This window comes from Castor canadensis, chromosome 3 (assembly GCF_047511655.1).
Source record: "Castor canadensis chromosome 3, mCasCan1.hap1v2, whole genome shotgun sequence".
Classification (NCBI taxonomy): Eukaryota; Metazoa; Chordata; class Mammalia; order Rodentia; family Castoridae; genus Castor; species Castor canadensis.
In genome coordinates this window covers 62,193,407-62,265,495 of record NC_133388.1, presented here as the reverse complement: position 1 = coordinate 62,265,495, position 72,089 = coordinate 62,193,407, and positions in this window count along the sequence as shown.

Sequence of the window (72,089 nt, the reverse complement as noted above, 5' to 3'; positions counted from 1 at the left end):
TAAAAAGAAGTTAGTCAATGAACTATATTCTACAACTAAAAATGACCTCATTCCTTCTTATTCTTCTTATTCTACTTCTCCTACAAAGATGACTGTTTCACAAGCAAAGTGTGGTAGGTTTTTTGGGTCATTTTTGGTTTGCAAGTGAGTGGATCCAATAAAACAAATTCACTTTAGAAAAATTCTAGTGATCAAACTTTTAGGTTAGTATTGTGTGACGTATTAATCCATTAGTTAACAATAAAGAAATAAAGAATTTGAAAAAATTAGTTTTAAAATATATTAAAGATAGTTCTAGAAATGAGAAGATATGGAAAAAATTTTCCTTTGGAGAAAAATAAAATTCAGCATGCATTTTGATTTTACAACTAGCAAAAGTAGGAGTATGAAACTGAGAGCAGTACTTTTTTTTGTCTCCATCCCCTTATACTATCTTATAAATGGCTTTAAATGACAAAGTAAAATAGAAAATGATTATTCTGAAAGCTTAGTCTAAAGTAGCTATTTGAGAGATAAATAACCTAAGTGCTCATTTAATTAGTAAGGTAACTTCTTAACCCCAATTCAATGTAATTTTTTGTCTTTTTGTTTTGTTTTCTGTTCAGTCATAACATAATGTGTTCAGGTTAAAAATAGTTTGTGAACTAAGTACAATACTACATATTCATCTGGAACTTTATGATGTTCCTAAAACTATATTTAATAATTCAAATGAGAATAAGGTTAGAATATTTTATTTGAAATTTTAAAATATCAGAAACTGTATTGAATGTCCTACAATTCTAAACTGTATGGGGAGCTCTGTGTCCTCTCCTTTATCCACCAGCAATGATGCCTGAATATGTGGGAAAAATATAATTAAAACTTCATAATAAGAGCTCTCCTATCCAGGTGAGGAAAACTGAAAAATTCAATAATTCAATTCTCTCTCTCTCTCTCTATCTCTCTCTCTTTCGTATTTCATATAGCCGCTATAGAAAGAACCTAGAAATGGAGGAAACCTGAGTATTCATTTTGTCCTTGGAGGTCAGTAGAAACATACCTCAAGGTAGGATTTCAGCAGAGAGGAGCTCTTCACATCCACTTATGATCATCAAAAACAGCCATGACAGCCATCATTAAAGTTTATTAATCATTTGCTATGTGGCATTCAAGACTCTAAACACTCTATGTACATTCTTCCATCTAACTCTCATAAAATCCTATGACTTAACTATTACTGATCACAAAAAGAGAAACTCAACCCTTGATGCAATTGAAAGATTCATTTAAGTGTATATGAAAAGCACTTGTGAGATTACACATTGCCTAACCCAGGACACCTGAGGAAGACACAAGATACAAATTCAAATTTGATTCTGAAGCCTTTGAAAACAGGATTTTATCTGTTTAATAAAATTTAGTGGGTGTGGTTGCTTGTGATATCTTCTCAAATTATTTGATGTGCTCTTAAAAGTTAGAGTCAAATCTACCCCCTTTTGTATGTGTGTTTACTGAATTAAGGACTAATACCCAATGAAATTAAAGTGATATGTCTGATGCCTGATGTGTGTGTGTGTGTGTGTGTGTGTGTGTGTGTGTGTGATGCTAGGGATTGAACCCAAAGTGTCATGCATGCTGAGCATGTACTTTTGTCTCAATGTGGTATCTTTGTCAGGGGACAATAAGTCATTGCAGCTTCCTCCTTGCTTTCTTTCTTATTTTAGTCACTCTGAAGAAGCAAACCGTCATGCCTTAAGGATTCTCTTGCAGCCCTATTGGCAGTACACATACCAAGAGCTAAGGCTTCCTGCCAACTGCCATCTGCATGAGCCACCTTGGAAGCTTGACATGACTATATCCCAGACTGACATATTGCCAGCAACTTTATTAGAGGCCCAGAGGCAGATCCATCCGGAAAAACAAATCTTAACTACTACTGCAAAGAAACTGACATAATAATTGTTTCTTATTTTGTTACTAAATTTTTGAGTAGTTATTATGAAGAAATAGAAAACCAACATGGAGTGAATTATGACTGTTGAGCTTACCTGTTAAAAATGACAAGTGCAAGAAGATTTTAAAAATAATGATAAGCAGTGTCCTCCAATTAAGAGTTCCAGGGTCAGGGCTGGGCATGGTGGTTCATGCCTATAATCCTAGGTGCTCAGGAGGTAGAAATCATCAAGATCAAGGTTCAAAGTCATTCTGGGAAAAAAAATATATTAGTAAGACTCCCACAACAAGCTGGGTGTCATGGCATATACTCGTAGTCCCAGATAAATGGAAGACAAAGGTGAAAGGACTGTGGTCTGAGGCTAGCCTGGGCAAAAAGCAAGATATCCTATTTGAAAAATAGCTAGAGCAAAAATGGCTTAAGTCATGGCTCAAGCAGTAAAATGCATGTCAAGCAAACATGAGACCTTGAGTTCAAAGCCCAGTACCTGTGGGAGTGGGGAGAAAGACTTCTAGGAATTATGGTATGAAGGATGACAAATAAGTTAAAGATACAAATTTGTTATCAATCTGCATTCCACATATAAGGCAGCAGAAGAACAAAAGAAACAAGTTTAAGATACTTTAGCTGAGAAGAGTAGGGCAAGCTTTTAGTAAAAGAAATGACAGAACTGAGATACAAAGTCTACTACTCCTCTGAGCAAGTTACTGGAATATTAAATAAATGATGTGCTTAGAATATAAACAAGTCTCAAAATACATGTGATTTGTGAGATGAGGGAGATTTATATCTTGCATCAAGAAAAGAAATATGGGTAGCTGGTTCTATTAAGTGCCTGAAATGAAATTTAAAGTAGAAATTATCAGATGCAAACATTTGTTTCCTTGAAATGAAATTCAACTTAAATTTACATGTAGGCTAAAGAAAACTGGTTAATGTGCAATAAATCTGCATTTTAATAACATTGTATAAATCAATCCTCTGGAGGCATTCATTATGAGTTAACTCTTATGTTGAGCTGTTCATGTGTAAGATAATCTGACTCAAACACATTTTCTCTAGCAAGTCTTTCAATTTTTCCTTCTAAATAATTAATTTTAATTTACTTTAAGTACATTGAGTCATTTTTGAATCAAGGGTTTAATGTTTATGATTTTTCCTGCCTTTAAGTCTAGCAAATTCCTTCAATTTGACTTTAGAAATAATGTGATTGTTTACAAGCAGTCTTGTGTTTTCATCAAATTCACACACTTTAGTATATTCTACAATAACTAATTCTTAGTTATATTCAGAAAGCTAAAATCAGCAAACTGAACACCATATTTCTATATCAGGAAAAGTAGAGAAAAATAAACTGACAATAGTAAGCGTATGGGTATATCATGATACTTCCTTTACATTCTGTGAAGTTCCATAGACAATACTCACACGTAGCAGTTGAATAAATTCATGAAACAAAATATCAATGACACAGTAATAAGAATTGTTGTATTTGTATTAGGTCTTTATTCTACATATGAGAGAAAAGATGCCACTTTTAATTTTTTGAGTCTGGCTAACTTCACTTAAGATGTTTTTCTCCAGTTCCATCCATTACATACAAATGACAAAATTTCATTCTTATTTATGACAATTAAATTCCATTATATATAAAAGCAACATGTTTAACCCATTAATCAGTAGTGGGACATCTTGGCTATTTCCATAGCTTATTTTTTGTGAATAGTGCTGCAGTAAACATGGGTGTGCAAGTGCCTTTGTTGTAATCTGCTTTATATTCTTTTTGGTATGCTCCTAGGAGTGGAAACCAAGATTTTAACAAATGAGCTTTATTAGGGGACACTTCATATCCAAACCATAACATTCTACTCCAGGACCCCAAAAGTTTCATGTCCATCCTGGCTCGTTCCATAGTTTAGCCTTTGTGAATAATGCTGCAATAAACATGGTGTTCAGGTGCCTTTGTAGTAACCTGGCTCACATTTCTTTGTATGTATCCCTAGGAGTTGTATTGCTGGATCATATGGCAGTTCTATTTTTAGTTTATTTAGGAGCCTCCATACTGTTTTCCATAGTGGTTGTAGTAATTTACATTCCCACCAGCAGTGTATAAAGGTTCTTTTTTCCTCACATCCTCACCAACATATGTTGTTGTTTGTGTTCTTGATACTGGCATTCTAACAGGAGTGAGTTGGAACCTTAACATAGTTTTGCTTTCTACTTCCTTTATGGACAGGGATGTTAGACATTTCATCATGGATAATAACACACTTATCTTTATTTCCAACACTTATCATAATGAGTGACAAATAAGAGATGCTCACATCTGTTTCTTTAATGTGTCAAACAATTAAAAAACAATTAACTTGACTTAATTGTCTACACCCTTTATCACAAGTGTGTAAATTTGTCAATTTACAAATTTTTAATTCTTGATATTAACCAAATAATTATTTTCACATAAATTGTTTATGTAAATTAATGATATAAAATTTCAGATTATATATTTTAGGATGATGATACTTCTTATCTAGGCATCAGAAGAAATTCTGGCATATATTTGGACATGGTTAAAAATTAAACAAGTAAGAAACATGACTATAAAATTAGCAGACTTAATGATGTGGAACAGATGGTAGTATAAACTAATTTAACTGCAATTCATGAAAGGTTGAATGTGTCTAGAGGTTAGCATTAACACAAGTCAGGCCAACAATAAGAGCAAGGCTAGAAGAGGTCTCTCCTGTGGGCGCAGAGAATGCTGTGTCAAGAACTCTTGCATTTGCTAGTAAATGTAAATGAAAAAGCGTTCTCATTTTTACTCCAAAAGAGGATCTATTATGACCTAGAGGAAAGTATATACTACAAACCAATGTACTTTAGATACTTTAAGATAACATAAATTCTATTCATTTTTATTTTTTGGTAAAATTGCCATATTAAAAGTATCACTGCAACTATTTGGAAACATGTATGAACTCATTTTCCCAATTTTTATTGGCAAGATTCTGGTAGAAGATTTTAAAAGAGGATAGTGTCTGAATAATGCTTGATTTAAGTAAATATCTGTTTTACAATGTCTATTTGTTGCTGTTGACACCCATAGTAGGATCTTTGATAGAACCTTTCCCATTCTGAATTTCCCTATATGAGACAAAATTGGTTCCATAAAAAACAAAAGAAACACACCAACCATTAGAGGATTCTACTGTGAACATTGGGAGTTCAGAGAATGTACTTTAATAAATCCTGAAAATTGCATATTTAAGACATATCACAATTTCAGTAGTGTAGACTGTGTGATCTCATGTAGAGGATTTTGTTTCTTCTCATGAGATTTAAATCAAGAGAGGTTTTTACTAGTGGTCTGGATGATAAAAAGATATCAATAAACTTATATTTTCACCACATATCATTGCTTTGGATGCAGTAAAGCTATTACTACCATATTGTGGTAAATATTTGAGTCACATAGACTTGCCAAGCAGAGTGGGAAGAGAACATTTTACAGTGAACAGTTACAAATGTTTACTTAAAGAGCAAAAGAAAATCATCTTGGAATAGAAATGCTGATGTTATCTTTGCTTAACATTGCCTAGCTATGTGCCAAAGTAATCATTTGTGTCTCTGCAAAAATTCATGAAGGCAATTTCATATCACATATTTGTTATTTTTAAAGTAAATTTAATTCCCTGGAATATTTCCTACTCTGTTACATTTTGTCTAAGTCTTATGTTTCCCTTTAAATTAGTGACATTTAAATACAATTTCAAAATTTTAAACCATTAAAGCTTTATTTTGTTCATTTTGTTTAAAGAGAAGCAGGGATGGCTGTACTTGGCAAGGATAGATGTACTATTTATGAGGAAACATATCGGCAGAGGAAAAACTCATTTTAGTCAGAAAATGAGTCTGATCATATCTTATTTGTGGAAAGTTTAAGTTTTGTAGATAACTGAAATCATATCACATTGAATTATCAGTCAATTTTGAAATAAGGTACAGCTAATAATAATTATAGTAAACAGGGAAGCTGAAACATAGACAGCTTAATTGATACTTCCAAAATTATTTTAGTAATTGGGTAGAAGAGGAATGCTAATTTGAATCTCACTAAAATGCCTTAGCTACATAGCCATAAATTTATCCTAAAAGAGAAAAATAGATAATTGCTTTTCTGTTTAAGCAACACACTTAAGACATTAAATGTTAATGTTATATATGTGGTAAGTCTTTATATTTTAATACGTGAATATTTTACCAATTTTACTGTCAAAACAGAAAAGTGAGTGACTTTTCTTGAAAACTGAAATCAGAATGGAAATTAACCATTGAAAATGAAACTAAGAAATTAAAAAACATAACCATAAATGCTGGAAAATTAAAATGTCCTCAGAGCTTCAAATCCCATTGTGTACACTCTTGTATAAAGCAGTATCAATAGCTCAATTCACTGTAATGATATTTGGAGCAAAAAGGAACAAAGTAAGAAACATGGTCTAATAAAAATAACTTATCTACAGATGGTGAAAATGTATTCTCCATGAAATATTCTGTACAGGATCCTATGGGATTCCTCTCAGCTCTACAAGGCTGGCTTTCATAACTGAGGTTGTTCTCCTGGGTTATTTGAGTTGCTTTATAGCTTTGATAGATACAAGAGAAGAGATGAGGATATTGAGTCTGATTGGTTCACCACTCTAGGGACATAGACTTGTGAGCTGCAGAAAAGGATTTTCACAATGCACAAAATACAGGTTTTGAAATGTAAGTAGTATAAGTAAGCTTATAGTTTAATGGAATGACTGATTTTTCATGGTAATATTTTCCATGGTTCTTAAATCAGTGCCCTTACCTCCCTACTCCTTAAATTGAATTATTTGGGATAATAAGTAGACACAATTATCATCCTATTACTTTATTCAGATTTATGATACTTTGATTAAGTTGTTAATATCTTTTGACTTTAGCAAGTTATGCTGTGGATGTAATAAGATCATGGTAATACAATTGCTTCAAAACTGATTTTCACTAAATCATGTTAAGAATTTTCCCCTTACAGGAATGTATATTTACATAAAACATCCAAAACTGTTGAATGAGAATCCAAAGTTTAATGAAATATCATACAGATAAAGATGGTTGTATATATGAAAAAGAACTTCACCATCTTCTCTGTTGTATCTTTCAGAATGACATATTCTTGCAAAAGAATCTGTATTGAGACTATGCAAATGAGGACTAATCCAATTTCCTGGCCTACTTCTTTTAATATTCTCTCTAGCATTAAGATATTTTTCAAAATAATATATTCCCTAGTATTTTTTCTGATGAGTTAAGATTTCAAGAAACTTTGATGTTTAAAATTTAACAAAACAGAAAATAGGTCAAAATGTCAATAATCTAACATACTTCAGCAAAGATAGAGCAATATTAAAATTTCTTTAGTTTACTCAGGTTTTAAATCTAAGGTAGTAATTTTTACTCAGAGAAAATTCAAAGTGAGGAGTGATCAACATGTGTTATTTCATGAAGAACACACTTTAGAGTCATTGCTGTGTTTCCTTAAGTCAGACATATTCATCTATCACGCTTCAATCATGATAATTATCAAATATAATTTTTGATGAATTAAATCATAGCTTATTAATCATTAGTTTATCTTATCATTGGCTTGGGAGAATTTCTATTGTGTCATGTCAACTATATGTATATAGATCCAAAACTATGAGTGTCCCATCTGTCTTGGTTGAACATCCCATTCAAGAGGCAACAGTACATGGAAAGGACTGAGAGTTTAGTGAAAAAGTTTATGACCTGCTTGTGCCTGCTTTCTACTGATTTTTGAAATTAATATTTGTATGCATGACAGAATGCAGGCTGGGTTTGCTTTAATTATAACATTTGATGAGGTACAGAGATAATCATTCAAAAACTTAAATTTATTCTACACAAAAGCAAAATGTTTAAAAAGTTTTAAACAAAGAATAAGCATGATAGAACATTAGAATTTGAGCTATAATGAGAAGCATAAATTAGAATGAGTTGGGACAGCATGCAAGAAGTCAAACATCAAAGTAAGTAAAACACATTTAGTCTTTATCATTTTCCCTTGTTTTAGTATTTCATAATCAGTCATAAGAAAAGATCTTGAGGCCTTCCTGCTTACTTAGTTTACATAGCTATCTAGATGTAGAGAAAGAAGTAACTACATGCAAACTTCAGTAATACCATTAGGTAATAAAAGGGAGGAAAACAGTGACTGACCCAAGACAAGATAGAATGAATGATTACATGGAGTATTGGAGTTCATTCTGTTGAGTGGAGGAGACAATAAGGTGAAGTTTGAAAGAGAGGTATATTTGAATAATAAGACAGCCAGCTATTAAATGTTATGATCAAGAGTGATTAAGATTAAACAGCCAATTTTCATTTGAAACCTCTTTAATATTTTATGTGAGAAAGTAGCAAATATAAAAGTTTAGATTCATGATGGGTATGGACCAATCTAGTAGCATCTCAAACCAGCTGTGTTAATTTTGTTGATGTGGCCCTATCAGTGAGGTTCAACAAACATTAGTGCTATTATGACCAGCCATGTGTAAGTACACAGTACAAGGCTGATGTTTGGATCATTTTCACACAGAGCAGACAAGAAGAATAAGCTTACGGCATTTTAAAGCTTTTTATGAATGTAGGCATGGTTCTGAGCAAAGTCCCTTAGTGCCTGAGCACAAGCTGGCATGAGTTCTTGTATGTCAGGGATATTCAGAATGTTCAGTTAACCAGAAAAATCTTCCCTACAAGTGGAAACAAGGGTGAATGGAATTCTAAAAAGATTCCACTTTTTAATTTAGTAATACTAGCAAAGAGTTTGAGTAGGGACACAAAAATATGAGCATTTCTGTTTCTGAAAGTCACTGCTCCTTGACTAGTCCCTATACTGCAAAGCATATTTTCAAATTTACTTTAATCTATTTAAAATTTTCTGATCTCCTATAGTTAAAAAGTTTTGCTAGCATGTACATATATCATAAAAATAAAGCATTGTGATTTCATTTTAGTGAACATTTATAACATTTCATTTCATATTCATTTAAAGCAGTCAGAATCCAGATAAAGAAAACTTCTCATTAAATTCATTTACCTTCTATTGGTATCTTAGTAATACTTTGAAGAAGTTCTGGAAATATTCAGTGTGAATAACAGCAATATCAATGAAATTTATCTATATAATGAAGTATATTAAATTAAATCATTTTTTCTCTAAAATAATGTTATGACCAAACAGAAAACTCCTTACACAATATTCCAGAGTAGCAATTCTGCTACAGAGTTGAATAACAATTCTACAAATAAAAGCTCTGATAAAATATGCTTACGTTCATGTTATATATTATCTATTCCTTGTAAAAGAACCACTAAAGAAAGTTCAGCAATATTGACAATTCTGTTAAGTTTAATAAATTCACAGATTTGAGTTTTCTGGTGTGCATCATAGGAAAATCAACAAAAGAGTCATATATACAGCTAATTAATTACCACTGTTAGTATTTTACCAACCTCATATGCTTATATTTATTGAACCAAGAAAAAATGCTATTTAGTGCACAATTTAGTGAAAAGTCCATGCAGTGAAATAGTAATACTATGTATATATGAACTCTTAATTGTATGTTTTATTTCAGTTTAAAACCAGTTTTATAAAGCAGAAGCCAGTGGGTAGCCACAGCTGGTAAAAGGGGAAAGCATTTGCTACTGCAGAGAACTTGTTTGTGAACTGCTTGAGCTGACTTAAATGAAGAGGATTTTATCACAAATGAAGCAACCACTGGGAAGACCTAAGTGTGTTCTTAGTTTAAGGTTACACAGACTTTGACATGAACATCTCAAGTCTTTTTTATTTCTGTTCCCTTAGATGTCATTTCTGTAAAATTAGAAGATCTTAAAATCAAGAATTGAAGTCTTTAGAGTGCTAAGGGAAGTAGAAATGTGTAAAAATACTGAGTGCTAAATTTGTCACTAATAATTTATTCTCTTAACACTCTTGCATAGTACATTTCCACTTTGAAGGTTAAAAAAATCTATAAGCCTATTGACTCTTTTAAACTTCTAAGCTAGGAATTTCTCAACCAAAATAAAATGCTCTGAGAGTTTTGTCTGAGGTTTAACAGCTCACTCTCCATGCCCTTATTCCTCACAATCCCTACCAATTACTCCTCAAAGAACAACCAAAGAATGTGAAAATGGAACCAAGAGAAGGATTGATTCATTCTTAGGAATGACCAACAAAAATGTTTTATTAAGTTAATTTACCAACAAATTCATTGAAGTTTTATTATTTTTGGTAATACATGTTTTAAAAACAAAATAAAAACATAGTATGCCAGCTTTGGACATTTCATTTCACAGTGTAATTCCTCCTCCTCCAAGGCAATCCATTCTTAAATCTTACTTATTTTCTTATTTAAGCCTTTTGGTTTTTAACTTTATGGTTTCAAATAGCATGGCATGTTGTGCCATATTTATTTTACTTATTAAGGGTTGTTTTTGACAGGATTAGATTTGAACTCAGTGCTTCACACTTGCAAAGCAGGTGCTTTACTGGTTGAGCCACACCTCCAGTCCATTTTGCTCTGGTTACTTTGGGGATCAGTCTCACAAACTATTTGACTAGACTGGCTTTGAACCTCAATCATCCCAAACTCAGCCTTCCTGCAAATAGGGCCCAACTCTTCAGTCCTCCCAGTCTTGGCCTCCTAGTAGTGTGATCCACTGACACCTGACTTGTTTTAAGTTTTTGACATAATGCATAAATTTATCTTTGAGGAAAGTTTGAAATTTACATCATGCTTCTGCAACAAATACATCATAATTGTCAATTGGCACATACTGTCTCTCACAAGTAACAGCAATCTAGGATATTTACCAAATGCATGATTTGCAAGTTTAGGGGTTAAAAGAAATACATGATTTATACCAATGTTAGATAAGTCAATGGTAATAGATGGATTGACAGCTCTACTCATTCACTGTCAACAGAGCAAGATCAGTTATAATAGTGGGCTCTATAGTCAATAAGTTTTGCCTGCAGTAAGTGCAGAGAGAGAGTCTGAAAGCATCCTGTTGTGCTGTAGGAAAAGGATCTCATCCTCTCCCTGCTATGAATGAATGGTATCGTACTGGATTGATCAGTTGTTTATATATGTGTGTGCATATATACACTTATATTTGTGTGTATATATGTATGTAAACATGCATACACATATACATGGAACATCCCCTATAAGACACATATATGATAAGGTATATGATAATAAGAATATTCCTAGTTGATCTGCACATTCTATTATGTTCTTTTCTTATAATTTCTTCATGGAAATACTCTTACATAGAGTTTAGAAAATCGATGACCAGAAATGGACTAATTGCACTCCTTACTTCATGTTGCATCTTACTGTTGACAACATGGCCCAATTTTCTTACCAATTTAGGGATTTAGTTAATTAATTCTACTACTTAATACAATAAACACTATGATTTAATCACTAGTTAAACCAAGTTTAGCCATGTAACTCAATTATCTGCTTTTCTTAAAAAAAACTCATCTTTAATTCCAATTTCATTATTCTATTATTTTTAAAATGAAGAATTTGTATGAACAATAAATTAATATTTTACCTTAATTATTATATGCTATTTCAAGGAAATATGCATGTATATATGCATACATGTAATTGATGTCTAGCAAAACTTTCTTTTATTAATATTCAATCATATTGTGTTTTTTGAAGATATTGTTTTAAGTGCTTTATTATGTTCACAGTATTCACTTATTTTTTAAGTCTTTATGTTTTTTCCCAGTATGGCTGTAATCTTGCATGTTTCCTGTTAAATGCACACATAATACTCTTTGGGGTTTAAGTCTCTGAATAGACATGGGTTAGTTACCACATGAATATCTAAGTTTTGATGATAATGTTAACACTTATCCAATGTCCTCTGGAAATTCTAGTTATATAACTAGAGTTACCCTGGAAAAGTGATACACTGCTCTGATGTGGACACTTGCCTGTAAATTTAGGTGAAGGAAAAATTTAGCTTCAATTGCCTAAAGTATTACAATTTTGACATTCTATGTCAGTGAGGCCAAGGCTACCTTAACCACAAAACACAGATAAACACAGATATATCTTTTTCAGTGTTTTATGCATGTTTACTAGTACAGATTATGGTGCATTTTCTTTTTTTTGATACTTTAATAGGACTCATATATGGAATTGCATTGTGTGCTTACACTTAGTTTCTACATTCCAACTAAAAACCCAGAAGCACAAAACATAGCTTCAGAAAACACATTTCTGCATCTCTACTTCTGGTTATTATAATTCAGTAGGACTGAGTTGGACATTAGAAGCTGATATAAAATTATATATGAAAATATATGCATGGTTATGCTTCAAAGCATGCCAAGCTATGGCTTGTTACTGTTAATTGGAAATCCTGATAACATAATGTGCCTATATGATATATGTCTCTAAATATGAGATTCATAGGACTACTTTGAAATTACAATAAGATTTTAAAGAGTCTAGAGAATATTTAAACTTTACCTACCTAAACATTGTAATAAATTTGTCATAATAAGACTCAGCCATGTAACTTGGCCTATTTTAGGAAGTTTCTCATCACTGTGGTAAATACCTGAAAGAAACAATGCAACAGATGGAAAGATTTATTTGGCACATGGTTTCAGAGTTTTCAGTTCCTGCTTTGGTAGCTCTATTATTTCTGGGTTGTGGTAAGGGAGAACTTCATGCATGAAAGTGTTGTAGAGCAAAGTTGCTCACATCATGGTATCAAGGAAGCAGAAAAAAAAGAGAGACTAGAGGGGGCCGTGGATGAGACATGACTTAAAAACATGCTGGAAAGCTATTGTTGTAAGTGTATACTTCCCACCATAGTTGGAGGCATGCACCTCCACACCCAGCTTTTCATTGAATGAAGTCTTCTGAACTTTTTGTCCATGCTGGCCTCAAACTGCAATCCTCTTGATCTCAGCTTCCAAAGTAGCTAGGATTGCAGGCATGAGCCATCCAATGCCAATTCACTTCTTTTTAAATCACTTTAATCTCTTCTTCAATCATGCCTTCATTGGTCCCAACTTGGAATCAATCTTTTCTGGACAAACTGCAAGTTTTTCAAATCTTTCTGCTGTGCTTTTCACTCATGATTCTCACTGTAGAATTGGCTAAGGCCATCCAGCAATACTGACACCACAGCCCAAATGCTGGAATGCCTTGAAATTTCTTCCAGCAGATTAGTCTAGCACCTTTATATTCGGCCTCACAGAAACTCTCAGGTCATGAAAATAAATAGGCAAGTTCTATGCCAGGTGACATAGAACTTGGTCTCTAGTCCAATTCACAATACAGTCCTCATTTCCATATGAAACTGACCTTTATTGGCTGCATTTATATCAATCAGTATTCTGGTCTTTTGAGTGCCTACCAGAGCCATTCATTAAGCTTTGCTTATATCATTCAAAAGTTTTTCTAGTTTGTTTTTTAAAGTTTTCCAATTCCTCCCTCAAACCAGTTCCAAAGACTTTTGAAACACATGATCAGATACAGTCATAATATGACCATGCTTTTCTGATACCAATTTTCTGTGTCACTCAGTTTTCATTGTTGTGAGAAAATACCTGAAAGAAACAATTTACAAGAAGAAAGATTTATTTTGGCTCATAGTTTCAGAGGTTTTAGTGCATGTTTGGCTTCTTCTGTTGTTTCAGGAATATAGATAGGGGGAATATCACAGAAGAACTGTGTGGTGGAGCAATGTTGCACACCACTTAGCAGTCAGGAAGCAGAAAAATCAGAGACAGTAAAGTGCCAGGGACAAGATGCACCCTTCAAAGACACACCCTCAGTGACCAACTTCCTTCAACTCCTAGTTTCTATCATCTTCATATATTGCTGACAAATTGTGAATCCATCAATGGATCAATCTGTTGAGTAGGTCAGAGTCTTCACCATCCAGTCCCTTCCGAAAACCCCATTGGCTGGCAACCAAGCTTTTAACACATGATCCTTTTTTGTGGGCATTTTATATCCAAGCCATATCAGGACCTTTCCTATACAGTACTATCATCACAATGGTAATTCTTATAATTACCTATTCATAAAATTATGCTACCAAGTGAGAGAAATTCTTTTATTTTCCTCCTTTGGCTTGGATAAAATGAAGATTTTTCTATTACACCTTGTGATGAAAAAGGCTTTCTTTTGATCTACTCAAGAATTGTTATTCTATAGATAGCAATTTTAGTTCCATTGGAGAGAGGGTTTTCTCTATATATGGCATACATAATATATTAAATACCGTATATTAAATATATGTGACATCCATTTTGTTACAGTTTCTCATCTAAGAGTTGAGGATACAAAAATAGTTATAAGCAAGGTGCATGTGGCTCACACCTGTAATCCCAGCCACTTGAGAGGCTGATATTGGGAAGATCATGGTTGAAGGCCATCACAGGCCATCTCAGTGGGAAAAACTGGAAAACCTAAAATAGGATGATTACAGCTCAGGCCAGTCTGAACAAAATTGAGACCCTATCTCCAAAACAACCAAACCAAAAAGGACTGAGAACATGACTCAAGTAGCAGAGCCCCCACCTAGCAAGTGCAAAGACCTGAGTTCAAATTCCAGTATAGCCACTCTCAAAATAAAGTACACATACACAGAAAAGTAGGGCTATATAATCAACATCTTGTAGATACTTACTATGTGAACCACATCAATAAGAACAAAAAAAGTGTCACCTGTGCCAGGCATGGCAGTACACAACTGTAAAATTAGCATTAGGTAAGCAGGTGCAAGAAGGTCTTGAATTTGAATCCAGCTTGAGCTACATAATACTTTAAGGTCACAAATATTTATAAGTAAGTTAGTCAGTTTTTCATCGCTGTAAAAAAAGACCTGAGAAAAAGAAATAAAAGGAATAAAGATTTATTTGGGCTCATGGTTTCAGAATTTACAGTCTATGGTCACCTAGCTACATTGTTTGGTGCCTGAAATTAGACAGAACATCATCGTAGCGAGGCTGTGTTATAGTAGAGCACTTGTCTCATGACAAATTGTGAAAGAGAGAAAGGAGCCAGGGCGAAAGAATGTTTCCATGACACACTCTACTTTCCTAATTACTTTCTGTAATTAGGAACTACCTCCTTGGTCCCATTACTTCCCAATAATGTAATCATATTATGAATTCTTAAAGGGATTAATCTATTTTTTAGTTCACAGTTAGTTCTCAGAATTCAATCATGTCCCAAAAGCCTATTAACTGACAACCAATTCTTTAACACATGAGCCTTCAAGGGACATTTCAGATTCAAGTCATAGAAATGCATTAAAAAAATTCTGACAACAATCCACTGGAAAGAAGATAATGCCTGCCTCTCTCCTTACTATCTCCTGTTTATTTTCTCTAGGCATACTCTGATTTAACATATCCACATAGCTCATTTCTTCATTTCATCTAGACACCAGCTCAAAAGACGACTAATTTAGAAGCTCTTCCTTGAGATCTTTCTGTAAAATTGAACAATTTTGTCCATTCTCTTTTTTTTTTCTCTTCCTATTCTGCACAGCACAAGATAAACTCTTCTAAGTTATAACCCAAGAGACCTACTTACACAGACTAGGCCCCAACTCTTAATTTCCATCATGTCCCAATAATGCCATCAAAATACAAATATGACACTGTATTAATCCCCTGACAACTTCAGAGGCCACATGACCCAATCACTTCCCCAAATGCCATTAGTTGGCAACCAACCCTGTAACAAATAGCCTTCTGGAGATACTTCATATTCAAACAGTATAAATACCCATGCTGAAGCTTGCTTCTTCTGCCACTCTTTCTCTTGGAATACCTCATATCCCCTTTCACTTGATACCTCTCTTTTTTCTTCCTCCTTCTCTTTCTCCTCCCCCTTTCTTCTCTCCCTTTCAACCTCTATCTTTCTCTATTCTCATATATCAAGGTGTTTATCATCCACTTATAGGTAACAATTTTCATTGAGTAGGAATGATCCTCATCTCTTTGTAACTATTTAAGTATTATTACACTCAGTATGTTAAAGATCAAGTGTTAGATCATTCTTATGGAGGCAAAGTGAATATGTTTAAGTAATTTCCTTAGAGCAAGGTAGTAAATCAAAAGGTTAAAATGACAGAAATCTTGTATTTTATTTTTCACTACACATAATGATTCTTACTGGGCAGTTTCTTATGGTAGGGCCAAAGCAAAAACAGTCTTTATATTTCAATGAAGAGTAAAACCACACTAACAAGAATTGCTATTGTTTAAAATTCTAGGTAATTTGCTTTAGAAATAGTGAATATCTAAAAGTATCCTACCTTATGCAGTTATCATTTTCTTGAATTTATTATTTTGTGGATTACATTTTCACAAAAAGCCTCTAATTATAAAAATGTTCACATGCTAATGTAATTTGGTGTCACAATTCTACCAGGTTTTCATTAGCTGGTACTATCTGTTAAATCAAAACTGTTCTTTTATATTTAAGGGGGGGGGGAAGGGTGGGAGAGGGAGGCAGGGTGGAGAAATGACCCAAACAATGTATGCACATGTGAATAAATGAACAAAAAAAAAAAAAGAAAGAAAGAACGAAAGAAAACATGGGTTTCCCCAGGTGGGAGTAAAAAGAAGAAAAAAAGATTTCAATAGGGTGTGAATTCTATACAGAACTTCACCCAATTGTAAATGCTCATCTTAAATTTACTGCCTTTGTTGTAAATTTTTTAAAGTGTAACTTCTTAATTCATGTGATTAAATCAATAAAGTAGTTTACTATTAAAATATATATATATAAAGGGTATCACAACAAATAATTCTAACTCATAATTCTTTTGATAATTATTCATATTCTAGGTCTTCATAATAGTTATATAGCTATCCTGGAACTTGACATCTCTTTGATTAGTCTCAATGTCTTTAAAACTAATTGATTAAAAATATTAATGTTTTTAAAATTCATTACCGTAATGTGAGCATAAATGTTATGGAGGAAATTCTACAGCTTTACATACTGACAAATTGTGTAGGCTACCCCTTTGAAATTTGCAGAATTGAGAACTTGAACTGACCAGGTATATACCTATAATTCCAGTACTTGGGAGGCTGAGGCAAGAAGATAGTGGGTTCAAGATAAGCTTGGGATACATAGAAAGATATTGTTTCAAATAAAAAAAATGTGTATTGGGAGATACTTTATCTCTTATATGTGTCCATTGGAAAGCAAAAGAGATACTTTATATCATATATAAATCCATTGGAAAGCAAATAAACTACCTATAATACAATTATTTTAACCATTGGTTGTCTTTAATTTCATGTAGTTTGCATCATATAATGAGATGCATTATAACCAACAATGAGAGAAGCTTATATTGGTAAATGTCTTTACTAAAGAAGAAAAAATCAGCAACCTAACAAACCAACAACCAACAGAAAAATCCATAATCTAACCCTCAAAGAAATAGAAAAAATATCTCATCCTAAATTTAGTAGAAGAAAGGAAATAATAAATATTAGAGCACTAGACAAATGAGTAGAAGATCATCACAAGAACTTGGAATTGATTTACTAAAAGCAATAATGCAATGGGCAGATCTTTGCTAGACTGAGAAAAAAGACAAAAACTCAAGTAATAAGGCAAATAGAAATAAAGATTCAATATAACTGAACCTATAGAGATAAAAAGGTATATATGTGATACTATATACTCTAATACATACACAAATTTGATTACCAAGAAAAAAGTGTAGAAATGTATTCTAGAAATATATAACTTGTGATGATTTAATCATAAAGAATTATGCATTATAATCATCATAGTTCTGAAAAATCTGAAACTACATTTTACTAAAAGAGGCTGAACTAATAATTTCCTACTTTCCAAAAACAAAAAGCCTACCAAATATTTAAACATATTAATTCCAGTTTTCTCTAAATCTTTTAAAATAATGAAGAGGGAATACTTCCAACTCATTCTGAGGCCAGAATTACCCTGACGTTAAATTCAAAGAAAACATAAACTACATGTCAATACTCAAAATTGATGAAAATGTCTTTACATGAATACCAGCAAACCAAATTCAGCATTACCTTAAAATTATGCATCACTTTATAATTTGAAATTATAATTATCATGTGATATAGCCATCTATCTTCTAGGTATATATAAAAAAACCCACAATCTCTGTGTTCTCCTTGTGAATGTATAACCCTTGCAGTATTATTTGTGATACCAAAGAGTTGGAAATAACCTAAATGTTCTCTGATGAATCAATGCAGAAACAAAATGTATGTACACAATGTAGTATTACTCATCCTTGATTATTGTTATGTGCTACACCATGAATGAACCTTGATGACATTATACTAAGGGAAAGAAAGCATTCACAACAGAAAACTACTACTGATTCCACTGAAATGAGGCATCTGGATCAGTGATATGCTTACAAATAACAGAATATAGACAATGGCGATTACCAGAGGCTGCAGGGAGAGGACAGTGAGAGTAGTTCATTGGCTACAGAGATTGAGGTTTAAACGAAAATGAATTTCCAGAAATCTATCACACAATAAAATATTTGTAGTTTATGCTATTATACTATATGTTCAAAAATGGTTAAGAAAGAGAAAAATACTACAGAACTTAGTGAAGAAAATATTTAAACTATGAAAAGGGTATACGTTTTGCTTTGGGTTTAAAAGTTTCCAGATATTATATGTAAAAGCAATTTGTATAAATAAATAATAACCAACAATTATAACAAGCAGAGACTATTTATTCAGAACTTTATATGGAAAAGAATCAGCTGCCATCATTTAAGTTAGGAAGAGAATCAAATGCAATGATGAGAGTTGGAAATTTTTTTACTAGACAATGAAAGGCTTCAGTTATACTCTAATGGCAGGTTATTGGCACAAGGAAACTGGGATAGGTAACTAGAAGTAGTAACCCAGTTGATTTTGAGAGCCTATATGATTTCTCTGGTTTGTCTTAATTTGGAATTTTAGTAAAAATTAGGACAGTTTGCAGTTATTGACCAAGTCCTACATCTTTACATGATTTATAGTGAGTTTATGGTTTGGCTTTCTGGACTGGTTACTAGAGAAAATTTGAGTTAGAAATGTGCTAGCCAGCTTCTATTACTACAAAAATAACTGAGACAAACAAATTACTAAGATAAAATGTTATTTGACTCACAGTTTTATTCCATGATCAATTTCTTCCCATGTTTTCGGGCTTGTGATGAGAGAATATATCATGGTAAGGATAACATGGCAGAGCAAAGCCACTCATCTCATGAGAGCCAGGAAGTGAAAGAGAAAGAGGAGAGATCACAAACGTAATACTCTTTTATAGGGCATGACCCATATGACCAGAACACTTCCAGTTAGGACCCACTTCTTAGAGGTTCAAGTATATACATATAGCACCAAAGGCTGGGGACCAACCTTTAACACATAACACATTGAGGGATACTTACCCATATTTGTTGTGGATATTCACCATTTGTGTATGCACTTGAGAGGCCCACTTTTGGTTAACTGCTCACTTATAATAGCCAAGTCTCAATTCAGGGGCAGCTAGGGATCCAAGTATTTACTGTTCAGGTAACTGTTCACTCATCTTTGTAGTCTACTGTCCTATAAGATCTTCTTGGTCTTTTTGCTGAGAGAAGCTGCTCAGATAGATGCAGAAAAGTCTTGGCGAATGGATCAAGATGACAGTTAAGTCCCTCAACATGAATTTATATAGCTATTCACACACAAAAGTACCTTCACAAGTGTTGAGGAGACCAAGTGAGAGACTGAACTACCTGATTTTAATTTAGTAATAAGAAAGGATGCAGAAGGAAAGAAGATGAAGGCCAAAAGAAAAATAGTTGCACACATCACTCCTCCCTCAACTACAAGCCACAGAGGTTGAAGGCAGATGCCCTTACTTAAAGGAGAAGGAGGGACTGAAGTGCTGGCCCTTATTCAAGTACCACTACCACTCTAAAACTCAGTACCAAGCAGATCCCCACAGCTGTTTCCCAATCCAGTATCTGTGAATGAAGCCTCCAGACCCACATTAGCATTGGTAGCAAAGGGAGTTCCTCCATTGCCTTCCTCAAACCATAAGCAGCATAGCATGTGGAAAAACTTCATCAACTGGTGGGTAGGATAGGAAAGTAAGAACAACACGTCACCTTAGAACTCTGAATTAGATACAAGTCCATGAAACCCAACACTAAGCTGCCCCTGATATCAAGCCAGTGTCCTTAGAGCAGGCCTCTGGCTGTGTTCTGGTACCAAGAGACCTGTGACTTGAATGGGACAGATTGTTATATCAGCAAACATGATCTCTGGTAACAGTGACACGTTTAGGCCAAAAAAACATCATAGCATCAGGCAGAGCATAGGAGTGTGGGTTTTGTTTGTGCTGGGATGGTCCCACAAGATGGTTGTCTTTGGGTTTGCCCTGGTACTGTGAGTGTTTCAGTAGCCTTGGGAATACCCAGAGTAGCATTTCTCCTACATAGATAGCATAATATGAAGGCCTGTTGTCTACTTTGGGGAAGAAGAGGAGAGAGCTATCAGGAGAGAGAGAGAGATCAGGAAAGAGAGATCTGGAGAGAGAGAGATTCAAGTCATAGCTGTAGATCATGGGACCAAACCCTCCACAATGAGGCACTGTCAGAATTTCATGGCAACTGACCATACATCCCTTGCCTAGGTTCCAGAGTCTTCCGTGGCTCCTGGCCACAAAGAAATGTTTATAGGATTTGACTATCCTTATCAGGTATTCTCTTGTCCATCTTTGGAGTCACTACAAACTTGGATGAGTCATTCTAGTTCTGAATCAGTGACAACACTCCAAATGTAGAATTAAAGCAAATCTAGACTTAGGATGAAACTAATGTGAAATAGCAGCCGTATCTATAGGCTCCAGAGAAAAAATATTAAATAGGCAACTTAGAATTAATGATAGAATAGACATAAAAATAAACTCAGATTATAAAGAAAGGAGCAAGCACCTAATCCACCAATGCCCAGATAGGCATCCTGCTGCTCAGCAGGCATTAGGAATATTAAGGGAATCATGTCATCATATAAAGGACAAAATAAACTTCCAGAAATGGATGAGACCTCAAGCAATATGTGTAAAATATTTGACAAAGAATTCAAAATGGCTCTTTCATGGAAACTCAACATATGTCAAGAAAACACAGAAAATAATTCAATCATTTATCAGATAAACAGTAGAAAGATTGAGGCAATTTAAAACAAAACAAAGAAATCCTTGAGCTAAAAATTACATTAAGCAAAATTAAAAACATGATAGAAGATATCAAAAGCAGACAAGATTAAAGATCAAACAATAATCAGTGAATTAAAAATAACCTGTATGAAAATAAACAGATGAGAAAAGTGATAAAAAAAAGAGAATGAAATTAAATGAAGGAAGTTTACAGGGTATAGAAGAAAACATTAAAGAAGCAAATATTTGTGCTATTACAGTTGAAGAAGGACTTAGGATTTCCAAAGACATGGAAAGTTTATTCAAGGAGATAATAACAGGAAACTTTCAGAGCCTACAGATACAAAAATTCATGTATAGGAAGTTCTACAGTCGCCACTCAAATGCAACTCAATCAACTCAACACAAAGATATAATGAATTGCTCAAATATGACAGGTAAAGAGCATTCTTAAAGTTTGCAAAGGAGAAAAGAAACGAAAAACACATCAAGGTGTGCTATTATACCTAACAGCACACTTTTCAGGAGAAACTTTGCCAACAAGAAATGATTAGAATATGCTCAGTGCTGAAAGAAAGAAAGGAAAAAAAAAACTGCAATCAAGAATATTGCAACCAGCAAAGCTATCCTTTAGATACCTCTGTGCTGGGGGTGTGGCTCAAGGGATACAGTTCCTGCCCAGAAAGCACATGGCCCTGAGTTCAAACCAAAGATGAGAGATTGTACCACAACCAGGCATAACTTATAAGGAATGCTAAAGGAAGCTTGTCCAAGTGAAAGATAGAGATGCTGAGTAATAACAAACATCAAAAGGAACACTGGTATTTGATTTTTTTTGAGGCTATTGTAAATGGAATTGTTTTCATACATTCTTTTTCCGTTTGCTCATTGTTAGTGTATAGAAATGCTAATGATTTTTCTATGTTGATTTTATATCCTGCTACCTTGCTATAGCTATTGATGATGTCTAGAAGCTTCTGAGTAGAGTTTTTTGGGTCTTTAAGGTATAGGATCATGTCGTCTGCAAATAGGGATATTTTGACAGTTTCTTTACCTATTTGTATTCCTTTTATTCCTTCTTCTTGCCTAATTGCTCTGGCGAGGAATTCCAGTACTATGTTGAATAGGAGTGGAGATAGTGGGCATCCTTGTCTGGTTCCTGATTTTAGAGGGAATGGTTTTAATTTTTCTCCGTTAAGTATAATGCTGGCTGTAGGTTTGTCATATATAGCTTTTATAATGTTGAGGAACTTTCCTTCTATTCCTAGTTTTCTTAGAGCTTTTATCATGAAATGATGTTGGATCTTATCAAAGGCTTTTTCTGCATCTATTGAGATGATCAAGTGGTTTTTGTCTTTGCTTCTGTTAATGTGGTTTATTACGTTTATTGATTTTCGTATGTTGAACCACCCCTGCATCCCTGGGATGAAGCCTACCTGGTCGTGGTGAATAATCTTTTTGATGTGTTGCTGAATTCGATTTGCCATTATTTTGTTGAGGATTTTTGCATCAATGTTCATTAAGGAGATTGGCCTATAGTTCTCCTTTTTGGAGGTGTCTTTGCCTGGTTTTGGGATAAGTGTAATACTGGCTTCATAAAATGTGTTTGGCAGTTTTCCTTCCCTTTCTATTTCATGGAACAGTTTAAGGAGGGTTGGTATCAGTTCTTCTTTAAAGGTCTGATAGAATTCAGCAGAGAATCCATCAGGTCCTGGACTTTTCTTTTTGGGGAGACTCTTGATTGCTGCTTCAATTTCATTTTGTGTTATAGGTCTATTCAGGTGATGAATTTCCTCTTGGTTCAGTTTTGGATGATCATATGTATCTAGAAATCTGTCCATTTCTTTTAGATTTTCAAATTTATTTGAATATAGGTTCTCAAAGTAGTCTCTGATGATTTCCTGGACTTCCATGGTGTTTGTTGTTATCTCCCCTTTTGCATTCCTGATCCTACTAATTTGGGTTTTTTCTCTCCTCATTTTAGTCAGGTTTGCCAGGGGTCTATCGATCTTGTTTATTTTTTCAAAGAACCAACTTTTTGTTTCATTAATTCTTTGTATGGTTTTTTTGGTTTCTATTTCGTTGATTTCAGCTCTTATTTTTATTATTTCTCTCCTTCTATTTGTTTTGGGATTTGCTTGTTCTTGTTTTTCTAGGAGTTTGAGATGTATCATTAGGTCATTGATTTGGGATCTTTCAATCTTTTTAATATATGCACTCATGGCTATAAACTTTCCTCTCAAGACTGCCTTAGCTGTGTCCCATAGGTTCTGGTAGGTTGTGTTTTCATTTTCATTGACTTACAAACCTAACAAAAGATGTGAAAGACCTCTACAAGGAAAACTATACACTTCTGAAGAAAGAGATTGAGGAAGACTATAGAAAGTGGAGAGATCTCCCATGCTCATGGATTGGTAGAATCAACATAGTAAAAATGTCTATACTCCCAAAAGTAATCTACATGTTTAATGCAATTCCCATCAAAATTCCAATGACATTCATCAAAGAGATTGAAAAATCTACTGTTAAATTTATATGGAAACACAAGAGGCCACGAATAGCCAAGGCAATACTCAGTCAAAAGAACAATGCAGGAGGTATCACAATACCTGACCTCAAACTATATTACAAAGCAATAACAATAAAAACAGCATGGTACTGGCACAAAAACAGACATGAAGACCAGTGGAACAGAATAGAGGATCCAGATATGAAGCCACACAACTATAAGCAACTTATCTTTGACAAAGGAGCTAAAAGTATACGATGGAGAAATAGCAGCCTCTTCAACAAAAACTGCTGGGAAAACTGGTTAGCAGTCTGCAAAAAACTGAAACTAGATCCATGTATATCACCCTATACCAAGATTAACTCAAAATGGATCAAGGATCTGAATATCAGACCCCAAACTCTTAAGTTGATACAAGAAAGAGTAGGAAATACTCTGGAGTTAGTAGGTATAGGTAAGAACTTTCTCAATGAAACCCCAGCAGCACAGCAACTAAGAGATAGCATAGATAAATGGGACCTCATAAAACTAAAAAGCTTCTGTTCATCAAAAGAAATGGTCTCTAAACTGAAGAGAACACCCACAGAGTGGGAGAAAATATTTGCCAACTATACATCAGACAAAGGACTGATAACCAGAATATACAGGGAACTTAAAAAACTAAATTCTCCCAAAACTAATGAACCAATAAAGAAATGGGCAGGTGAACTAAACAGAATTTTCTCAAAAGAAGAAATTCAAATGGCCAGAAAACACATGAAAAAATGCTCACCATCTCTAGCAATAAAGGAAATGCAAATTAAAACCACACTAAGATTCCACCTCACCCCTGTTAGAATAGCCATCATCAGCAACACCACCAACAACAGGTGTTGGCGAGGATGCGGGGAAAAAGGAACCCTCTTACACTGTTGGTGGGAATGTAGACTAGTACAACCACTCTGGAAAAAAATTTGGAGGCTACTTAAAAAGCTGGACATTGATCTACCATTTGATCCAGCAATACCACTCTTGGGGATATACCCAAAAGACTGTTACTCCAGAGGCACCTGCACATCCATGTTTATTGCGGCACTATTCACAATAGCCAAGTTATGGAAACAGCCAAGATGCCCCAGCACTGACGAATGGATTAAGAAAATGTGGTATCTATACACAATGGAATTTTATGCAGCCATGAAGAAGAACGAAATGTTATCATTCGCTGGTAAATGGATGGAATTGGAGAACATCATTCTGAGTGAGGTTAGCCTGGCTCAAAAGACCAAAAATCATATGTTCTCCCTCATATGTGGACATTAGATCAAGGGCAAACACAACAAGGGGATTGGACTATGAGCACATGATAAAAGCGAGAGCACACAAGGGAGGGGTGAGGATAGGTAAGACACCTAAAAAACTAGCTAGCATTTGTTGCCCTTAATGCAGAGAAACTAAAGCAGATACCTAAAAGCAACTGAGGCCAATAGGAAAAGGAGACCAGGAACTAGAGAAAAGGTTAGATTAAAAAGAATTAACCTAGAAGGTAACACCCACACACAGGAAATCAATGTGAGTCAATGCCCTGTATAGCTATCCTTATCTCAACCAGCAAAACCCCTTGTTCCTTCCTATTATTGCTTATACTCTCTCTACAACAAAATTAGAGATAAGGGCAAAATAGTTTCTGCTGGGTATTGAGGGGGGGAGCGGGAGGGGGTGGAGTGGGTGGTAAGGGAGGGGGTGGGGGCAGGGGGGAGAAATAAACCAAGCCTTGTATGCACATATGAATAATAAAAGAAAAATGAAAAAAAAAAAAAAAAAAGGAACACTGGTATTCACTGGCAAAAGTAATTATAAAACAAATTTAAAATTTTACACCTATTATCTAAATAATTTATATACTGACTATGAAGATTGAAAACAATTGCATTAAAAATAATGCTAAGATAATAATGCTAAGATATGGGCAAATGTAGAAAAATATAAAATAAAAATTTTAAATAGAGGAAATAAGTCCAATTATAGAGGATTTAATTAGTACTTTTTTCTATTTTTCTTATCTTTATGATCGATGTTAAATTGGTACTATTTTTAAAACAGAATATTATAATCAAAAGATGATATTATAGCCTCAAATTAACCATAAAGCCAAAACCTACAATAGACACATGAAAAACATGAAGGAATCAAAAATACTAAAGATAATCAGTTAATCATAAAGGAAAACTGTAAGCAAGGGAGAAAGGAAGAAAGAAACTGGCAGCAATAAGTCCAGAAGTAAGTAGCAAAATGGCAGCAGTAAAAATTTAGTTGTAAATAATTACCTTAACTGTGAATGGATTAAATTCTCCAATTAAAAGATACAGAAAAGTAGGTGTGGTTTTGCCTACTTTTAATACCAAAGGTCAAGAGGCTGAGGCAGGTTAATTGTGATTTTGAGGTCAGTCTGTCCGACATAACAAGACTATGTCTCAAACAAGGTAGCAAACAAAAAAACGGAAAACACAGAGTAACTGGATGTTTAATAAAAAAAAAAAAAAAAAAACCCAAATATATGCTGCTACAAAGAAACTTTATCTCTAAGGACACACACTGACTGAAATTGAAGGAATAGAAAATAGTATTCCATGTTAGTATAATCCAAAAGAAATCAGAAGTCATTACGCCTATATAAGATTAAATAGACCTCAAACCCGAAGTAGTACAAAAATGTAGGGCTAGACATAGAGGTCCATACCTGCAATAATAGCTACTCAGGAAGCAGAGATCTGAAGATCATGTCTGAGGCCAACTCAGGACGCTGTCTCAAAAACAAGCCTAGCACAGTGGTGCACACTGTAGTTCTAGTTACTTGGGAGGTGATATAGAATGATAGAGGTCTGACGTCAGACTGAGCAAAAACTGTGAGACTCTGTGAAAAACAAATGAAACGCAAAGCAACTATCTCCTCCATAGCTTCATCAGCTCTAACACAGTTATTTGGTACATGAATAGCTACTCATAGTGTTAATCATGTGGGAAGATTGTCACTGGAAGTGTGTTAAAACTGGTCATTTCTAATTCAGAAGGAAGAAAAGAGAAAAATGTACTTTTGATCAATAACAGCATGAGGTCTCTAGAATTTATGAATAAAGATTACATGCAAGAAGGTGAAAAACAATAAACGATTTTGAAAGGGATCTAGGTTTAAGATTTTGGGTGGAAGCTGTCCATTGCTATTGCTGAAGGTGCTAGATTAAATGTCTGCAGCAAAGATGAGCTGCTCTGTGAATCATCAGTCTGTGGTACTCCATTGGATTAGCTTTCCAATTGTATGGAAGTCTTAGAGCATTCTAGAAGAAACCACTGTGCCCAAGGCATCCAGCAGAGGCCATGTCAGCAGCAGGAACTGGACATTGCAATCCGTGTATGCAGCTAAAGATTATTCCCTGGCTGATAGCATTATTTTTTAAGAGAAAATATTTAACTGCAACAAAATTTATTCCCATTTTTAAACAAAATGTTAAAGTGAAATAAAAGGTATAACAAAAGTTAATTCTTACATGATTTTTTAGAAAATCATTTACTAATGGTTAATTAAATGACGTTATATTAAGGCAACTGAAGAAATGTTTCCAGAGAAAATATACTTAAAAAAAAATTAGACTTTTGATGAGAACAGTTGTTTGAATAGTGATGGAAACTCAGTACAACATAAACAATAAAGAAAAACTAAGCAAATAAAAAAATCAAGGTAATGATTGATTACCAAGGTGTAAAATGAGCAAATTTTTTATTATTTATTCATTTATTCATATGTGCATACATTGTTTGGGACATCTCTCCCCCCGCCCTCTGTCCCCCACCATGTCTCCTCCCTCCCACCCCCCTTGCTTCCAGGCAGAGCCTGTTCTGCCCTCTTCTCCAATTTTGTTGAAGAGAAGTCAAAAGACATAATGAGAAAAACAGTATTATTGGTAGCTTGAGATAAAGATAGCTATACAGAGACAGTCCTAGCTTTACTTCCATGCTGTGTGTATCACAACCCAAATTGATTCATCTCTACCAGATCTCTTCACTACTTCCCGGTCACCTTCCCATAGTGGCAAAAATTTTTAAAGTGATTCCTCAGCAGATGTTACAAACATCTGCTATGCAGCATCAGTTTCTTGGATTTTTTTTTTTTTTTTGGTATTGGAGTTTAAACTCAAGGCCTACACCTTGAGTCACTCTACCAGCTCGTTATGTGATGTGTCTTTTTGAGACAGAATCTCATGAACTATTTGCTGGGCTGGCTTCAAACTGTGATCCTCCTGATCTCTGCCTCCTGAGTAGCTAAAATTACAGGTTTGAGCCCCTGGTGCCTGGCTGCAACATCATTTGTAAGGAATGAAGAAATATCTTATGTTTGAGTGTGGAGCAACTGTGATTTAAGAAACCACTAAGTAGGTACAGCTTGAAGTGAAATCTGGTAGGTTGTGTTAAAAATATATTTGTCGAGTACAAAAGCTTTACTTGGAAAAAGTTAGGAAACTTACAAAAATAAAGGAATTTGAACTGATGGCTATTCATTTTATCATTACTCAGGTGGTATTCTGTGAAAAAAAATTGAATATTTTCATTAAACCAGTAGTGATAGCCATAAACTCAATTCACTCTCATTGAGTTAATCATCATAAATTGCATATTTTTGTTATAAGTGGAAGTTGAATAGACAGAATTTCCCTACCTACCACACAACAGTTAGATGGCTAAACAAGTTCAAGATTTTAATTCTCCTGAATGAGAGGAACCACCCTCAACTCTTATAAAATGGAGATTGACTTGAAACATATATTTTGTTGTCGATTTGATAAGTGTCTCTTTTTTGTTCAAACCCCTAACTTTTTTTTTTATTTCTTTTATTCATATGTGCATACAATGTTTGGGTCATTTCTCGCCCAATAGTGTCTCTTAACTCAACCTAAAACTATAACCTAAAATTAAGAAGCAAGTCAATTATAAAATATAAACAGTCTGATAGCAAAAATAATTTAATGTTGATTTCCTTATACATTCTTATGATGTAAAAAAATTAAAGCTAAAATTGAAATCTCAATTCTCAGTCAAATTTGCAGAAAATGTTTTCCAAACTCAAATTCTGGTTATATCAGTGGTTTCTAATCTTCAACTAAGCAAAAACAGTATTACCATTTTTCAAAATCTAATTACCTCTTGGATAGAGGAGTTTCTACTTAACCCTAAATTGGATGTGAATTATCTAAAATGTAGTGACATACTAAAAGATAAACATCAAGAGAAGAAAACAATTTTATATGGTTTCCACTCACTTAAAGTCTTATATCCAAAGATTGATACCAATATTTGCAGTTCTTTAATGTGGGAAAAGACATTTTAAGGATGAAATTCATAAAATCAAATTACATGTGGACATGTGGACATTAACATTTAAAAATTTGCAATTGGTTTCAATTTTAGCAAACACTAACTTTGAGTCCTATGAGTAAAATGTTACATACTCCAAGAAACTAATTCCAACTATTCTTTGTGTATACCTGCATTCTAAACAATGTGACCACTTTCAAAATTTTTAATTTTGTCATTAGAAGTTGCACATATTTATTTTTATGCATTTATATAGCTACCTATATAAAAGTTTTGATATTTCATCTTGAACAGCAAAGACTATTTATGACCTGGCCCTTTATAGAAAACATTTATTAAGCATTAGTGCTACAAGTTTAATTCTTAGGTATAAAGCTTCCATAAAAGAAATTCCAATTCCAATGGTTCCATTGGTGAACTCTAACAGATGAATAGGGGGAAATAATATCAATTCTATTTCTTTTTCCTCAAAATAATAGAGAATAAATACCTCCAACCTCATTTGGTAAAGTCAATGTTATATTCATATAAAAATCAGGGATAAAAGTACATAAAAACTTCATAAATATTTTTCATGAAGTTAGGTACAAAAATTCTAAGCAAAATTGATATTATCATTCTAAGTTTTGTTATCATACAGAATACCTACTATTCTATATCACTCAAAGTAAAGTATATTCTTAATCCATCTTTTATGCCACATTATAAACTTCATTTAAAGTATCATATTTCTTTTCAAATTCCTAAAAATTATTTGTGGATTTCACTTTTAGACTTTAATTTGGAACATTAAACCATTTGCTCATTAAAAAATTATATCTGTTGGCCAGACATTGTTGTGTATGCCTTTCATACTAGTTAGTATGAAGATACAGGTAGGAGGAATGTGGTCCATAGTTGATCCTGGACAAAAACGTGAAAGCCTAATGAAAAATCAACTAAAGAAAAAATGGCTAGGATTTGGATAAGTTAGTAGAGTGTACGCCTAGAATGTGCCATGCCCTGAGTTCAAACCCTGGTGCTTCCAAAAAAATGATAACTACCTCATAAGTGATAAGTATTGTTTATAGAGGGAATCTTTACAGCTTTCAAAAGTTTGTTAAAACTCTCTCTTTTCTCATTATACTGTGTATTTTTTGTTTACATTTTGACTTCAAGTTTATTTCTTTCAGAAAGTTTCTTTTGCACTCATCTTTCCCTATTCCTTCTTTTTTATAAAAATTATCAGAACTTATGCATTTAGTTTTTTATCTGCTTGTCTATTATAATATTATTAATCATTTGCAATGGATGCTTATTCTTTCTCTAAGCCATCTTCTTTGGAGTAGGTTATTTTTTATTTCTTTCCATCACTGTGTTAATTACCAAAGTCTGAAACTGATGGTTCCATTTATGTCACTGAAAAATGCAATTATTTGTGTGGAAAATGTTAATACATCTTCTTTATTTATGAACTCTGTCAAAGATGCCCTTAAATGCTGTGTATACTTGATTTCAAATACTTGATTTCAAATTTCAAAATTGTACCACAGGATGTGATGATTATGTCTATACTCAGTTTAAGAATGTTCATAGGAAAGTAAGGCCATTAATTTTTTCCTATAATAAGAAAATCACAGTCTTTAGTATAATAAGATTGAGTATATGAAGCAGAGCTCGTTTGTAAAAACACAGTTTAAGTCACTTATCAAGAAAGTCATAAGTTAATTGTTTTACTGTGGGTGTATTTGTATGTTCTACAGAGTAAAGAGAAAATTTAGATTTTGCCAATTAACTTTCAATATAAAGCACATGAGAATTTTATGCAATCAAAGAAGCATAAGACTAAAAGTTTTCTTTAAATGGAGAATATGGACATGAAGATTAAGTTGAAAAGGGGAATTTCAAGTTATATTTGATTCCATAACACAATTGTTCTTCCTCCCTTCCTTATTTCTTCCTTCTTTGTTTTCTTCTTTCTCTTCTTATCTCCCTTCCTTTCTTCTCCTTTTTACAGGACTTTTTAGCAAATTTCCACTTTCTGTTCAACACTATGCTATAGAAAAATAAAAAATAAAGATCTGTCATCAAAAACTTTCTGTTAGGATTAAGGTGAGGGTATATGGTTGATGAATTTCATATACTTGCATGAAATAGAACAAAGAATTGCTTTAAGTGGGATGGGGAGAAGGTTGAAGGGGAGAGACAATGGGGGCAAACTACCCAATGTACAATATAAGCCTAATTGGAACTGTCATTATGAATCCCCCTGTATAATGAGTATATCCTAATAAAAATTTAAAACCAGAGGTAAGTTAGAAGATAAGCATTTCTAATTTATTCTCAGTAGTGTGAATGACACTAAATTTCTGTGTGAAAAAGTAAAGTAAACCAATTTATAATTAAGTTGACAGGTCTTCATATCTCTATGATTATGCTAAATAATAAAATTAGATAAGTATTCAAGAAATTTAATTGGTTTTCTAAGAAAAATTTAACCACACTGGAAATCTATTACAAGTTGTCTAGTGATTACATTCTATAATCAAGCATAAATATATCTGATGGTCAGATTCAGAATGTTAGAATAATTGAAAATCATGTAGCATGAATTTTATTCCATTATAATAATTAAAAAATAAGACTCAAGGACTATCAGAGACTGGTTTAAGAAGAAATTAGCACTGGGTAGGCAGAACTAGGCTCTAAACCAGGTTATATTGTTTCAAAAATATCCTAAGTAGGATTAATTGGATAAAGACAAGTTTACAAAGTCTATGACCTACGTAAAATTGTTGTTTTGCATAAATTGCCCTTCAAATAATTTGTGAACTAAATCATTGGTGTGTTTTACAATAGCAATTCTGCTGGATTATGCATGCATTTTTTGGTTTAGTTTAATTTTGTTTATGAGTTTGTCGTGTCTTCTTTTTTGATGTGAATATGAACTTGTAGCAAATTGTGGAATGATGGCTGTAAATGGTTTCATCTTTCTCTTACTTTCCTCCTCCTGTTAGCATTATTATGCTCTGTTCTTGATCCTGTCTTGATCTTTAATTATTGCTCTATAATTGTCCCTGTGGGAAAACATCTGCTATTGCCTACTTATTTTTTTCCCTGTTGTCTCAGATTCCCTGTGGACTGCATTATATTTTGTTGACACTGCATTTTCTAGTTGCCTTGATGATTTTCTACCCCAAGGGTCTTATAAAGATCAAAATTTTTAACTGCCTCATTTCCTGTGGCAATTCAGATATTTTTCTTTCTAAATTACAATAGTGTTACAGGATTCAGGAAATGATTTTAGTAAATGAGAAGTATCATAATGTTTTACATTAATCCTTTTGTTCTGTTAGTGACTTACATCTTTAAAATTCTTAATATAGCATCTAATTCTGTTTAGTCCTTTTTGAGCATCTGAATCTTTCCATGTATTTTATAACCTCAATGATTTAAATTATGTAGATATCATTAAAATTCCCTTTGTTATGGGAATTTCATTCTTTTATGTTCTTTTTTAAAATGTCAATGATTCTTTATTAGGTTCTATTTCCTCATTATATAGTAATTTATGGTGTGTAGTCTGATACTAGCTTACTTAACCTTGATTATTAATTTTATGACTGTTTTTATCATGAATATATTTAAATTGATATGATTATTTTATATTTAAAATATCTGTATTGCTACACTTTATATGTGTATACTAAATTTATTCCAGAAAAAATCTGATATTCCAATTTTGATATCATAAGCTTATTAATATAACATAATATCCAAATAAATGTACATTGTGTCATATTAATGAGCACCATTATTTTCTCCAAAATTATTTTCTATTAGCCAGACATTTAAAAGTATGTTTAAGCAGTTATTATAGATACAATAGGTAGATATTTATATTTATTTAAATATAATTGATGATATATTTTTTTCTCTGAATTTCTACCGAAATCATCACCACATTTATACCTTATATCTAGATAAGATGTATACTGAGTTATTAAAATTCAGCATATGACGATTGAAGAATATGAATTATTTATACAAATAATCAATAAAACATTTAGCCTAATCTTATACCAAGCAACTTTTCTTCCATCTCTGCTTCTAACCTCATAAACGACCCTTTCAGTCACATTACACTTTGTCAATCTTATTTATATATCAAAAATTTTATTCTACTCTAGCATGATGGCCCATACCTGGAATCCCAAAACTCAGGAGGCCGAGGCAGCAGGATTAAGAGTTTAAAGCTACCCTGATTTACATACCAAGTTTAAGGCCAGAGAGGTCTACACTGGGAGACTCTGCCTCAAAAAAAATTACATTCCATTGTATTTAATGAAGAGCACTATATCCAATATATGATCAAAGCTAAAAGAGGCAGCCAGGCACAGTGAATCAATTTTCAATCCCAGGTATTAGGATCGTGGGATTATTAGGATTGTGGTCCAAGACTGGGCATGGGTCACACAAGGACCATATGGAGAAATTAACTGAAGTTAAAGGACTGATGGTGTAGCTGAAAAAGTAGAGTAGTTTACTTTGAGTTAAAACCTGGAAGAAAAAAATGAAAGAAAGAAAACTTAAACTGGACTGGACCTTTATCAGCATTAAAAATAATTGTTTGTAAGAAAGTTTTAGATCAATGCCTGTACATGTGTTCATAGGATAAAAATGTGGATAACTGACATGCTAAATATTATTTAGATAAGAATACCATATTTTTACAGCTAAAGTTTAAAGAAATGTTACCAAATAGAGTAATAGACAGTAAAAATAATACTTATAGTTTTCTATGTTTATGTTCCTTTAGGAAAAGTGTACCACTATGTAATTTCTGACGGCTGCTAACTCTGTCAGGACTATCATCGTGCCATCTATCAACTTTACAAAGGTATAATTAAGATTACTGTCAGTTCCACATTTTTCAAAATCAAAATAGTGTTCAATACGTTGAAAAGTGTGAGCAAAAATAAGATTCTGTTAAAATATCTTTATATTATATCACAAATGTATGTTCAAAAATGTCAGTTACATTAGAATTCTAGACAGTAAGTATGGAAAAATAATAGCAAAGGAAGAAAACTTTTCCTAGTTGGGCCTGGTGTTTCCCACTGTAATCCTAGCAACTCAGAAAGCAGAGATCAGGAAGATCCACATTCAAGGCAAACCTGTGTTAAAAGTAATAACCCATCTCAATCAAAAAGCCAGATGTGGTGGTAGACATTTGTGATCCCAGCTTTGTAGGAGGCCATAAACAGAACTATCTCCATCCAAGTTGACCCCAGGAAAAAGTAAGACTCTAAGGAAATAACCTAAAGAAAAATGAGCTGGGTCACAAGTGTCATAGCACTTAGCTATCAAGCCCTCAGTCTAAACCCTAGTAATTCAAGAAAAATATAATTGCTCCTGAAGGCATTTTCAACATTTTCTATAATCTCTGTATTTCTAGTTATTCATAAACATAATCTCAGATGAAATTTCTGTCCATCATTAAGCCAGAATATCCACAAGAAACTTACAAGTGCTCTAAGTTATGTGAACTTTTTTTCAATTGAACTTGAATTCTGTCAGGAAATTATATCAAGGTATTATTTACCCAGCTAACACTCTTGTACTATGAAATTGTAACAAAAACATTTTTTATCACAGCCACTAAGGAATCTGTGTATAATATTGTTCATGCTCTTATTCTTTAGTTAAACTGATCTTTTAAAAATGTTATTTTATGTTTATAAAAAATAGATGAAGCGATCATTTTGCCTTAGTTATTCATGTCAAGTTAAAATGAGTCAATCCCCAATGTGCAAGTTAGTGTTACACATTTCCGTTTTGAAATTGAAAAATGAAATAGGACTCATTCTCTTTTACTAATTCAATTTCAATTTGTTCATTTGCAACAAGAAATATTCTTCCCCAAATTCAAATCTGAGAGCCATATAGACATAAAGAATATCTTCATTATTTGTCTGTCTGTTCTGATCAATAACTATAGAATTGTACTCCACCTTTTATACTTAAGCAATCATTGAAATAGAATTACTTCAAGTGTAAATGTTACTACACATAAATGGGTATAGATTTATGACAGATTGACATCTTGGTTTTATCAATGTATTAATTTGACTAATTTCTCATTTTAGTTAATCAAAACCACATTTCAGAATGCATTGTTCATTTCGACATATTTATCAGATTGAAGTCTTGTCATTATTGAGTTACAAATTTTTTAAATGAGGCTTTCAATGTGATGCTGTATTTTAGTTTAGATACATTTTCTCTTGATTTTCTTTATGCCATTTGTTCTTTTTATTCATATCTTTCATATATTTTTAACCAAAATCCTGTGCTGTACACATTTAAATGTTTTGAGGACTATAGGTATAAGAGATATTACTAAACTAAATGAAATTTTGTGGAAGTATCTTAGTTAATATTTTACGTCATTTCTTTTAACAAAAAAGACAAATGTAATTTATATTTCATACTACCTTGAATGCCTCAAAGACTTATGAAATCATTTAGAGCCCTTATGAAATATTGAGACTTTTATATATGCTATGGTGAATATTATTCATAATTTGTGATTGTAAAAAATAAGTCAGAAAAAATTTATTGCATATCATTTCTACCATAGCCGTGAGCTATGTGTTTCTTTGGTTTCCTCTTTATTTTTTATTCTAAACACAAGTGACATATTCACTACTCTGTGTTGTGAATAAAATGTGTATGCTTCATCATACATATTTATTTAGATATCACTGTGTAATATTTATCCAAACTTTTGAAATAAGTATGATCCAGTGAGGATTTTTAATTAAGTAAAGAGAAATTTAGCATAGCATAAATAGTATTGATGTAAGACTAGAGCTAGGATTCTATTCCAGTTTATTAGTAAGTCATTTATCACATAGAAAAGCACATCCTATATGCTGTTTCATCAACAAAAATTCTTATAGTTATGAGAAATGCATTTTTAAAGACCACCAAGTTTAAATCTATGGTATAAAACATTCAAAGGAAACAATAATGGAATTTCCAGAAATTGTGTCAAAAAATACTGAAGAATAAAACCTTGACACATACATATATATATGTGTGTATATGTATATATGTACACATATATGTATGTATTTACAGAACTGCTGCTGCAATAGTTGTTATTCCTAATATTTATTATATGTCCTTTGTAGAAATAATGGGTATTTTTTTGGAATTACATAAAAAACTAGCAACTGAAATACAATTTAGACAAGTGTAAAATGTGAGCTTAGCAAGTGTCAGGCTCTGGATTCCATCACTAACACCAAAAAAAAAAAAAAAGAGAGAGAGTGAGAGAGGAGAAAAAAATGAAGGAGAGGGGGAGGAAAATGTATATAATGACAATGTTCAGAATTTCATTACTGAGCTAAGTTTTCAGTCCTAACTACCGTATTTTAAGTGAATTACATCTATTTCTTTTTACACTAGTAAGCGTGACTACCAGAAATGATGAATGCATGTGTGCAGTTCATCTATATTTCTGTTATGCTGTTGCATTGCCCCAGTTGTGCTTGTAGTCAAGGTTTTAGGTGTTCAATTTCCATTGTCTCCTGGTTTGCTTCTCACAAAATATAAGTCAATGCATAGAAATTTATAGAAAAAAAAGAACACCTCCTGGAAAACTATGGCTATGGCCAAAGAACTTATTGTTAGTATAACTTATAAAAGTCACTTAAAATATTACTAATATAAATGTAATATAAATGTTTCATTTACTACTTTCTTTAAAAATTCCCACAAGTAGCATTTTATTTTTCCTTGTTATAACTACTCAGCACTAGTTTTATTTTCAAACTAAAGTGAGTTCTACAATTACAATAACAAAACAGAATTCCTTATTTGTTTTTGGTAAGGTTCACTACTCAACTTATACCTTAGCCTAAATGTCTTCTTATTTAATATTCTTCCATAGTTTTCAGATATATGCATGGAGATGCTTCAATGGCTTTTCAGTTCATAGGTTATTAACTTTCATTTTGCCAATGCTGTAAGTGACATAAAATTTCTCTGCATCATCCTTAATACAGGTAGTGAGGTTATCTAAAGTGGCATATATTCAATATATGCATAAATCTTTGCATACATTCAGCCTTGCTTTATTTCTGTAAGCATTAAATTATATTTAAGTACCATAAAGGATGAAAAATGATAATGGTGAATCTATGAGAGGTATTTTACAGGCAAACATCTTTTTCCTTTCAATGAAATTCTAGGTTTGGCTACCAGATGTAAGTGTGTGAGAATGCTAACTGAGGCCTCCTGCTGTGAAAGGCACATGAACCTATATTAATCAAGTTTCCAGTCATTTGCTTTCCTTACTGAATTTTAGCCATGATCTTCACATAGTTTTCATTTTTTCTCATGAAAAAAGATTTTCAAACTCTAAAATGAGTACCAAACCATTTTGTGATTGACTTCAAACACATTAATGTAATTAAGTTAAAACGTGCATATTTTTGATTGTATTAAAATTTATAAAGTATCTTTTTTATAGTTTCTTCTACTACACTACATACAACACCTGTATCAAATTCTTATTGCAAAGTCAAGATCAATTTAATCTCAGAATCTACAGTGAATCTTGGCAAGTCACATAAATAAATTCATTAATTGAACATTACAAATAAATTTTAATCTTTTGTTACTGTGACTCTGGAAAGCAAGAAGAAAAGACAATGACATTCAATTACTATAATTAAATTTGTATTTATATATTACCATTCATTAATTTGGTGCTGGTGTGGCTATATTTTGAATTAGAAATAAACTCTAATACTTTGAAGAAACTTGTTTCGTTCAACAGAGAGAAGTTTCCAAATATAACAGAAAAGTCATCATTACTAAGTCTCCTTTGAAATAGCTTGTTTCAATAATACAAAACTTATTACAATCAATTCTCAAATTTGCGAAGCTTCCTCTTAGGTATAGTGGTTTGGATTTAAGTATACCAAAATGAGATAGCAAATGAAGAGATGTTCTTCTCTCCCAAATTTTCTTTCTCTGAGGGATTAAATGACTGTTTTGTAGAGAAAGCAAGTGCTAACAAATGACACTGCAAGTTTCTAGGGATATGATATTGACCAAAACACAACAAGGGTCTTGACTTCATGAAGTAGAAAGACTGAAGGTGAAGACTACTATTAACTTTATCATATCAAGTATTATAGATTGTGGTAAATGAAGTGAATGACATCACACGACATGGAAACATCCAGGACAAATATATCATACAGAAAGAGTAGACTTGCTAAAAGAAACACCTTAAATTGTGCAATAGCACAACACTGCTTGCTGATATTCTTGTTCATTATTGTAAAATGTATTATTTTCTGAGTTATTAAAGAGTAATGTTTGTTAAAGGGGGGCGTTTGAAAAAGTAACAGAAGGGATGAATCTGATCACAGTATATTATATCCATTTATGTAATTATCTTAAAGATATCCTTTATTATAATCAATGTATACTATTAAAAATAAAAGACAAATTAATAAGAAAAAGAAAAAAGAGTATAATGTCATTGAGACTGATATGGCAATGCATTCTTGGAGTCCAAGTTACTTGTGAGACATAAACGAGAGGACCAAGATTCCAGGCCAGCTGGAGAAAAGTTAGTTTGAAACCCTATTTGAAAAACAAACTAAAAACAAAAGGACAAAGAGTACGGCTAAAGCGATAAAGCACTTGCCTAGCAAGCATAAGGCCTTCACTTCAAGCTCCAGTATGGCAAAAAAAAAAAAAAGAGAAACAAATGGGAGTTATGCCACTATTTTTAATTGGGTCAATTTTATATTGAAATACATACCCCCCATATATTTATACATACTGTGGTTTGGCCTCAGTGCCTTACGCTTGCTAGTCAGGCGCTGTACACTTTGCTGTCATGCTCCCAAGTCTCTTTCCTTTTCTTAATGTTTGAGTCGGGTCTTATATTTTGCCCACTGGATCTTCCTATTTTGTTTCCTTTGCAGCTGAGACAACAGACATGCACCCCTACACCCAGTTTTTTATTGGTTGACATGAAATCTCATGGACTTTTGGACTAGGCTGGCCTTAAACACAATCCTCACAGTCCCTGCCTCCCAAGTAGCTATGATTATAGCTGTAGGCTTAGTTGAAATATACTGTTTCGTGTTTTATTTTTTTATTTATTTATTTTTGCAATACTGGGGTTTGAACTCAGGGTCTTCATCATGAGCCACTCCACCAGCCCTGTTTTTTGTAAAGGGTTTTTTGAAATAGAGTCTCCCAAAACTATTTGCTTGGGCTAGCTATGAACCGTGTTCCTCCTGATCTCTGCCTCCTGAGTAGCTAGGATTACAGGAATATGCCACTGGCTCCTGACTAGTTTCATGTTTTAAAATTACCTATTGTTATAAATGGTGTTTAATTATACTCCTATCATTTCTTTTATAAGAAATATCTTTTACTGAGGAATTTGTACTATGCAAGCTAACATATAGAGACCCAATCTCTTTTTCTTTGCTTGTTTAGTCTTTGAATTTCAAATGAAAAGCATGGTATTTCTTTAAAATAATAAGGAAATTCAAATATGTAAACAACTTCTGCCAAACCCTCAGCACTTCTTTCTGTTGTCAGTATGTAATACTTAGAGTAGTGAAGATGCAAAATAATTGGTTGTAGAACAAAGAATTTTTTTTCACTGGCAATCAAAATGCTAAAATTACTTTCCATTGATTATAACATGATGAGAAAATCTCACCTGTGATCATTGGTAATCATTGGCGAGAATAATTAAAACTGGTTGCATTTGCATGTTCTCCCTGTATGACTATGGATATAACCCAGTACACAGGAAAAGAAATAATTTTTAAATGACAGGTCACCTTATATTTTATTAATTTTTCATAATAAGGTTTTAGATTTAATTGCTCTTTTAAATTTTATATTATAATTCTTTACCATGTATATATTAATATTGAAAAAAATGATTAACCATGTATTTATTTTTGTTAGCATTTATGTTTATGTGTTTGTTCATATCTGTGTTCTTAGCAAATTGAATGGTAATCAGTAAGTAAGAATATTTGTTGGATGAATAGAGTATGACATATAAAGTGCAATTCTTATCATTTTACTTCTCACTCTGACTTCTTCAATACCTATGAAAATATCATGTATAAAGATCTCAAGATACCGTTCCTTACTTTCCTTTATATATGCAAATACAAAACATTGCCTAGGAAGTTTGTTTATTTTTACTGAATCATAATGATAAATGTTCTTTCTAAGTTATTTTCTCCTAATTACCAAGATTACTGGGCAACTTTTAATGTTTTCAGTCTTCTCTAATAGCTATTTTATAAGTTTCTGATTTGTATCTTTTTTCCATTTTGGATGTTTTGTTTTTCTTGCAAATTTGTAAGTGCTAATTGGAAGTGCTTCACAAACATATTTTTCCAACTTTATTTTCCAGTCAAACAAGGTTGCCAAATAGGTGCATTTTTCTTTCAAATGATTTCTCCATAACTAGGTTACAGCAAATAGATTATGTTAATGCATTACCTTTATATTTAGGGTTGAAATTATTTGCAACCTGTAATTTTTAAATAGGGTAAAATTAAGATCCTCATCATTGCTTCCATAAAGGACAAGAAATCTTGGAATTGACAGATATTACAGGATTTTTCTCACTGATAAAAATGCAATGGCTTTCCAATATTGGCATCTCACATATACTTGGATAACAAAGTGATCTGATGATTGGTTGATCATTACCATTTCTTTTACATTTCAGGGATTTCTTCTCCATTCTTGGATTTTGTTCATTATTTTCTTGACCTTTCTAAACCTTTTGCTGTTCTAATGAACTTTAAAATCATTGTATGAAAATATTTTGCAATTTTGATTTTATTGCTAATATGCATATATCACATGCACACAATTGATATTTTATGATACTGTCTTCCTAGTCAAGAATGTCATATTTTTCTTTATTTTAACAGCCTGTATCTTCTTCAAGGCACGGTTTCAATTGTTCATACTTTTTGCCACTTGGTATTTCATAATTTTGTCACTAATTTGAAAGGCATATTTCCCTTTTGGTTTCTATGTATTTATTCCTATGGAGAAACATTGTACATCCAATTTTACATATTTATTTCAAAACAGGAATTACATGGCTACAAATTCATATCAAATATTAATATATACTTTTCCATCATTCTTAGAATATTAATTAGACTTTTAAGCACATGTAAAGCCATGTCAATAACAAAATACAATCTTACTTCCCGCTCTGTGCATTATTTTATTGTATGAGATTGCATCTTGAATTTATTTTATTAATTAATTGGAAAGTTACTCTGTATTATGTTTAATTAAAATAAAATCTTTGTTGTTTGAAAAATGAATTTTTTCAAATTTCCTTAGGTAGTGTTTTATGAACTATTTCCTAGTTTTCCTAAGTTCTTCTTAAATAGTAAATTTTGCAAGATTACCAAATAACTTTTAAACATTCAGGAATATGATTTCTCACCAAATCTTCTTAAATTTTTTAGATAAACTATGTTGCATATTTTCACTACCAGATTACTATTAAACTCCTAGTATAAATACAAAATTGCCTAATATAAATTTATGTTGTTATATTCCTTATTTTTCACTTTTTTAGAAAAGTCCATATATATATATATACATATATGTATTATATACAGTATATATATTATATATTATTTTTGTGCTGGATAAGGGCACATTGTGGCATTTACAAAGGGTTTGCAATATTATCATACTTGAATTCACCTCCTCCACCATTCTCCTTTATCCACCCCTCTCATTCCTGGAGTAGTTTCAACAGAAATCTTTTTTCCACTTACGTTAATGTGCACACAGTATTTGTACCATATTTACCCTCTTCCACTCTTTCTCCACCTTCTTCCTGCTCCCACTGGTGTCAACCCCCAGGCAAGACCTGTTCTACCCTCCTGTTCTCTGATTTTGCAAAATAAAGAAAACAGAAACGACATTTTTGCTTGTTTAAGACAGCTACACAGGGAATATCCTTCTGACCTTTCCAGGTACATATGTATTGCAGCCTGATTTGGTTCATCTCTATTTTTCTTCTTTCTACTTTTGCCCCTTTCTTGTGGTTGTTTCAAGCAATTTAAAAATTCTGTATTCATTCTTGCAAAGAGAGTACATCAACAATATTCACCTTAACTTCCTTCTTTTGCACCCCGTCATGTGTGACCTCCCCTTAGTCTGGCCTGTTTTTCATTATATTGCTGCATTTGTCTATATTCCACATATGAGAGAAAGCATGTGACTTTTGATCTTCTGAATATGGCTAACTTCAGAACTGTTCTCCAGTTCCATCCATATTTTCTGAAAACAAAAAATTTAATTCTTCTTTGTGGCTGAATAGAATTCCATTGTATATAAGCACCACATTTTCTTAATCCATTCATCAGTAGTGGGGCATATTGGCTGTTTTCATAGCTTAGCTATTGTGAATAATGCTGCAATAAACATGAGTGTATAGGTGCCTTTGTTATAACCTGATTTAGGTGTGGCTCAAGCAGTAGTCCTTCTGCCTAGCAAGTGGGCAGACCCCTGAAATCAAACTCCAATACTACAAAAAAAAGTCCATATATTTATAGTGCTTTGGTTTAATCCATATATTTCCTCTAATTTTTTCTTTTCTTATCTATTCATAAAATGTTTTATATACATAAAATAGTTTGGACGGATTTAGTATTTTCTTAAAAATTTTTCTGAAAATTGGCATTGTAACATTCTAAATAAATTGGGAATTTAATTGTGAAAAATGCAAATATGATGTTATACATTTAATCATATTTCCAATATCATTTGAGTCAATTTTTCTGTTCAGTAGACTTAGTTTGAATAAGTTATATAATTCTTTAAAATTTTAATTTCTTATAGATTGTAGCAATGTATAGACTGTTTAAAGATGAAACAGAAAACTCTCAATCATCTTAAGGCATTTTAAAATGCTTTGTTTCTAATATAAACACAAAATCCTGATTCCATTATAAATGGAGATTTTAAAAAGCATAGTTTCATAATCTCTCTGTGTATTAATATTCCTTATAAATGTTTTAAATATTTTTCAACCTTTTGAATTTATCTTTAACCATTTGAGCAGAATCTGCAGGGAGAACTCGAGGGGGTCTATATTATAATTACACTTGGTAGGTGATGTTAATTCATAATCACTTATGGAAACTATTGTCATATAGAACATTTTAAAGCTTTTTATTTATTGGCAGCCATTTGAAGAGTTATCACATGAAAGGAATTTTATGATACTAACTAAAACTACAACTTACATACTAATTTTTAAGGAAAGCAGTAATACAAAGTAAATTTCAAATGTGTATTTATTTATTTTAAGAATAAATGAATGTGAAATACATTGATCAAATGCAGTCATATTTATCCACAATAAATAATAACTTAATTATTGGAAAATTTAGTTCTCTTCAGAGTTTTATTTTGTTATATTCAAGAATAAGTCTCAAATTTGTCATTGAGACAATGACAGGTAGAATTCAATTTAATGTATTTAATTTCTGTCTCCTCTTTTTTTTTCATTTTTAACATCTTTAATAATAATTACCAGTGTTCAAAGTCTATTCTAGGAACTGATGATTCTCTGGATAGAGGTGATAGTCTGTATTAGAACCAAAGGCTGTTAACATGCCCTTTCCCAAGGTTAGAGTGTTTTACTCTGCCTTCCTAGGAGTCTCAGAGCAGAGGCAATGGGGTGTATCCAAATTGGGGCAACATAATGCAGTCAATCTTAAAAGGAAGTCAAGTGTGGCATGACCAATAATTGAATGTTTCTCTAAGAAAATAGGATGGCTGCAGAAGCCAATTTGGTAGCAGGACTACCAATACCTTCAAATCAATATGTGCTAACATCTCTCTGCTTTAATCTTCCTATTTGTGAAGTGATAATTTATCATTCCTTTTTATAAATTATTTCATCAGCAAGAATTAATTTAGTAACAAATTTAATTTAACATTGATCTAAGAAATGTGAAATGTAAAAAGGTTTTTAAAAATCAGACAACTCCAGATACATTTCCAAATATAACTATTCCAGTAAACTTTATATTATTGATTAAGTCTACTTCACAATCTTGGGATTGGAAGAACACTGAATATTTTTCAAGTTGCATTATTACACCTAATCTTTGACTATGTAAATATTTAAGTCCATTAGTCTAACACAATTATGAATTTCAGTGGTCCCCACCTCTCCTTATACCCACCAGACACACTGATTGCTTCGAGACAGGCCCAATCCAAGCCGAGTCACAGATTCTTTTCCCCAACCTGATTCTAGAAAATAAGCTTAAAAATGTTTTAAAATTATACTAGCATTTATTTCTTCCATGAATATGTTACTTTGGGAATCATTATTTGTAGGGGAAAACCCCCCTTTATTCACTACTTAGTCAATTACATGCTCTAGTAGGAAAAGTGCTAGAGTTGATAATTCCAAAGTTCTTCCATAAGGGAGGTGAGCAAAAGGGTGAATTCTGTCAGGTGAAAGCAGTGTCAATATCCTTGTGCAGGAGGCACCAAAGGGAGCCTAGGCTGTAATAGCACACATATGAGGCCACCAAGCAAATTGCAGGAATGTAATTCTTAGGATAAATCTACTAACTTTACAATTTTGTACTGTGTACTACAGTAGTGGATAAAGTAGGAAAAATCTTTCATCAAGTCTCTATATTAATCAGTATTCTTCAGATAAATAAAATATAACTGAATAGATAGACAATATAGATGAATGGATTGATAAATAGATCACTGATACATGAATATATAGATGATAGATAGACACATAGATAAATGATACATAGATGACAGAGTAGATAAATAGACATAAATATATGATAGAGGATTTCTTACAGGAATTAGTTCATACATAATCAAGGCTGAGAATTCCTACCACGGGCTGCATGCAAGCTGGAGAACCTTCAAAGAAACCTGGTAACTCTCAGTCCAAGTCTGAAGGACTGAGAAACCTGGGGTGGGGAGAATGGTGCACATCGTAAGTGATAAAGATGAAGCTACCCAATAAGTCAGTCTACTACTTTTATTACCTAATAAAGGTTGAGGTACAGACTTTTTTGTTTTTTCAGTGTTACTGGGGACTGTATCACTTGAGCCATACCCCCAGTGCCTTTGCTTTTAGCTTGTTTTGTTGGGTTCATCCCATCCATTTTTCTCCATTTTCCCACACTCCCCTTCTTAACCTGAGACAGAGTCTTGTTCACATTTTGCCTGAGCTGTCCTCCAGCCACAATCCCCTCAAGCTTTTTTTTTAGACAGTAGGGTATCTATCTATTTATCTATGTGTCTCCATATGTATGGAATATACTTCCTTGGCCTTAAGATAGAGGGCAGTTCATTTTGTTTTTCATAGGGCCAGAATGAGTTGGAAGCTTAATTTTGTGCTATAAACCATAATTATGCATGCTTTTTGCTTTGCTTTTTGTGACTATGATCTGGTAAATTTCTATAAATTTCTCCGTTCAACTGAGTTACATCCAGAAACAAACTTTAACAAAAATGTTGAAATCAATATTTTTGAGGCTCTTTAAATAGATCCTGAAACAGGCCAAAGAAAGAAGGGAATCCATTAAAAGCACATAATTTGGAGGACAAATACCTCTGGTGAACTCTGAGAGGGAGTGTGAACACTCAGTTGTTTCACTACATTCAACTGAAATATGTACGCACTCACTCCTATCAGCCATTGTTGGCGGCCTTCTCCTGTTGAGCAGCAACTGCCCTTTGGATGTACAGAGGAAGGATAAAGTAAACCCATTTGATATTGGAAGTCTTGTTTGGTATTAAGGGATGTGGTCAGTGCTAAAGTGTTATGACTGATCACCAACAGCATTTCCACCAGTAACTGGTGAGAGCTCTCTTTTCTACATGGTACAGTTTGCATTCAATCAGACTGTCCATGGTAGTCCTGAAGTTGTAGTAAAAAAATCTCATTAAATCTTTTACTGGACATCAGGGGCCAGGCATGGTGGCTCACACCTACAATCCCAGCACTTGGGAGACAGAGATCTGAAGTTTGGGCGTATAAGGTCAGTTAAAGGAAAAAATTAGGAAGACACCACCTTAACAAACATATCTGGCATGGAGGGTATGTGCCTGTCATCCCAGCTATGTGAGCCATAATAGGAGGATCATGATCTTGAGCTAGCCCTAAGAGAAAATTGTGAGATCCTATCTAAAAAATACATGAAGAGAAAGGCTGAGGGTATGGCTCAAATGATGGGATTCTGACCTAGCAAGCACAGAGTCTTGAGTTCAAATGTAAGTACTGCCACAAACTGAAAATAGATCTTTTATTGGACATTTACACCATCATTTTTATATTGACTTCATTTATATTTTTAAGTGGAGAAGACTTGCAGAAGGTTAAAAGAGAATAGTCTGAAAAGGAACATACTAAAGCAGTAGACTTTAAAGAACTGGATATGAAACATAGAAATTTTATATTCCTTAAATTTTGGCATATGCTAACTTGTTTTCTGTGACTTTTTTCAACTACTGCTCTAGTTTCAGTTGGCTTTCAGTTAAATATTATTTCAAAACATTCAACTGATGACTTGATTTTAGCTCATATTAACCTCTATCTCTGCCCTTATCTCCGAGGCTCAGATTTCCCCTGCTATAATCAGCTTTGTAGCTCCAGGTTCCAGAAATAATGAATGGTTAAAAACTCAATTATTAGCTAGGAGTTTCTTTCTGGCATCTCAAGCTGAGTTGATATTTATAGAGTTATGGAAGATCTAAGTATGGTGATTTATAAAGAAACCAGGAACCAGGCCACTGTAAACCAAGGCAGTATAATTAGATATTTTAAAAAATAGGATCTGTGGGAAGAAAACAGATTTTTCCATACATTCTTAGTGGTAGGAGAATATGAGATAATTTTCGAAGTTCAATATTGTAGCATCCATCAAAACCATTGGCTGAACTATTTTCAGTGGCAGTAATTTAACCTAATGATGTATATGCATATGTTCACAGGAATGCACTGTGAAAGATGCTCCTCAAAATGTAGAATTGACTCAGTAAATATTGAGGTAAATACAATGAAATACTGTGCAAGTTTAAAGGAATAAGTTACTAATAAAGCCAGATAATTATGTAAAACTTATACACTATTATGTATAAGATGTATTAATATATAATTAAGTTGAAGAAATAAAATGCATAAAAAATATATTTAGATAATTTTAGTTTACATATCTTGAAAAAGAGATTAAAAATATGTCCATAATTGAGTAGATTCAGAGTCAGGAAAATAGAGTTGTTTTAAAACTTCTGATACTCATTTTTGTATCATACATTTTGCTACATTTATAATTTAATAGAAAGTACATAAATCTCATAAAATTATGAAAATTTTAATGGATTTTCATGCAAGTGACCAATGGGAGATATGCACCAAGCCAAGAAATAAACTTCAGGGTGTTCATGTCTACATTTGCTTTGAGAGAGCAATTATATCTCTGATGGTAGTTTTACTCAAAAAAGCAGTAGCATTATATGAATTGTAGAATACCGTGAAAATTTGGTAAAATTTAAGAAGTTAGTCTCTGCAGTTTTCATTTAGTTAACTTGATGGCAACAATGTAAAATTTCTAATCTTCAAAAATATATTTATTTTAAAATTCTAATTTCAAAATGGGTCAAAGTCTACTCTAATTTAAGGAAATATGAGTATCATATACTACTTAGGTATATTTAATTATATTTAATTGTTTTTAAAAGTCATCGTCAACTTTTAAACTTTTGGCATTTACACTACCATTCATACTTTGAAATACTAATAGTGGCTTCCTTTCTCCTTCTTTCCTTTTGTATCATGTTGATTATGAAAATGTTATGGGAAGGTCATTGGTTTTGCTGCCTCATTACACAAACATTAATGTTTCTTGAACAAATTTAACCAATCTGCTTGTTATCTGCTTGTGCATATACAATAATGATCACATTGGCAGAGTCACCATAATGTACTACAGAATCGAGATGCATGCTATTCATTAGCAAATTGTTTAGAACACAAATAATTTTAATAAAATGTTCCTAATCATTTATGAAATATGACAGCAAAGTGTAAAACACATTAGTTCATTTTTTTTTAACAAAAAGAGGTATTGAAATTACATGCTAAACTTCATCAGAACTTACTCAAGTGACCTAGATTTTGGTTAGAGAACACCCCTTAGGAATTCTGGAACTGATACAGGACCATGAATTTTACAACTCACCTTCCATTTCATGCTACAGAAATTATTTTATAAAACTACGATTTGTCTGATCATTTATCTGAAATCAACATTTCATATTAGAATGCTTTCTTTTTGTTTTTCTGTGGTGTTTGTTATAAAGAAAGTAAGCACACGGATTCTTGGTTTCAGAAGTTCATAGTCAACAACAAAGATGTGAAATGGCTAGTGAAACTCACTAGCTGATTCTTATACAGAGGTTCAGAAATCACTTTCTGCAACAGCACATCAATTATTTAAGATGACCTTATGTTTTTCCATGTAGAAAAAGTAACTATTTTTTCAATGTATCATACTTTTGGGAATATTTATTGTGTACTAATATGAATGATGTGAATTTTGGAAAGTTTACCATGATTTCCTTCAAAATCGGTGACCACCTCAGTCAAAAATGCCATCTTTTTTGAACCTAAATTGATAATTCTACATACCTTCAAGTTCCCTATTTGTCCATACTGTGAGCTTTGATTTTTACATCATAAAAAAAATTTGTTTCAAATTTTAAATAATTAATTTTAAATTGTTTTTGTTTGTATGAACTTTAAAACACAATTATCATATTTATCTTGAAGTTTTATGATTATTTGACAACACAATGTATTTATTAATTTACTTCAATTTTATTTAAATTTGATTTTCAAATTGAGTTGTTTGGCATAATTTTAAGTTGCCTGTTTATGAATATGGATTTAAATCTATTCATATCGTTCCAAGCAGTTACTTAATAACAAAGTTAAAAACCTTCCTTTAGTCGGTAATTATGTTTCTGTTTCATGAAGGTTTTCACTCATAACCTGAAATATGATGTCCAAAATTATTATTTTTTTAACAATGCTACGAATCTTTTTGCATAGCTACCCTTATCTCAACTAGAAAAAACACTATATCTTTCTTATTATTGCTTATGCCTTCTCTTCAACAAAATTAGAAATAAGGGCAGAGCAGTTTCTGCCTGGAAGCTAGCAGGATGAGGGACAGAGGGAGGGGGCGGGGTCAGGGGGAAGAAATGGCCCAAACAATGTATGCATATATGAATAAATGAATACAGATTATATTTGTAAAATGTCATTCACTAATAGTATAAAAATTCAAACAATGTATCAGTAACACAAAATTTTTCAGTTTTGGAATATTAGTAAGGAATAAGATACTTTTTGTATTTAAATTTTTTCTCTCTAGACACATGCATAACAATAAATGTAACAAATTTGAGTTTTACTTGTCCTGAAGCACAAAGGGCTCTATGTAGACAATATATATAATGTGAGACCTTAAAGTACAAATTTACTGTGTGCAAATGGCATATAACATATGCACATGTTCATGTCATATAAATAAATTTTAAATTAAAATTTGAGTATTTGAACTTCTATATTATTAAAAAAGTCATTGTGTAATAATTTAGTCAAAAAAAGTCTCATAATATTCAAATTTGAATTAGAGGCTTAATTTATAGTAGTTTACATGTGTGACATAAAGCCATAGTTGAATGGATTCCATTGTAGAAATTATTTGTATTTAGGGAAAGTATGAAGGCATACTTGGCTACATAGTGAGATTCTCTCTTTAAAAGTGGAGCAGTACTGCAACATAGATATCAATGACTACTGCAAATTGTTGCTTGATGCTTATTACCATAATGAAAGTATATATTCCATAAATTATATGAGGAGTCTCATAATTAATAATTGTCCTCGTGGATATAGACATTCAATTTAGAAGACTTTTTTAGAGTTCACAGATATATATTAAATGCTGGACATTTGTCAGCTAATACAAATTTTATTAGGTTTCACATTTAGCAGTCTGTTCTCACTGATCAGATTTCTTCAGAATTAATGTTCCAACAACTACAGTTTGAACATTAGAAAACTTTGACATACTCTGTTTATTCCATATTTGAAAAATAAAGAGTTTAATTGGAGCATTATTATTATTTGTGTAAAATGGAGTATAATAGAAAGCCAGAAGTAATTAAAAATTCTGTCCAATTTGATAAAGACAAATCCTACTCTAACATAATTTTAGTGAACACATTTGTAATTTGTTTATAAAACTGTTTATCATTTTAGTCCACAATTTTGTTAGTATTTGCAGGTTAAATGTTGTAATCAAGGTTGTCAAATTCACTTAGTGATCCATAAATTAAAGTTGACCTTCCAATTTAAATCTTTTCAATATAATGCAGATAAAAATTAGTGGCCCAAAAAGCATTATTTAAATGTGTAACAAGAATCAAAATATTTGTTTGTCATTTTCAGATAAATTCAATGCACCAAAATCATAGGCATAATTTCTTTAGATTTCATAAGTTTTACTCTAGTGAGAAAATAGTTTTCTTTTTCGATTTTTCTCTCTATTAAGGAGAAATTCTGATATTTTAAAAGTGTCTAATTTGCTCCAACCTGCCAACTAACAAGCAGTCTCAAATTAATGAGGCAGTGAAAACTGAAACATTGTCAAGACATAAGATCTTTGAAGCACTGAATAAATTGAATAAGGGGTTTGTGCTAAAAATACTTTGCTTGCAGAGAAGTCTACAAATTTTATCAATTGGAATCTAAGGTGTTTTGCTTTAGGGTTGGCTTCCATGTTCATTTCCAGGCAATAAAGCTGAGTAATGCAATATCCCCAACAGGCCAAAGAATGAATTCAAGTATGACATATTTACTACATTGTAAGAACCTTTGTAAATGCTACGATGTACCCCATCCCAGCACAGCAATAATAAAAAAAAATAAAATTTCAATAATTCTAGAAAAAGGACAAAAAAAGACTGATTCTTTTTTTTTTGTTTTCACAATTTAAAATTTTTATTAGCATATGATAGTTGTAGAGGATGATACATTGTGATATTTACATATTTGCTTATATCTTAGATTTACTCCTTCCATCATTCTCCCTTCTGCCTCCTCTGCTTCTTAAAACAATTTAAACAAGTTTCATTCTTCTATTTTCTTATATGAATACAAAATACATCCACCATATTCACCTTCATTCACCCTTTCCTCATGTTCAACCCTTCCCACTAGTACTCAACCCCAAAAGAAACCCATTTTATCATCCTGTCCTTCATTTTTTAATGTTTAAGTGTGTATTGATAATCCAAGGGGATTTTACCTTGGCACTTCAGGCCTGTGTATATAACGATCTAATCAAATTGACACCCCCATTACTTACTCTTTCTCTATCACCATAGTCCCCTAATATTCAACATCTTATGGCATAGCACATAAGATGTGCTATTCATCTTCATCTTCATATTCATATTCAGATGGGTCCTTTCATTTTCTTTCCCTCTTCTACCTCCTATAGTCCTTTCAGATAGATGCAATACAATTATGTTCTCTCTCTCCCATACATATGGATATATATATATGTATATATGGGGGATGTGTATACTTATATGATTCTTGATGGTAGTAAGCTATGGTGGTAAGATGGGTACAAAAATAAGGACAGGAAAGGTGACTTAAAAGAAGTTAAGGTTTATAGACTGCCTACTACGTATCAGTCTTGGAAGCTTTCAGATGCTATGTCATTGATTGCAGTACTTTGTCATCAGTCCACAAAACAAATATTCATACAAACATTCCCCATTTATATTTTGGTGAGGAAACCAAGAGGAAAGTCTCTTGCCAAAGATCATAATTTTTAAACTTTATATCTGAATGCAATTTGACTTAAAGTTATAATGTTTACTATGTTTTAAATTATTTTTAAAATTATAATTAATTGTCTCTGGTTACCAGTCTGAGTTATATTTATAATATTAACCATTCTTAAAAATCTCTGTGGATTTGTAATTGATGATATGTTTAAACTTAATGCACACATGTATATATAATGCATAGATAGGTGTCTATTGTGACTATATTCATATATGTGTCATATTCAGAACAAGACTCTTAAAATGGACATGCTATACTGTCAGTTTTGAAAGGGTAATTTCACATACTAACGTGTGTTATCTTGCTAGCCAGATTTAATTATATACAATTCAATAAAGCTTTATTTGTGGGTTCTCTTTTCTAAGTGGTCCTGCTGCATTCACTCAACATATTAAATGGAATCACATTAATTGTGATGAAGCCTTTAATTTTCTCCATGCTTTCAGGGCAGGTCATTATTTCCATTTTAAAAATGAGGTAAGTCAAGCTCAAAGGTTAAGTGTTTAAATTACATAAGATCAGAGAAAATTTTGGACCTGTAGGGCTAACTGCTACCTACTTCTGTTCTCCACTATTTCACAATTCAAAAGCCAGTTTTGAAGGCATATATTATGTTCTGATCAACACAGGTGTGATTTATTTTTAGCTGACTCTGAAGTATTTTCTTCAGAATGATTACTTTAGGGAATAGGTTCTCAGCATATGTCAACATAAATGATGATGGTGACATAAATAATTATGATAGATTGTCTACATATTTGATCTAAATTTAGGTTTCAAACAAACTCATCTTCCTGCTATTATATTTGGGGAATTGTTTGAATTGCTTGCAATATAAGCTAGCTATTTGTAACCAGCTGTCTTACTAGGTGTTGATAAAGATTAATCACTCTGCCATTTTACATGCTTTTATTTCTACTCCACCTCCTTCCTCCTTTGTAATCAAACATGTCACAGGCCTGTCATTATTAGTGATAATTAGCTTTAGAAAACTTTAATACACTACTACCCTATGTTATCTTCTACAAAAATTTCAGAGGTTGTTAGGTGTCTTTTATTTTTCTGAGAGCTTCAAATGCTCATTTATCTTTTCTCTCTTCCAAATTTTGCTCCCCCAACTGACTCCCTTTCATTTTCTCTTTTATGTCTTATGTTTCACCTTATGTCATGACTCTCTCAGACGGATACCTAGCAAATGTGAGTAGAGTATTTTACTTGTCATCTTTCCATGTTTTACATGGCAGTATTTGAAATTTTTATTAGTGTTTACTATGCAAAAAAACATAATTTAATTCACTCTTTCCTATGTGTAATTTGCTCACAGTTTACCAAATATTAGGTTCACACTATATTCTTCATCACTGCCCCCATGAACCTGGACTGGATGATAATCTATTCCTAATTCAATGCTTCAGGAAATTTATACCTGCTCACCCTATTGCTTTTCTTCTTTTACCTCAATAATTCCAATTATCCTGGTTGATTATTCTTTCTTATATCTTCCTTTTCTGGGACAGGTTTATAAACATGTGTTCTTTCAACTTTTCAATGAATTAAATGGAAATAATCTAGGTTGATATTAAAGCACTAAATCACCTGAATCTAGTTTAGTTGTTTGTATTTTTCAAATTGATTTTTGTGGTTTAGAACATAGATTGTATCCTTATCAATAGGCTTAAATAACCAACTGATTGACTGAAAATAGAATGGCAAATTATTTAGAAGTATTATTATTGTTGTCATTAAAAGTATTGTGAACTTATAATATGAAATTAAAATGAATGTTTTCACTAATCTTTTTCTTTCTTTTTTTTTTGTGGGAGTGGGGTTTGAACTCAGGGCTTCATGCTTGCAAGGCAGGCACTCTACCACTTGAGCCACACCTCCGCTTTCACTAATCTTTATTACAACTTTATGAAAAAGGCAATATTAAAATATTAAAAGTGAAGTTGGCAAAGTCATTTAACTCATTAAGTACCAAGTATTTGGTTCAAACTAAGTTTTATGTAATAACTCAGCCAATTCTCCTAACAACTGTGCTGTGCATACCACGATTCTGAATGAAAAAACTAAGGTTTTGACTAACATAATATTTATTTTAAAATTTAAATTAAATGTTAGTAAATATTAACTTTATTTTAACTGAAAATGGAAAAATAATAATTATGCATATTAGGCCAGGCATGATGATACATACCTTTAATTGCAGCTACTCAGAAAGCAGACAGAGATTTGGAGGACCTTGATTTGAGGCCAGGACAGGCAAAAATTTAATGAGACACCATTTCAACAAATTAGACAGTTATGGTGGTTCATATCTACAATCACATCCATGGAGAAGGCATAGGTAGGAAGATTTTGGTGTAGGATGTCCTGAACAAAAGCATAAGACCCAAAATGAAAGAAAAAATAAGCATAAAAGGGCTGGGGGATGTAGCTCAAGCAGTAGCGTCCCTATCGAGCAATTGCAAGGCCCTGAGTTCAAACTCCAATACCTCCAAACCACAAAAAAAAGAAATTTTGTATATTAATTGCTTAATATGTGCTGTTTAGATACATTATAATACTTAAATCATGTTGACCATATATATTTAGTCAATATTTATCATTTCTTTCTGGTAGAAATACTAAAAATCCTTTCTTCTCACACAATTATTACCTATAAACACCCTATGGTGCCACAGTACACCAAAATTTCTTATTTTTATCTAGCTGTAACTAGGTACCACTAGGCAACCTTTCCCATCTCTCACTGGCCCCTAGTTCCCTCGCCTTCACTAACCACCATTCTACTCTCAACAGCTATATGATCTACTATTTCAGATTCTATGTATGAGTGAGAACATGCGGTAGTTGTCTTTCTATGCTTGACTTATTTCACTTAAAATAATGACTTGTAGTTTTGTAGAAGAACTGAACTAAACACCTATGTTTATTGCGTCTTAACATGCCTAATAATTTCATATTATTTCAAATATTAATTGCATATTAAACATTATATATATGCTTTGTTGAAATGTTGCATTGTCTCTTGTTCTTTTAAAGAGCATTAGATTTCTAAATTACTGATGAAATTTTTAAATCATGTTATTAATTAAGGCAAATCTATTTTTGTTTAGAATTTATTATAATGATCTAGACTGTAGGTTTTAATATGTGGCTTTCCTGGAGTTTCATGTGATTTTTTGAGAATCTTCAGACATTCCTTATACTTGGTGGAAGTGTGAACGTCAATGCTATCCAACATTTTATGGTCTCTGTTACTACTGCATGGCTTTTATCCCCCCGGTCTAATTTCTTTTAGTTGTGTGGAGTCTTGATTTGTACTGAATGAACCAGCATGTGACTGCATTCAGGTGACAAATTTCCAAAGACATCAAGGATTCCTTTTATAAGCTTTTCTTCTACCATGATGTCTGAAGAGCTGCCAAAATCCAGTCTCTGCCACCTGATCACTATGAGTCTGCCATTCCACTATGTCTCAAGTTTGTGTATCATGGTAGATAAGTGACTAACTACATCACAAAAACATTCAGCAATGATAGGATTTAGTTTACATGTTATACTTTTTAAAGAATCAAAGACCTGCACTTATTGATCCATTAGTGAAAATAGTTTCTTCAACATATTTACTCAGTTGTAGAGTTATTTTCATTGGAAAAGCAAGATTTAAAAAAAAAAAACTAATGTCTTTCAAGTGCAGAAATGGAAATCTCAAAACACTTCTGATTTATTCCATTAGGAATAAATATTTTAATTATACATGAATAAATAAGCTGTTCAAGAAAATTATTAATTTTTCTCTGTTCGGTTGAATTGTTAACTCTATGACATTTACTAGTTTTTAGGGTTGCTTAACAAAGTACAACAGGCTGAAGGGCTTAAACAAGAAGAATTTATTTCTCACAATTATGGAAGCAAGAAATTGATAATAAAGTGCAAGCAGGATTGTTTTCTTCTGAGGTCACTGAGCTTTCACATGGCTCTCTTCTCCCTTGTCTGTGTCCTGTGTCCTCCCATGGCCTTCCCTCTCTATGTTCCTTTGTCTGCTTATAAGGACATCAGTTACGTTTTGATTAGAGTCCACCCTCATAATTCATTATCACCAAGAAAAGTTTTCACATACAGGACATTAGGATTTCAACATATGAATTCGAATGTGAGGCACAATTCATCCCATAATATGACATAGTCAACATAAATTAATACTGAATATTAGGCAATAGTATTAAAGTTCATGAAGTCCCATTTGTCAATCCTTTATATTAATAGCTGTGCCACTTGAGTTCCATTGAGGAAGTCATTTCCTATGCCTATGAATTCCAGTGTATTCCCTGCTTATTCCTATACTACCTTCGAATTTAAGGTTTGATATTAAGCTCTTTAATTTACTTTGAGTTGATTTTTACACAGGGTGACAGATGCTCTACTTTCACTTTTCTGCAAGCAGATGTCCAGTTTTCCCAGCAACATTTGTTTAAGAGGCTGTCTTTTCTCCATTGTATGTTTTTGGCAACTTTGTAAAAACTTAGGTGGGCATAGCTTCATGGATTCCTATCTAGGTGTTTTATTCTGTTCCAGTGGTCTTCAAATCTTTCTTTGTGCCAGTACAATGCTGTTTTTATAGATATAGCTCTGTAGTATAGTTTGAAAAAAAATCAATGACCCAATGTAGAAATGGGAAAAACTACTGAACAGAGCTTTTTCAAAGGAACAAATCCAAATAACGAAAAAAACACATGAAGAAATGAAATCGGCCATAAGGGAAATGCAAATCAAAACCACTTGAACATTCCACCTCACCCTTGCTAGAATGGCTACCATCAAGAACAGACACAACAAATGCTGATAATGAAGTGGGGAAATAGAAACCCTCATACCCTGCTGGTGGGAATGTAAGTTAGTACAACCACTATGGAAAACAGTATGAAGGCTCCTCAAAAAAAGCAAAACATAGAACTGCCAAATGATCTAGCAATTTCACTCATAGATACCCAAAGGAGTGTAAATCAGGTTATAACAAAAACACCTGCACACTCATGTTTATAGCACCATTATTCACAATAGCTAAGCTGTGGAAACAGCCAAGATGGCCCACCCTTGATGAATGGATTCATAAAATGTGGTTTTTATATACAATGGAATTTTATTCAGCCACAAAGAAGATTGGAATTTTGTTGTTTTCAGGTAAATGGATGGAACTGAAGAACATCAACTTAAGTGAAGTTAGCCAGATTCACAAGACCAAAAACCTCATGTTTGTCAAATATGGGCCTAATATAAATACAGTAAAACCATGAAAAACAGGTCATGCTAAGGGGAGGTCACATACAAGAGGGGAGGGTAAAAGCAGGAAGATAAGAAATTAATATGGCTGATGTACTCTTTATATAAGAATGAATATAGAACTTTTAAACTGGTTGAAGTCACCATAAGAAAGGGACTAAGGTAGACAGAAGAAAAAAAGAGATGAACCAAATCAGGCTATAATACATACATACATGGAAGGGCCACAAAGAAACTCCCCGAGTAGCTATCTTAAACAAAAATGTCATTTTTTCTTTTTCTTTTGTGGGAAGGGGAGGGATGAAGTAAAGTGTGTGGAAGGGTGAATATAGTGGAAACACTGTATATACATGTATGTAAATGAAAAAATGATACCTGTTAAAACTCTTCCAGGAATGGGGAGAAGGTGAATAAAGGAGAATGGTGGATGGGTGAATTCAAGTATTATATATTTGATAAACTAAAAACTTTTATAAATGCCACAAAGTACCCTCAACCAGCATAACAGAAATAAATGAATGAATGGATAAATAAATTAATTAATTTAATTAAACTCCCTCATCAATTTAGGAATTAATGTACTACTTGGTGTGTTGGCTTTCTAAGTACTCTTTTTGAGGTTAGGTACTTCTAAAGAGGTTAATAAGTATTCTAGGGATAAAGTAAGAAATAAGAAAAATAGGTCAATGACATCCAAATTCTTGGGAAAGAAGGCTAGTAAATATTTGGTAAAAGTATTTACCAAGATAAGCTAAGATATCTAGGAAGCATAAGAGATTCCATCTGTAGCAGCAACTAGAATGAGTGAGAACTACAACCAAATTTACTGGAATTTGGAAGGACTCAATAAATCATAATTATCCTCTATGCCTGAACTAAGATTAACTGCACATAAATAGAGGAGTCAGAGATTAATAACTAACTCGGTAATGAGTATGTAGTCTGTGGCCTTGAGAATAGCCTTAGTGGTTTCAATAAAATTTAACATCGGAAATGTACACACTTACCAGTGCAGCTGGACAAGGGCAGATCTTCCCTACAAGGACAAATATATGACCTAGCTCTAACAACAGAGATGGAAAGACGTAACCTAAACACGTTCAGTTTCTTCTCCCAAATTCTAAATCAGAAAAATCATTCTGACTTTCATTGGGAAAAGGTGAATACTTTTGACAGTGTCCTTTGATTTCACCTGAAATATCTTACTTCCTTCAGAATATATAATGAATAACTTTAATGTGGATAATTTTTAGACCTTCTAAAATTATAATTACTTGATACTTATTTTGAGTGGTAAGTATGAGTGTTTTTCAACATTAAGGCATCTTAATGTTGATATATGCATGGGATTTAGAAAATGGGTACATCATATACTAAGTACTAAACGTGTCCTATCATCAATTAATGATGTGTAAGCTAATATATCAATTTACATAATTTACCTGGTTTTACAATATTTTGTACTTTTTAAAACTATTTACTCTCTCATATAATGCTATTATTTTAGATGCTTTTTAATTCAGACTATTTCAATTTGGTCTTTGGGATGTCTTTTCAAATAGAGAAAATTAAACCAATCATAACTTCAAGTTTCTAACTAACAACTACCTTGGAAAACTAGAAACATGAATTTATTCATAACTCTTTACATTTAAACAAAAATTCAACAATAATTGGAGGCAAAAATGCAAAGTATATTTCTTCTCATTATACATATAAAATTAAAATAATATATCTTTCTTGAAAACCACAACTCTTTTACAGAAATATCAACATTGTTAAGATCAAAGATTTTTCAGTTAGGCAGTTAAATGCCTTCTTCATTCTGGGTAATTCGGGTATGGATTTGCTTTAATATTCATTAAATATTTAATATTCATTCTTTATTTATTGCTCAACAACAACTGAGATTCAATGCTGAGTGACAAAAATATTTTATGTGCCTTCATAAAACTAACAATTTAGTAAGGAAGACAAAAGTAAAAATGAAGATTAAATAAACTGAAAAAGTGTATCTATTCCCCTGACTAATATATTACCCTGAATAAAGGGTTGGAAATCTTCCAAATTATCCAAGCTATCTACAAAGCAACAATAAATGTTCAGATTATTTTCCTTTCTCTAGGAGACAAATGGAACCATTCTATCATACCTTTCTTTCTCTTTACATCAGCTTTATAGCTTCAAAGGTTTTATTAACCACATTCAAATGAGATGTTAGCAGCAAAAATTCAGTTTCTTCTGTGAAAATGTTCTTCCCCTCCATGCTTTGAAGTAATTAAAATTGAATCACAAGAAATTGCTGTCCTATGTTACCTTGCAAAAAGAGTTTTTGTTTGTTTAATAGTTCATATACCAGGGATTTGCAGATGAATGTAATGCTCCCTTCACTGCATCTCCACCATTTTAGGATACTTTCTGTATGTTTAAAGATGACCTTCAGAAAACACAAGTTGTTCGTGTAATTTTCTAATATCCTGAATGATTACTCACAGCCATGATGGCCCTGTCACTTGACTTACTTCCTCTTCTTCATCATTGTTCATGTAACTACATTTGTAGTCATCTGCTTCCACAGATCTGATCCATATTTAGTAGTTTCAACTTGCAGTTCTTTACCCACCTCAGATGAATCATATTTTCCTATATCACAACTCAAAAAGCACTCACATTTTTTGTCTAAATGTTGTTATCAATACCTTAGAACTTCCAAAAGCTGATTTTTATTAACATATGTTATACAAAATAATGGATTTCATCATGAAATTTTCATATATGCATACAAGGTACTCTCATTGCATTTATCCCCTTATTTGTACACTTATCCCACTCCTGTTGCTCACCTTACCTAGTTGGTTCCCTATTCCCTAGTAGTTCTCCATCTACTCTCATTTTCATATTATACATAGTAAACAAAATATGCAATACGTATCTTTCAGAGTCTACCTTAGTTCCCATAACATGATTATATCCAGTTCCATCCATTTTCCTATAAACAACATTATTTCTTTCTTAATGTCTGAATAACACTCCATTCTTTATAAATGCTGCATTTTCTTTATCCACTCACCTGTCGATGGAGAGCTAAGCTGATTCCATGATTTGGATATTATGAATAGTGCCACAATAGACATGGGTGTGTAGATATCTTTATTGTATGCTGACTTTGATTCCTACAGGTAGATCTGGATTCTATGGTACCTCTATTTTATCCTTTTGTTGGCATATATAAAATTGTATATAATAAGTAATTTCAACAATACATTTCAAAATATGCATATACTTTGATAATATGTACTTCCTCTGTTATGCCCTCTTATTTTCTTCTTCCATTCCTTTTCCCTTCCACATCCTTAGTAGTCCACTTTGTACTTTCATTACATTTTTCTTTGGTTTGTTTGTTTAGTTTTGTTTTCCCCTTGTTTCCACAAAGAATACTTGTTCTTGTGGGATGGATTATTTCACTTATTATAATGCTATCCAGTTCCATCTCCTTTCCAGCAAATGACATAATTTAATTCTTCTTCGTGGTTTAGTAAAACTCCACTGTGCATATATACCATATTTTATTTGTCCATTCATCCATTAATGGTCACCTAGGCTGATTCCATTATGTCATTATTGTGAATGAAGCTGCTGTGGATTGGGACATGCAAGTGTTTCCACAGGAAGCTGATTTTGATTCTTTTGGATATATACCCAGAATTGGTATGGCTGAAATCAGCTGCAAATTCTATTTTTAAGATTTTTGAGGAACTTGATACTTGTTTTAATAATGACTATAGTGCCTGGACATATTTGCCTTCCCACACAATTTTTCTACATCCTCACCAACAATGCTGTTATTTGTTTTTTTGATGATAGCTATTCTGGGGTGAGATGGAATCTTAGTGTCCTTTTGATTTGTATCTCCCTGAAGGCTAAATATGTTGAATATTTTTTGCCAGTTGCATTAGTTCTTTTAAAATGTGTCCAATACTTTTGCTCAGTTATTGATTAGAGTATTTGTTCTTAGGATATTTAATTTTTGAGTTATTTATGTAGTCTGGATAATACTGCTTTATCAGATGTCTAACTTGCAAAGATTTTCTCCCATTATGTAGGCTAACTCTTACTCTGGCAATTATTTCCTTTGCTAATTTGTTATCTTTTGTTATTATGTCCTGAACTATTGGAGTCTTATTCAGAAAGACATTTTCTATACCTATTTCTTAGAAGTGTTTCCACTGTTTTCCTTTACTACATTTAAAGTTGCATGTCTTATATTGTATGATATTTGATGAATTTTGAGTTGGTTTCTGTAACAAGAGAGAAGGTAGGAATCAAGGTTCAATATATTTCTGAATATCCAGTTTTGTAAGCACTCAAACAGTATATTTCTTTACTATCGTTGGCTAAATTTCAAGATTGTATAACCAAGCACCTGTACAACAGAATTTCTTTGATTTTATCAAACTTTACAAATAATAGATTACTGTCCTTTTTTTAACATGTCAATTTTCTCCTATCTCAGCTCTAGCACATACCTCCAGTTTACATTATCTGGGTCAACAACATAACTATTAACCTGAAATCCATTGAACAGCTCCATTCTTTCATTATTTTTTCCTGAAAATAAAAAGAACAAAAATGTTTGAATAAGAATGATATATGGTGTGGCTTTGAAAGATTATCTTTAATATCACATATAGTAGTAAAGAGTTTGGGTTTTCTTATAAACATATTGAGAATAAATTAAAGAAAGTTATTTTCAGAATTGATATGTATGCATATATACATAAGTAAAGTTTAATATATAATTTTTAACAGAAACCAAACTGTTACATGAAGAATCACACAATATTAATGTTAGAACAATCAGCTAAGAGCCTTTGGCAACAATCATAGTAGACCAAAAGTTGAGAGAAATATAGAGATCAGAGATGTCTTTTGAGTAAAGACTCTGAATTTTGGATATGGACATTAAAACAAAACAAAAACTTGACAATGATTCCTGAGATTTGGATTAGATATTTGGGTACAAGTTGTTCCAATTTCATAAAGTTGGGAAGATTTTTAGGAGAATAAGTTTTGGAAAGATGAATCAATGTTGTTTTTCCATGTGGGTATTTGTTGATTTCATCTATAAATGAAATGGCACATATCAAGTCTGTAGTATTGTATTCTATTTTGAAGGTCTGAAACAGCTGGAAAATCAAGGGAAACAAGGGTATGAAGTAACTGGAAATATTAAACTTGTATAAGAGTCAACCATGGGTAAATCCAGTGGCTTAAAAAACTTGCTTAGTAAGGTGCATATGTATCTCACCTTAGTTCCATTCTGACTCATATTCTTTCCAAATGGCATGAAGGATGTCATTGGTTAATGTGGATACTAAGTATCCAGGGTAACAAGTTAATAAGATTATTCCATATGATAACAAGCACACTCTTATCTCTTGGTGTATGGTAAACACAGTATAAAATTGAAGGACATGGAAAAGACATATTCTACTGTAGTTAGCAATTTTTGATTCTAGAATTATAAAATTTGAGTATATGCATTGTTGATGAAAATAATTTTAATTCTATTAGAAATTCAGAAATTACAGTTTCAAGATAGCTCAAGATTATAATACATATTAAAAATAATAAATAATTCAGTGAATGATAGGTCATTCCTAGTCAGAAAATAAAAACTTTGATGTTATGATCATATGTCAATATTTTTAGGAAAAAGTACTTTTCTAGAAAGAGTTAAAAAAAACTTACTGTCTTCTCAGAGGATAAATAACTAGAATAAAATACCAAGCAACAGTTTACTATAGGGACTATACACTACAATTTTAAAGACATCATATGAACATTTCTGGGGATTTTTTCCCATTACTAGACATTTTATATCAAAATTTCATCATGGAGATGATGAATACATCATCACCTACAATCATCACCTACACATTTAGGTGAGGATAGAGCTTAGTGGTAGGCCCTTATCTAGCATATAGGAAGCTATGGGTTCTAACCTTAACACATGGTAAAAAATAAAAAATGAAAAAAGTAAAATGTTGCATTTCATTCTATTGCTAATTATAATGAAAATGTAGCCTAAATTAATATGAGAGATATAAGTAATGTCATTGTCATTACAGCCCATTTTACTTTGTGTTCTCTCTATAAATTTGCTTCAAAATCAGATTTCAGAGATTGATCCAAGATGGCGACTATGGCACAGAAGCAGACAGTGTGAGCTCTGAGACTCCAAAACCTCACTGAGACACTGGAGCCACACTTGGAAGAAATAAAGCAGCAGGGAGAATCAAAACTTCAACATCCTGAACCCCTAGCCTGTGGAAAGCTTCTCCACACCACGTCACACTGAGAAAACAGGGGGGCTGCCATGCCATCAGATGTTGGCTCCAAACCTGCTTGGGAAACATTAGGCAGACCACCAGGTGAGCACCAAGCTTCACGCAGTTTTTCCCCAACCACCCGTAGGATAAACCAGCATAGCCCCTGGGCAGACAGACCGCTCCCCCACAAAAAAAAAAAAAACTGAACAATAAACTAGGAACTGAAAACTAACACACAGCAGAGGGACGGAGTGGCTGGAAGTGTGACAGAGAGTGAGAGGGGGGAAGAAGCTGATCTCTATGCAAACTTTCAGTAAACAAAAGCTGGAAAGGCAGAAGGGCCAAAATGGGCTGGTGATAAGCAACTGCCTGAAATAGAGAAGGTAGTGGTCCACAAAGCTCATCTCCTGAGCCAGTGAGCAATATCCAAAGTCAAACAATACTGCAAAATTGAAAATAATCAGCAAACCATCACAACATGCTAACAGCAGGGGGTCAACTTATGGATGACTCACCTTGCCCCAGAGAAAGGGGTCAAGGCAAAGAAACAAGTCCTAAGTAATCAATCACAGTGAAAGCCCAACTGCAAAGCAGAACAACTGATGGACTATAGAGCTGATTCTGGAACCAGAGGACAACATACAAACTTAAAACTGCCTGCCACACTACACTAGGGGATGAGCTGACCAAGCAGCTGCCTCTGAAAGACAGAAGAAAACAAAGAAACAAACACTATCCAACCACCTGGAGAGAATATGACAGATCTTCTGCTTAAATACCAACACCAGGATTGGATGCTGGAGCAGTAACACCAGAACTCAACTAGGACTGAAATTCTATTGTTCCTTAACTTGGAATTTTTTGTTTGTTTATTTATTTGTTTGTCTTTTTGTTCTTTTGTTCTGTTTCTTGTTTGTTTGTGTCTCTCCACATTGATTTCTTTGGTTTTTGTTGTTATTGTTATTAGTTTTACTATTGTGAATTAACAAATATTAAATTACACCCAGACCAGGGACAGAAATAGAACACAAACACTTAGCTACAAACCCAATACAGCTACAAAACAAAATAAAACCAAGGGAAAGAAAACAGGTGACTGAAACCACCAACTAGCTTATCAAATGGGAAGACAAAAAAGGGATGAAAAGCATTCTCCCCACAAAAATAATTTAATACAGGATTCAGAGGGAAATGAAGAAAACGGATACCCAGTTCCAGGACTCCAACAAAACAAAGATAAATGATGCCAAGAAACCTAATGATGCCCACAAGAACAATCTCAAAGAAGAAATTCTGCAAGTAATCACTCAGAATTTCATGGAGATGCTATAGACATGGTTAACCAAAACATACAAGAGGCACTCAAGAAATTTCAAGACACCAAAAATAAAGAATACAAGATGACACAGGAAAAAATAAATGACTCATAGGAGCCTAAATAAAGACTACACTGAAACAGAGAAAACTATAAATAGAGAAATAAATGAATTAAAGATGACAATACACAATATTAAAGAGGAAGTGACCCATGATATAGAAAACCTCAGAACAAAGAATGAAACAGAAATACAAAACACAATGGAAGGCCACTCAAGCAGACTAGAACAAGCAGAAGACAGAATATCAGAACATGAAGATGAAATGGAAATTGAGGGAAAAACTGAAGAGCTATTAGACAAACAACTCAAGACCTGTGAAAAGAATATGCAAAAATTCACTGACTCAATCAAAAGAACAAACCTGAGAATCATGAAAATTGAAAAAGGAGAAAAGATACAAGCAAAAGGGATTTGCAATACATTCAAAAAAATGATAACAAAAATTTCCCAAATCTAGAGAAACGTATGCTCATTCAGGTACAAGAAACCTCAAGGATGCCAAACAGACTTGACCAAAATAGGACTACCCCATGACATATTATCATTAAACAAGCACAGAGACTAGATAAAGAATATTGAGTTGGAAAGAGAAAAAACAAATAACATATAAAGGTAAACCCATTAAAATCATAACAAATTTTTCAACCGAACCCTTAAAAGCAAGAAGGGCATAGAATGAGGTATTCTGGGCACTGAATGAAAACAACTTCAACCTTACAATACTCTACCCAGCAAAACTATCATTCAAAATAGAAGGAGAAATAAAAGTCTTCCATGATAAACAGAAATTAAAACAATATATAACCACCAAGCCACCACTACAAAAGATTCTTCAAGGAATTCTTCACACAGAAAATGAAAGTGAACAAAACTATGAGAGGACAGACAACACCAAAACACAGGAGAAGAAAAGACAAGGAATCAGAGAATAACATAAATTCAGCTGAACAAAAATGAATGCTTAAACAAAAAAAACAACTAAATGACAGGAATAACCATGTACCTATCAATGTTAACACTGAATGTTAACAGATTTAACTCTCCCATCAAAACACACCATTTGGCAAATTAGATTAAAAAGGAAGTTCCAACAATCTTCTGTTTATAGGAGACCCATCTCATTGATAGAAACAAACACTGGCTTAGGGTGAAAGGCTGGAAGAAGATTTTCCAAGCCAATGGTCCCTGAAAATAGGCAGGAGTATCAATACTTACCTCAGACAAAGTAGGCTTCAAATTTACATTGATCAAATGAGATAAGGACACTCCATACTAATAAAAGGGGAAATACACCTAAAGATAATAATAATTATCAACCTATATGCACCCAACGTCAGTGCACCCAATTTCATCCAACATACTCTGAAGGACCTAAAAGCATAGACTCCAACACAGTGGTAATGGGAGACTTTAATAACCCCCATCACCAATTGGATAGGTCATCCAAACAAAAATCAACAAAGAAATTGTAGAACTAAATCATACCTAGATCAAATGGACCTAGCTGATGTCTACAGAATATTTCATCTAATTTCTAAAAAATATACATTCTTCTCAGCAGCCCAAGGAACTTTCTCCAAAATTGATCATAACTTAGAGCACAAAGCAAGCTCAGCAAATATAAGAAAATAGAAATAATCCCATGCATTCTATGTTATCACAATGCATTAAAACTAGAACTCAACAACAATAGAAAACATGCAAACAAATTGGAAGCTGAACAACACATTTCTCAATGATTAGTGGGTCATTGATGAAATAAAAGAGGAAATTAAAAGGTTCCTGGAAGTTAATGAAAATGAAAATATGACCTATCAAAATGTATGGGACATAGACATGGCAGTCCTAACAAGAAAGTTGATAGCCATGAGTGCATATAATAAAAAGACAGAAAGATCTCAAATCAATAACCTAATGCTACATCTCAAACTCCTAGAAAAAAAAGAACAAGCAAAACACAAAACATGCAAAAGGAGAGAAATAATAAAAATAAGATCTGAAATTAATGAAATAGAAACAAACAAACAAAATTAAAAAGAATCTTTGAAACAAAAAGCTGGTTCTTTGAAAAAATAAACAACATTGACAGATCCCTGGCAAACATGACAAAAATGAGGAGAGAAAAAACCCTAATCAGTAAAATAAGAAATGCAAAAGGGGAAATAATAACAAACATCACAGAAATCCACAGAATCATCAGACTACTTTGAGAACCTATATTCCAATAAATTTGAAAATCTTGAAGAAATGGTCAAATTTCTCAATATTTATAACCACCCTAAATTGAACAAAGAGGATATTAATCACCTGAATAGATCTATAACAGAAAATGAAACTCAAGCAGCAACAAAAAGTCTTCCAAAAAAGAAAAGTTCAGTATCTGATGGATTCTTTACTGAATAATATCAGACCTTTAAAAAAGAACTAATACCAACTGTCCATCAACTTTTCCACAAAATAGAAAGGGAAGGAACATGGCTTAACTAATTTGTGAAGCCATCATTACACTCATCCTAAAACCAGGCAAAGATACCTCCAAAAAGGAGAACTATAGGCCAATTTCCTTAATGAATACCCATGCAAAAATCCTCAACAAAATAATGGCAAACCAAATCAAACAACATATCAGAAAGATCATTCACCATGACCAAGTTGGTTTCAACTCAGGAATGCAAAGGTGGTTCAACATGCACAAATCTATAAATGCAGTACAGCACATTAAAAGAAGCAAAGACAAAAACCACTCAATCATCTTAATAGATGCAGAAAAATCCTTTGACAAGATCCAACACCACTTCATGATAAAAGCTCTAAGAAAACTAGGAATAGAAGAAAACTACCTCAACATTGTAGAAGGTACATATGACAAACCTACAGCCAACATCATATTTAATGGTGAAAAACTGAAACCATTCCCCCTAAAATCAGGAATGAGACAAGACTGCGCACTATCCCCACTCCTATTCAACTTAGTACTGGAATTCCTAGCCAGAGCAATTAGGCAAGAAGAAGAAATAAAAAGAATAGAAATAGTAAAGAAACAGTCAAAATATCCCTGTTTCCAGATGACATGATACTATACCTTAAAGACCCAAAAACTCTACCAAAAAACTCCTAGACACCATAAACAGCTCCAACAAAATGGCAGGATACAAAATCAACTTAGAAAAATCATTAGGTTTTCTATACACCAATAACAAACAAACTGACAAAGAATATATGAAAACAATTCCATTTACAATAGTCTCAAAAAAAATCAAATACCTAGAAGTAAACTTAACAAAGGATGTGAATGACCTCTACAAGGAGATCTACAAACCCCAGAAGAAAGTGATCAAGGAAGACTACAGAACATGGAGAGATCTCCCATGGTCATCCACTGGTAGAATCAGCATAGTAAAAATGGCTATACTACCAAATGCAATCTACATGTTTAATGCAATTCCCATCGAAATCACAATGACATTCATCACAGTGATTGAAAAATCTGCCTTAAAGTTCATTTGGAGACACAAGAGATTGTGAATAGCCAAGGCAATACTCAGCAAAAGAGCAATGCCGGAAGCATCATAATACCTAATTTCAAACTATATTACAAAGCAATAGCAATGAAAAAACACTATTGTACTGGCACAAAAACAGATATGAAGACCAGTGGTACAGAATGGAGGACCCAGTAATGAATCCACACAGCTATGCCCACCTCAGCTTTGACAAAGGCACCAAAGACATATGATGGAAAAAAGACAGCCTCTTCAACAATTGTTGTTGGGAAAAGAGGTTAGCTGCCTGCACAAAACTGAAACTAGATCCATGTTTATCACCCTGTACTAGTATCAACTCAAAATGGGTCAAGTACCTTAATATCAGACCTGAAAATCTGAAGTTTCTACAGGAAAGAGCAGGGAATACTCTGGAAGGAATTGGTATAGGAAAGGACTTCCTCAATAGAACCCAACATCTCAGCGACTAAGAGAAAGGATAGACAAATGGGACTATATAAAATTAAAAAGCTTCTACACAAAAAAAGAAATGGTCTCTAAACTGAAGGCACCAACCACAGAGTGGGAGAACATTTGCCAGCTATATAGCAGATGAAGGACTGACAACCAGAATATATAGCGAGCTCAAAAAACTAAACTCCCCCAACATCAATGAACCAAGAAAGAAATGGGCAACTGAACTAAATGGAAACTTTTCAAAAGAAAAAATTCAAATGGCCAAAAAACACATGAAAAAATGGTCACCATCTCTGGCCATAAAGGAAATGCAAACCAAAACCACACTAAAATTCCACCTCACCCCTATTAGAATAGATATCATCAAAAATACCACAAACATCAGGTGTTTGTGAGGATGTGGGGAAAAAGGAACCCTTGTACACTGCTGGTAGGAATGCGAGCTAGTATAACCACTCTGAAAACAATATGGAAGCTTCTCAAAAAACTAAACATAGATCTACCATATGATGCAGCATTCACACTTCAAGGGGTATACCTGAATGAATGTGACTCAGTTTACTCCAGAGGCACCTTAACACCCATGTTTATTGTAGCACTGTTCACAATAGCCAAGTTATGGAAACAGCCAATATGTCCCACTACTGACAAATGGATTAAGAAAATGTGGTATTTATACATAATGAAATTTTATGTAGCCATGAAGAAGAATGAAGTCTTATCATTTTGCAGGAGTAAGAGACTTTCTTGCTGTCTGAAAAGAAATAGTTGTTACTAAGGGACAAAAAAATGAATGACATATTCTTGAAGTGGCAATTAGTTCAATTTGAGGATTAGTTAATGTGAAATAAATTATTACACACAGCACTAAAAATAATAAAACTTATCTCGCAGATTTTTTGGCTCAGAAGTCTGATACATTTCAGCTATATTTCTGCTCAGAGCTTCACAAAACTGAAATCAAGTTTTCATTCAATTGCAAGTAAATGGATGGAACTCAAGAACATTATCCTGAGTCTAGTAAGCCAGGCTTAGAAGACCAAGAATCATATGTTCTCCCTCATATCCAGATTTTAGATCTAGGGCAAAGGCAGTAATGTTGAATTTGGGTCACATGCTGACGGGAGAGCATGTATGGGAAGAATGGTGATAGGTAGGAAACCCAAAACTTGAAAGTGTTTCATGTCCCCACTGCAGAGGAGCTAATATAACAACCTTAAAGTGGCTGAGGTCAATATGAGAAGGTGACTGGGAAGTAGTGAAGAGGTCAGGTAGAGATGAATCAATTCAGGTTGTCATACACTTGTGCATGGAAACAATGTTAGGAATCTCTCTGTATAGCTATCCTCATCTCAACTACCAAAAATGCTTTGCCTTTCTAATTATTGCTTATGTCTACTCTTCAACAAAATTGGAGCAAAGGGCAGAACAGGTTCTGCCTGGAAGCGAGGGGGGAGGGGTGAGAAGGGACGGGGAGAAATGACCCAACAATGTATGTATGAATTTATGAACAAAAAAAAAAGAAAGAAAATCAGACCCAATTCACTTTTTTTTCTTTTATTATTCATATGTGCATACAAGGCTTGGGTCATTTCTCCCCCCTGCCCCCACCCCCTCCCTTACCACCCACTCCGCCCCCTCCCTCTCCCCCCACCCCCTCAATGCCCAGCAGAAACTATTTTGCCCTTATTTCTAATTTTGTTGTAGAGAGAGTATAAGCAATAATAGGAAGGAACAAGGGTTTTTGCTGGTTGAATAAGGATAGCCATACAGGGAGTTGACTCACATTGATTTCCTGTGCATGTGTGTTACCTTCTAGGTTAATTCTTTTTAATCTAATCTTTTCTCTAGTTCCTGGTCCCCTTTTCCTATTGGCCTCAGTTGCTTTTAAGGTATCTGCTTTAGTTTCTCTGCGTTAAGGGCAACAAGTGCTAGCTAGTTTTTTAGGTGTCTTACCTATCCTCACCCCTCCCTTGTGTGCTCTCGCTTTTATCATGTGCTCAAAGTCCAATCCCATTGTTGTGTTTGCCCTTGATCTAATGTCTACATATGAGGGAGAACATATGATTTTTGGTCTTTTGGGCCAGGCTAACCTCACTCAGAATCATGTTCTCCAATTCTATCCATTTACTAGCGAATGATAACATTTCGTTCTTCTTCATGGCTGCATAAAATTCCATTGTATATAGACACCACATTTTCTTAATCCATTCATCAGTGCTGGGGCATCTTGGCTGTTTCCATAACTTGGCCATTGTGAATAGTGCCACAGTAAACATGGGTGTGCAGGTGCCTCTGGAATAACCTGTGTCACAGTCATTTGGGTATATCCCCAAGAGTGGTATTGGTGGATCAAATGGTAGATCAATGTCTAGCTTTTTAAGTAGCCTCCAAATTTTTTTCCAGAGTGGTTGTACTAGTTTACATTCCCACCAACAGTGTATGAGGGTTCCTTTTTCCCCACATCCTCGCCAACACCTGTCGTTGGTGGTGTTGCTGATGATGGCTATTTTAACAGGGGTGAGGTGGAATCTTAGCATGGTTTTAATTTGCATTTCCTTTATTGCTGGAGTTTGTAACCTATAAACAAACTTAGCAAAAAAAAAAAATCACATTTCATTTTCCCTAGAATACAAAATGTGTTAAATTGGTATCTAAGCTCACTTTGTATTTCAATACATGTGGTTTTCTATTTATAATACATACTCTAGTTAAAATAGAAAAAAAAAACTATTTACACTTTTATGAGAAGTATATTCTATTTTCCTTTAAATTAAATTTCCATTGCATGAATGTAAACAAAACTGCTATGACAAAAAAATTTGTAGGCATTGCATAAGTAAAATATGAACTAATAAGCTTCTTATGGTTTTGACAATGCATGGTTTATGTCCCACTGCATTATTAAAATATATGTTCATTTCAAATAGAAATTAGTCCAGAAATTTTAATATTTGTCCAAGGAAAATACCATGG